This window comes from Arachis ipaensis, chromosome B10, assembly GCF_000816755.2.
Source record: "Arachis ipaensis cultivar K30076 chromosome B10, Araip1.1, whole genome shotgun sequence".
Lineage (NCBI taxonomy): Eukaryota > Viridiplantae > Streptophyta > Magnoliopsida > Fabales > Fabaceae > Arachis > Arachis ipaensis.
The window spans coordinates 58,329,658-58,393,771 of record NC_029794.2 but is presented as its reverse complement, the minus strand read 5'-3'; the positions used below and the strand labels follow the sequence as shown (position 1 = coordinate 58,393,771).

General features: G+C 38.4%; 1 protein-coding gene and 1 long non-coding RNA gene across 2 annotated transcripts; both read right to left on the bottom strand.

Moving 5' to 3' along the window:
• Window positions 16,810-23,063, bottom strand: LOC110268178. Its single transcript, XR_002356284.1, has 3 exons — window positions 22,984-23,063; window positions 22,807-22,900; window positions 16,810-16,819 (listed from the first exon to the last, which is right to left on the bottom strand). It is a non-coding gene; the product is annotated as an uncharacterized LOC110268178 (long non-coding RNA).
• On the bottom strand, window positions 33,751-34,692 carry LOC107620653. Its single transcript, XM_016322785.2, has 3 exons — window positions 34,552-34,692; window positions 34,247-34,392; window positions 33,751-33,973 (listed from the first exon to the last, which is right to left on the bottom strand). Exons 1-3 carry the CDS (start codon window positions 34,597-34,599, stop codon window positions 33,751-33,753), a joined length of 417 nt encoding a protein of 138 aa, XP_016178271.1. The 5' UTR covers window positions 34,600-34,692.

The following is a 64,114-nucleotide window of genomic DNA, read 5'->3' as shown; positions in this document are numbered from 1 at the left end:
ATAGCCTTCTTACTTTCCTCCATGACTCCCTTCTCTTTCAATCCAGCATCCTTTTCATGGCTCTTTGGGTTCAGAGTCCCCTTCTTCTCACCCACTTCAGCAAGGTTTTGAACCAGTTGTTCCATCTGCCTTTCATGTCTTCTGAGCGAAGCCTCTTGGTTCTTGTTTATCATCTCTTGATGTTTCTTTATTTCTTCCTGCTCTATTGCCATCATTTCTTGAATTTTTACGGACCTTTCCATCAACATTTCTAGAATATAGATTCTTTGAAAGGTTGGAAGTGGTTGTGGCTGTGTCAATTGTGGTGGTCGATGAAGGTCATTTTGGGCGAATGGTGAGGTAGGACGGGGTTGGAAGTGTGTGTGATTGTTGTTGTGGGGGTGTGTTTTAAGTTGATTTTTGAAGCTGGGATTGTTGCAGTTGAAGTCCCTTGGTTTTTGGTTTTGGTTCTCAACCCCCCTCCCATTAGAATGAGTTCTCCAAGGTGGATTGTACACATCATTCTGAGGCCTGTGTTGGAGTAAGCTAGAGTGATTGCTTGGAGATTGTAGTTGCTCATAACTTTGTTGCTCATGGTTGATGGCCCCAAAACTGTGTTCAGCTTGCTTACACCCATGTGAGCTTTGAGTCAGGTTGTATGTATGTACTACAGCATGTCTCAACTCAGTGATTTTTCTAGCCATCATGTCTAGTTGTTGTAGAGTCTGCTGATGCATTTGCTTGTTTTGGCTTATGACTGCACGAGCACCTTCAATTTCTTTCTCTTGTGTGAATGGATGCACTTCTGCCTTTGGCTTAACAACTCTCTGTGATGGGTTCAACTTGACTAGGAGTCCACTCATTAGTTCTTCCCATCCGATAATGCTTCCTTGTGGAAAAGCTTCAAACCATTGGGCAACATCATTCATGGCTATGGATAGTTGCTTCGAACTATGGGTTATATTATCATCCAAGGTGGGGATATTACTCTCATGATTGCTAGAATTTCTTGAGTTCCCCTCCATGATCTGCACAGTCACAAACAATTCAAGTGATGATTGAATATTTTCAAACTCAGAATGTGATTCAGAAGGTTGGCTGGCACAAAGTATCAAACAGTTGATGGACTTGGGAGATTAGTGGCAGAAATTGCTTCTCTTGTGTAAGCAAGAGCATTGCATAGAGCCAGAAATTTCCAGGAAAACTTCACTTTGTTGCTAGAGCGAAGTTTCAGTTATCTCAGGCAAAATTTCAAACAGTTAGTGGGTTAATTGAAAATTAAAGGAACAGAAAAATAAAAATGCTAGATCTAGATCACCACCTCACTTAATCATTGTCAATCTAATCAATCCCCAGCAACGGCGCCAAAAACTTGATGTGCGGAAAACGATCCGACACAAAACTCACCGGCAAGTGCACCGGGTCGCATCAAGTAATAATAACTCACGTGAGTGAGGTCGATCCCACAGGGATTGAAGGATTGAGCAATTTTAGTTTAGTGGTTGATTTAGTCAAGCGGATCAAGTGTTGGTTGAGTGATTTGTGATTAACAGAAATTAAATTGCATGAAAAGTAAAGGGAGAGGGGTAAATTGCAGAAAGTTAAAGAGAACGGAAAATAAAAGTGCTGAATCTTAAAGAACAAGAAATTAAATGGCAGAAACTTAGAATGCAAGAAATGTAAATTGCAAAATCTTAAAGTGCAAGAAATGTAAATGACTTGAATTGTAAAGGGAATGGGGAGTTGGATTTGCAAAAATTAAACAAGGAAATGTAAAATTGCAACAAGCAGAGGAATAAAAGAACACTTGGATTTAATCAGATCTAGAAACAGAATTGTAAATGAGTAAAACAGGGAATGGGAAATGGGGAATTCGGACCTCAGGACCCAAGAGACTAGAAAACCAAGTCTAGATCTCAATGCCTTCCTAGATCCAACAAAAACAATTGCAAAGGAAATTGAGGTTGATAGTAGCCTCCGTTGATTGCTCTTGGTGTTGGGAAGAAATCTATTAGTGAACCGGGCCATGAACCATTCACGTTTGAGCCAACGTTTGAGGCAAACGTTGACTCAAATGTTACTTGAGTGAGGCATTATGCAGCTAGGCCATTTGCTGTCATCCACGTTTGAGCCAATCGTTTGAGGTCAAACGTGAGCTCAAACGTGGTTCTTCCCTTTTGTATGCTTCTTGGGGGTTACTTTGTCCTCTTGTTGTGTTGCCAATTTTTGTGCCCAATAGAGACTATTATATATGGTTGGAAAACTCTGAATGTCAGCTTTCTAACCCACTTGGAATCACCTCAATTGGACATCTACAACTCAAGTTATTCTTGTTTGAAGTATGCCCTCTTCATGCTGTTTGGTGCCAACGTTTGACCTCACGTTTGAGTCAAACGTTGGCTCAAACGTTGCTGCCTCCAGGGATGCCATTTCTCTTCTCTTTAGCACCAACGTTTGACCTCACGTTTGAGGCAAACGTTGGCGCAAACGTTGCCTTCCCAGGAGCTTCAATTCCCTTCTCTTTTGGAGCCAACGTTTGACCTCACGTTTGAGGCAAACGTTGGCTCAAACGTTGCTTTCCAGGAGCTTCATTCTTCAGCCAATGTTTGACCTCAACGTTTGAGGCAAACGTTGGCGCAAACGTTGGCTTTTCCCCAGGGTGTTCTTCAACTGCTACTCACGTTTGAGTTGACGTTTGAGGCAAACGTTAGCTCAAACGTGAATTCCATTTTCTCAAACCCATTCTTGCAGCACACCTTTTGTTTCCTTTTTTCACCTACAGTAATCAAAACAACCAATCAAAGTATCACAAAATTCACAAGGTCTATAAATCAATTAATTATCAACTAAAGTTAGCTTGAACCTCATGATTTTGTATCAATTAAAAGGTGGTTGATTGATTTAAGGAAACCATGCAATTCCAATTCAAATGGCTAATTTATAATACAAGAAAGTGCATAAAACTAAATGAAAACAAAAGAAAAAGGCTAGTGAAACTAGGCTAAGATGACTTGTCATCAATGTTTTCAAAGCATGTTTAGCTATTTTAAGTAAATTAAGTGAATCAAATTTAGCTATTTTAAGTCCTCAAAGCATGTTTTCACTCTTAAGCACAATTAAAGGAGAAGTTACAAAACCATGCTATTTCATTAGATAAATGTGGGTAAAAGGTTATAAAATCCCCTAAATCAAGCACAAGATAAACCCTACAAATGGGGTTTATCAATCCTCCCCCACACTTAAGCGTTGCACAGTCCTCTGTGCACAAACACAATCCGGGGAGAATGTCTCTCAAGAGCTCCATCTTTGGTTGGCGGATGCGGGGGCTTGGGTTGTCCTCCTCCTCTTCCGGCTTCTTGCCTTCGTGTCTCATCCTCAAGAAGAATGCATAAAGTATAATTAGAACTCATAGGGCAAGTAGCACAAAAAAGTAAAGGAGGGTGTAAATAAGCATCTAATTGAGGACTTTTGCATAGTGGTGTGGAATGATAGAAAGATGAGCCATGTGTGTATTCCAATTATGCGTGCAGTTGGAACACACACACAACAGCCAGTTAAAGTGGCATCCACACAATCAAAAAGTAAGCATGTATTCCTCAATTAGATGGCCTAGGTTGCTATTAGAGAATAAGCAAGATATGAGGCACCAACAAACCTAGGTAACCACAAAAGTGAATTGAGTATTTGATATTGGATATTGAAATTGTGCAAGCAAAAGCGCAAAATTAATAAAATAGCACAACAAGCAATAACCAATTCAATGATGAAGAAGAACTACTTATTCATCCTTAGGCATAATCAAATAATCATATGGTTAAGGTGTTTATTACAAAAAGGTGACCAACTTGATAGAATCAAGTTAAGTCAACTCAAACAAATGAAAGGCATTAACAAGAAACAAGGACCTTGTGATGTGATTATATTGACTTAAAATCCATGGTGAACAAGCATTCAATTCAATTCACTAAATTTCATGTGCACTCATAAAGTTTTCACCTAATATGTAATGAAATGTAAATGTGCAAATCCAATTAGGTGATAGTAATTAAAGGTAAAGTACAAGTGCATCGATGAAATTCAATCAACAAGCAACTCAATCAATCAACAAATAAACACTTGCAATTTATTTAATTACTAAGATGAAAAATGACATGCAAAGAAAACCAAGTAAAACAGGTAGAAAAACATGGAAAAAGCAAAGTAAGGGTGGGATGGAGGGGAAAAGAAGAGAAGAAGTGTAAAGAAGAGAAGAAAAGAAGAAGAGTGAGAGAAAACAGAGGCATGCGTACGCACACAAGGCAGAATAGGGAAGGCGTGCACTCGCACAAGGTGTGCGAGTGCTCCGGACAGAAGAAGAATGTAGATTTGTGCGCATGCACAAGCCTGCGCGTGCACACAGAAGACTTCTTTTACTATTTTTTTTCAAGCAAGGATCATGTGTGCGTACGCACAATGGACTGTGCGTACGCACAGGGGCAAAAAAAGTGTCTGTGCATGCGCACAGGCTGAGCCAGTGCTCCCAACAGAGGGCATATAGGCTAGTGTGTGTACGCACAGGTGGGTGCGTTCGCACAGGACATGAAACAAGTGTGTGAATGATGGAATCCTCATCTTGATCAATCTCCCTCAATTCTCCCCTTCTCTCCTCCGGTTCACATACTTCACCTTCTCCCTCTTGTAGCCCTTCAAGCTCTAACCCTTCTTCTTTTCCTTGTGGATCCATGCTCTCCTCTTCTCTATGCCCTTCAATTATTTCCTCACATCCTCTAAGAGGAGTGTCTTGATTGGATGAGCGTAGAAGAACCAAGCGGTTCACCGCTTCGACTATGGTTGCCACGAATTGCCCTTGTGTCCTTTGGAATCCTTCTTGCTCTTGGAGAAAGGCTTGAAGGTCTAGTGGTTCTTGGGTCAAGGGTGGAAAGACTTCACATTGTGGTAAAAAATGAGTTTCATTACCTGGAGGAAAGGTTATATGTGTGGGAGGTGACTCATGTTGGTAGGTATATTGAGGTGGTATGTAAGAATGTGGTTGTTGGTATTGGTGTGGTGTTTGAAAATGTGGTGATTGAGGGTTATGTTGAGGGTATGGGCTATAGGCATATATTGGTGGAGGTGCATAATCTAAGTGAGATTCACCATATCCTTGATTTGGGTGTGCATATTGGGGAAGGTTTGGCTCATTGTAGTATGAAGGAGGTTGCTCCTTCCAAAATAGATGCTCCAATCCCATGATGCAATCCAAGATTTGAAGTTATCAAGCCCTACAAAATAATCACAACCAAACTCCAAACCAAGAGGGTGATAACTCATAGAGAAAATAGAAAATAAAAACTAAAGACATCAATTAACAAAATAAACAAAATCCTAATTAATAGCAAAAACAAACAAACAACCAAAAAGTATCTATTCACACTATGGACATATTTACAACAACCAAAATATAGCACTCATGACACTAGTTCCCCGGCAACGGCGCCAATTTTGATAGAGGAGAATTTATGCCAATTCGGAAGACTAGATAAAGTAATTTCGTTGTGAGTATAGTTCAAACCGGCAATGGATCCTCTCAATCAAAATTCAATTCAAGATAATGTCACAATTCAAAACACAATTATAACCGATAGTATTTAGACTCCCGGGTCGTTCTCCCTAGGAACTAGTGACAATAAGTGCATACAATTTTGGTTGTGGGAAACAAGGGGTGTTTTCAATAATAAGGAAGCAATAAAGAAATAAAGAGATAAAAAAACAAGGCAAAATTGCAATTAAAGAATAAAAGAACCATGTATGTAATATAAACAAGTAATGCTATAAAGTGATGGAAAGGTGGTTCAAAACATAAATGAAACCTTGACTTGGGATGACTTAATAGATATTGACTCGTACTTCAACATGATGAATGTGATGATCCGTGACACTCATCACCATTCTCAACCTATGAATGCGTGCCTGACAACCACTTCCGTTCTACCTTAGATTGAGTGTGTATCTCTTTGGTTCCTGGTTCACGAGTTTGATTGCCTCTACTGACAACAGAGCATTCGAATCCGTGAGATCAGAGTCTTCGTGGTATAAGCTAGAATTAATTGGCAGCATTCTTGAGATCCAGAAAGTCCAAACCTTGTTTGTGGTATTCCGAGTAGGATCTGGGATGGAATGACTGTGACGAGCTTTAAACTCGCGAGTGTTGGGCGTAGTGACAGACGCAAAAGGATCAATGGATCCTATTCCAACATGAGTGACAATCGACAGATGATTAGCCGTGCGGTGATAGCGCATTTGGACCATTTTCACTGAGAGGACGGACGGTAGCCATTGATAACGGTGATCTCCCAACATACAGCTTGCCATGGAAGGAGTCTTGCGTGTGTGAAGAAGAAGACAATAGGAAACCAGAGATTCAGAAGACAGAGCATCTCCAAAACCTCAACCTGTTCCCCATTACTACATAACAAGTATTATTTAATCCATGTTCTTTTACTCATTCCAATTAAAACTAAGAATTAATATTGATATCCTGACTAAGAGTTACAAGATAACCATAGCTTACTTCAAGCCGACAATCTCTGTGGGATCGACCCTTACTCACGTAAGGTATTACTTGGACGACCCAGTGCACTTGCTGGTTAGTTGTGCGGGATTGCAAAAGTGTGATTGTGATTTCGTGCACCAGTGGCACGCAGGACTATGCGCATGTACACATCGCTTTGCTCTTCTCCTTTGGTTCTTCATGCTTCCTCCTCTTTACATGCTCCTCTTCCATTCTCACCAAGCCATTCCTACCTTATATATTTGAAATCACTCACAAACAACATCAAGGTATTGAATGGAAGGCAAATGGAATAAAGTAGACTAAATTAGGCACAAAAGAGCATGTTTTCATAATCAAGCACAATTTAGGAGGAAAGCTCAAAAGCATGCTATTTAAGGGAATAAGTGCAGGTTTATATGATGAAATCCACTCCATTTCAACAAAAAATTATCGTAAAATATGGATTCATCACTCATCTCATCTTTCTTAACGTTACCTTACGCTCTTAAGTGGTTCATATATCACTTTCATAATCTTTGTCACCTTAAATACTGTCTTCTCTGTAAAAATTACGATTAATTAACCGTTTATTTAATAAATTAATTGCCCAAAATAGGATCCAAAAATTTATAATGTGAATTAGAGAATTTAAATATGATATTTAGACTCAGTAGGTTTTTCTGAGTTGGAAAATGTAATTTTCTGCGAAATACCGCATAAAAACTCGAACCGGCAGATGAATCGGTCGAACCGGTTTAAGTCTGTCTGGTACTACATGAGAATAATTAAAAATAGTAGATAACCTTAGGAAAATATTTAAAGTAAAAAACCGGGTGTTAATTTTAAAGGTTTGGCCCGAAATTGGGACAAACGGACCAAAAATGCTAACGTGTTGGACCGGGCCCAAGTTGGGCCCAAGCTTGATATATAAGCACTTAAATGCACCCATTTCAGCTCATTTCACACTTTCAAGAGAGGGAGAGCTGCTGAAGTGAGAAGAGAGTGAGGGTTTACAAGAAACAATATTCATCTCATCACTCAATTGACCATAACTCGAGCTACGGTGCTCTGATTCGTGTGTCGTCAGCGGCTATGCGAAGCTCTTGCCGAGCCCGTCATTTTAGCTAAGCATTTTGGTAAGCTTCTCGAAATTCCCTGCCCAGTTTCCTGCCCTAAGAATTTTGAGTTTTTGGATTTTGTATTAAGTAAAATTTTGTGATTTTGGGTGTTTGGGTACACTCTAGCACTTGATTCCTATTAGGTTTTCACTCACTCAAAAATGGGTGAGGTGAGTTTATTCTTAACCCTTATAAAATTGTGATCATGATAAACCCTAGGTTGATTAACTATGAATTATGTGTATATAGCTTAAACTGGTGATATATGGAGAATGTTGGTGACTTGAAAGTGGACTTTGTGGCTTGATTGAGATTAAGAGAGCTTGTGGAAACTTGGTGGAGGTCAATTTGGTGATTTAGTGCATATTGAGAATCGGCCAAGGTATGGTTTCGGTTTCTTCTATGTAATATATAATATTTCTGGACACTTAGGCTAGTGACCCATAGGATAGGATTGGATTAAATTGGTTGTTGAATTTATTGAATGATGATGTATGATGATTTGATGATTTTGGGTTATTTTGATGAAAGTGGTATTGATGTTGATAAATGATGTTGGATGTTGAAATTGAAGTTGATTTCTCATGATTAGTGGTGATAGAATGATGATTGATGAGTTTGTTATGTGAGAAATGGTTTAAAGCTATATAATTGATAATTGGGTTTGAGAAATTGATGATATGAGTGGTGGAATGTAATACACATGGTAAGAACTGATGTGAGTTGAAGTTGGTGTTGTTTTGGTTGAAAATTTGGTAAGTTGAGAATTTAGTAAATTTGGTGAAAATGGATTTTTGATGAACTTCAACGGATCATATCTTGAGCTACAATTTTTAAAATGGAATGAATTCTATATCAAATCAAAGATAATTCAACGAGCTTTAAAACGGTATCAATTTTGTAGAAATCTGAATTTTGTAGAGAAAGATATGATCGTTAAAAGTTGGTGTCTGAAATCTGAATTCTGTGAATGCTGCAGAATTTGTGATTTCTGGTTTGTGTGCGCACGCACACAAGGGGATATGGTTGCTGTTGGGAGTGCTAGCACGCTCTGTGCACACACACAACCTATAAAGTTTTGCAAGCTGTGCGCACACATAGCCTTGTGCGTACGCACACGATGGAAGCTGTGCGCACACATAGCCTCATGCGTATGAGTAGAATGAAAATTTTTACTTACTGTGCGTACGCACACCTCTATGCGTACGTACACTTCTTAAAAATTCCTATGGGCGTGCGTACGCACAAACCTATGCATACGCACACTGCCCTGTTTTTTAATAAAAACCTTGTTTTTAACTGTTTCACCTTCCAGGCAAGCTTGTAAACTTCCGTGACACTTATATAAGACTCTTTGGATTGTTTTTGGGTATCAAAAGATAGAAAAGGTCCCAGGCAATTTAATTCAGTATTTCTGGTAAAAAGTTAGAGAACGGAGGCTTAGGTTTCTGGTGTACTGAGGACAAATTGGCTGAAAGAGACGATGAAGTACTGTAATAACGATTGATATAAAGAATTGTGGAAATTATGAATTAACAGTGGTTGAAGATGAGTTTGGGACTCAGAATGGAAATTATGAATTGACAGTGGTTGTGATGAATTTGGGACGAATACAATGATAAATTATTGATATGCTAAAAAATTATTTTTAAAACCACTGGATTATTGTTATAAACTGAGATTTGTTGAGACGCTATGCGCCTGGCAGGGACGGTAGATTAATCCCACCTGTCGAGATCGCCGCCGCGGTGGGACGGTAGGTTTATCCCACTTACGCTGAGATGTTAGGCCTATGGCAAGAGTATCCCGCTTGTATCCCTTCAGAATCACTACAGTGTGCAGGCACTGACAACCTGGACCGTGATCCGAGCATGATATCTCGGGGGTTCCTATTATGAGACCGAAGGGAGACATCTCCATGGAGATGTGTCGGGTTGGCAGTTGAACCGACAATATGATATCACAACCAATAGGACAGGCATTCATCATGTGCATTTTTATCTGCTTGCTTGCTTTGCTGACTTGAATTGTATGCCTAATTGTATAACATGCCTAATTGCCTAATTGAATTACCTGATATACATGCTTATACTTGTGCTTTCCTTGCATTGATATTATTTGTGTATTCTACTGTGTATTCTATTAGGGTGTTACATTTTCCAACTACATATTACCATTTAAAAATCTTTCTTCATTTCCAAGTTACTACCATTTCCTATCTTCATCCTATTAATAAGCTTTGTAACAAGATCCAGGGTCAAAGAAATGAAAATAGAGGTTTAGAGGTTTGAATTTGAGCTTTAAAACACAAAATCCATTTTTGCTGAAACAGGGGCCACGCGTACGCGTCGGCTACATGTACGCGTGGGCGTGCGATTTCTTGCTTGTGTACGCAGGCACCCTACTCGCGTACGCGAGATGCCCAACCCATAAAGATTGGTCGCGTCGTGTGCAGTGGTCGCGTACGCAAGAACTACAAATTAACAAAAATGCTGAATGCTGCAGAATTTCAGCCTTATCCTCCGAACTTCCGACGCACATAACTTTTTTATTTTAAAATATTTTTTATCCGTTATTTGAACGGTATAAATTTCAAGGACCCAATTTTCATTTGAAACAATTTTGGGGGACCGCGAGCCGAGTTATGGCTTGCCGAAGTTTAGCGAAAAATTGCTTTTTCACAAACACTTCAAACCTTTTCCAAAACCTTCAAAAATCCCAACCCCTTTAAAACTTACCAAGACCCACCATGTTAACTCAAAACCAAACTCAACTATGCCAGATCAGTCCTCATTACACTAATTTACAATCTCCATCAAGTATAACAATATATCGTCTTTCCAATATAACAATATACATACTCATCAATACCTACATCATCATACACATCAAATATCGTCTTTCCACCATCATCAACTTCCCTCATGACCGACAATCATCAATCAAACATAACGCATCAACAAACATAATATGTATCAAACACAAGATTCAACTTATCCTAGGTTATCTAGCTTAAGTTTTCATGACAACGTACATATTATATACGAGAAACCAAAACCATACCTTGGCTGATTTCTCCCTAAGCTCAAACATCTCAATTCAAGCCTTCAAGATTCCAAATCAAGTGCTACAAGGTCCAGCCACCAAAGCTTGATTTCAAGCATTCCAATTCACCGATTAAATCTCCAATTTAACATAAACTCAATCTAATTCCATGAAATTCACCAAATTAATAACTAGGGTTCAAATAATTGGATAACTAGAAGGATTTAGAGTTTTCTTACCATACCCACAGATTATTTAGATAAAAACCATCAATTTCCTCAAGTTAATTCAATCCTAATACATCAAAATATCAAAATCCTCAATACCCATTAACCTAAAAATAAAATCTAAAAAGAAGGGAAAGTCTGGGCACAAAAACAACGTTTCTTACCAAATTATTTGGTGGATTTTGTAGAGAATTCTAAGACAAATGCGTGGCCGCTGACGACTCGTCAATCGGAGCTCCGGATTGAAAGTTACGAGAGATTGAAGGTTGAAGGTGAAAAGGGACGGGTTCCACGTTTTCCCCCTTCCCTTGCAGCGTGTGTGTGTTTAATGTGGAGGAGAGAGGCTGAGTTTCATTTTATATAATGGGCCTTGGGCCCGTTTTGGGCCCGGTCTAACCAGTTCTGCCCGTTCGGCCCAGTCTTGGGCCAAATCCTTTAAAATTGGTGTCAAAATTATTATTTTAATTAGTTCTATCGCACTAAATCATAAAATTCCATTTTCTAATTTATTTGATCAATAATTATTTATTAACTAATTATTCACTAATTACTCAGGGTTTACAATGGTTTGTGATATGATGAGTGGTTAGTGGTGTTGTATTAGAATGTTATGAAGTGAGTTTGTGTTGGATATATGTATAAGTAGTGGGAATTTGGTTTGGTTTAATGAAAATTGAGGTTTTGAGGTTTTATGAAAAATTAGTTTTTGGCCGAACTTCGACGAGCCATAACTTGGCTTCCGGACCCCCAAATGGTTTCAAACTTGTTTTATACTAAAATTGGGTCCGTGAAGTTTACGCCATTCGAGGAACGGAAGGAAAATAATTTAAAACAGAAAAGTTATGTGCGTCGAAAGTTTGTGATTGAAATTAGAAATCCTGCAGCTTTTTCAAACTTAGCAAAAATTTTGGAAAAACATACGTTCACGCGTATGCGTGGCCCACGCGTGCGCGTGACCCGGCATTTGCGTACGCGTCCACCTGCTTGCGACGCGACCAACCCTTTTGGGTTAGGATCCATGTGTACACGAGTAAGGACTTTTCCATGCCCACGCGTACGCGTGACCTGGGATTTGCCTACGCGTCCAGTCGCTTGTGACGTGACCAACCTTTTCGGCTTGGGATCCATGTGTGTACGAGTAGGGAGTATGCATACGCAAGCAAGCCTTTTTGCATGCCCACCCATATGCGTTGCCCTGTTCCAGTAAAAATGGATTTTGTATTTTTTTAGTCAAATCTTAAACCTCTAAACCTCTATTTTCATCTTTTTAACCTCAAATCATAGTATTAGCTCTAGTAGTAGGATGGAGATAAGAAATTAAGGTAGCTTGAGGGTGAAGTAAAGTAGAAAAAGTGAAGAAGTAAGTATGGAAATGAGTGTAAATGGATTGTATATGATACCATGGCTTATATGATATGATTTTTCAAAGATTACAATGATTATGAATATTATTTGGCATTATACACTCAATTGATATGAGATACGAGTTTTCCTGGGTAAAGTATCGCGGCTTGCCACCACGTGTTCCAAGTCGAAACTCGATACTCTGTTGACCCTACGACGTAAGATGTGACCGGGCACTCTAAATTCCTGGGAAAGTTGACCTTTATTGAGCAATTTCATATATTTGAGAAAAAGCTATGCATAGACTCTTGGGGATGCGCGTTGGGGGACAGTCCAATGGTTTAGTAGCCGGACTTATTGGGTTGGCTTGATAACTGACAGATGAGACTTATTAGCCATAGGAAAGGCATGCATCATATGCATATTGCTTGAATTACTTGTTTGTGCATTAATTGGGTGTTCCTAAATGTACTTGCTATGTTAAGTGTGTTATTGTTATCAGCAGAACTTATATTCTACTTGTGCTTATCTTTATCTTCTTGACTGTCTGTGAAATATCATTGGAGATGGAGGTACGAGGGAAGGGTGGAAGGACTTAGAGTTAGGTTAAGTTGAATTAGACTTAGGTATCCTTAGAAGACCACCTTTTATGGTTTCTGTTTAGTACTTTTAAGCTTTTCAATCTTAGTGTCGTGCATTCTAGGATTACGTCTGGCATTCCCAGGGACTTATATATTATGTGCGTGGCACCTTTACCATGCTGAGAACCTCCGATTCTCACTCCATACTGTATTGTTATTTTCAGATGCAGGTCGAGAGGCACCTCGCTAGGCATCTAGACTGCTGAAGCAGAGTAGTTTCTGGGTTTTACTTTGATATACAGTGCTGTATATATGTACTTAGCTTTTTCTCCAAATAACTTGTTTATTTTGATCCTCTTAGAGGTTTATGGAGAGTTAGGATTTTGGCTATGTATTTTGGGTCTTAGGATATGTATATATATATATATATTCGTAAATACTCTCCGACCAGCCTTAGCTTCGCAGGCTGAGTTAGGAGCTTGTTATTTTGTACTTTTGGCCTTCTATTCCCACATTATGTTGAGTTATTGGTGCGTACGAACCCCACACCTTCGTACTATTGTACCAGCAAGTGCACTGGATCGTCCAAGTAATACCTGAGCGAGTCAGGGTCGATCCCACGAGGATTGTGGTTTAAAGCAAGATATGGTTATCTTGCAGGTCTTAGTCAGACAGATCAGAAGGTTCTTGGATATGGAATTGTATTAGGACTTTTGGATTCAGCAATAGGGATATGTTGAAGGATTGGAGTTGCTTTGTCTTTCTGAATTAACTCTGGTACTACTATCTTCTCTGCTTGTGAATGATCTTCTTCAATGGCAGACTGTATGTGATCAACGCCATGGGCCGTGGTCATTGATCTCCTCTGCTACAGATTGAACGCCATTGGTCGTGGTCATCCAATCTGACGAAGGGTGAAGCGCTTAGCAAATCATTCTCCTAGCGATCCTACTCAAAGTGCCACAGACAAGGTCGAATCTTCTGAGTCAAAGAATATTGCTTCTTAGGATTCTAGTCTATACAACGGAGACCATAATCTCCCCGAAAATCAGCTGAACTGGTGTCTCAAGAAGTCCCCAATGAAGTCGTGGATTAACCGTCTGAGAGATGTATAAACATAGCATTCTCCTAGCGATCCTACTCAAAGTGCCACAGACAAGGTCGAATCTTCTGAGTCAAAGAATGTTGCTTCTTAGGATTCTAGTCTATACAACGGAGACCATATCTCCCCCAAAATCAGCTGAACTGGTGTCTCAAGAAGTCCCCAATGAAGTCGTGGATTAACCGTCTGAGAGATGTATAAACATAGCTGTTGGCTCGTGCTTTCCAGTCACGTATTCACACGAACCCAAGTAGACACGGGTGTTTGTCAGGCACGTTCATCTTAATGTGATTAACAGAGCTAATTTGTCAGATCATCCTATTCACCACGATGAAGATCGGATATACATCTTAGAAACAGATCAAACACGGATCGGAGAAGAAATAGTAATAATTTTATTAATTCATAGGACTCAGCAGGGCTCCTCCCCTCAACCTAGGAGGTTTAGAAACTCATGCTGAAACGAAAACAATGATAAAATCGAAAATATGATCTATAAGCTAAACTGAAAGTCTGAATTACATAAACATAATCCCTTAAATACTAAACAGATGACTAGTAAGGGTAAAACTGTCTATTTAGTGCTAAAATCCACTTTTGGGGCCCACTTGGTGAGTGTTTGGGCTGAGCTTTAATGAGATCCACATGCTATGAGGTCTCTTGGGCGTGGAACGCCAGCTAGGGGGTCCTCTTTGTTCATTTGTACATTGGTCTCTACTCTTTGTGCGCTGGACGACAGTTTTGGGCCTTCTAATTCGAAGCAAAGTATGAACTATTATATATTGCTGGAAAGCTCTAGAAGTCAGATTTCCATAGCCATTGAGAGTGCTCTATTTGGGCCACTATATCTCCAGAAAAGCCCTTTCGAATGTAGGTAGGTCAGATTCGGACAGCATCTGTAGTGCTTCCTCTGTCTCTGAATCAAACTTCTGCTCCAGCTCCTCAATTTCAGCCAGAAAATACCTGAAATTATCTAAAAACACAATAACTCATAGTAGAATCCAAAAATGTTAATTTAACACTAAAACCTATAAAAACTTAATAAAAACTAAATAAAAACTACTAAAAACTATATGAAAGTGATGCCAAAAAGTGTATAAAATATCCGCTCATCACAATACCAACTTAAACCGTTGCTTGTCCCGAAGCAACTAAAAACACAATAGGATAAAGAAAATTAAGATACAATAAATTTCTAAGTTTCAAATGAAGCTTAGTTACAATCAGATGAGTGGGACTTAGTAGCTTTTTGCCTCTGAATAGTTTTGGCATCTCACTATCCATTGAAACTCATAGATGTTGCCATCCTTAGGAAATTAGAATCCAGATGATATTATTGACTCTCTTAGTTAAGCTTATTTTGATTCTTGAACATAGCTTTCAGAGTCTTGGCCGTGACCCTAAGCACCTTGTCTTCCAGTATTACCACTGGATACAATAATACCACAGACACTTTAACTGGGTGAACCTTTTCAGATTGTGACTCAGCTTTGCTAGAGTCCACAGATAGAGGTGTCCAGAGTTCTTAAGCACACTCTTTTTTCTTTGGACCATGACTTTAACCGCTTAGTCTCAAGTTTTTCACTTGACACCTTCACGCCACAAGCACATGGTTAGGGACAGCTTGGTCTAGCCACTTAGGCCAGGATTTTATTCCTTTAGACCCTTGATGTGTGGCAGAAGTTAACCAATTAAGAGATTTTAAATAAGAGAATAGCGTTACACGTATAGCTCTTAACCAGCTAAGATCCGCCTCACCAATTTAAAAAGGGGTTGTCACAAATTTTAGAAATAAAAATACTGGGAGTATGAGTCCCAGGTCGTCTCCCAACGAGTTGCAGGAAAGAGAGCTATTTTATTAATCAGAAAATTCCCAGAAAGTTTGAGTTTTGATAATGAGTAATTAAAATATTTGTGAATTAAAGCAATAAAAATAAACTAAGAAAAATTATTGATATTCCAAATAAAAGGCCTTAACTGGGGGAATAATTAAGTGGAATTTCTATCCTTGTTGGAATCTTCTCAAGTGTAGTGTAAAGAGGTTGTTGTTCTCACTTGGTTAACCCTTACTGAATAAAGGAAAGTATAGTGATTAAACTAACTCTTACCCGCAAATCCTAGTCTTCTCCCTTGGGAAGGTCCAGCGTTAGCAGATACAGAATTAGCCAACAACGTCCAATTTAACTAGGCACTTGAGCATTCCAAATCAAGTGTCTCCTCTTAATAAACCCCCATGTCAGGTAGATGATCTACTCCATTGACATGAAATTAATAATCATAAAAATATAAGAAGACATAATTAAATAAAATTAAATAGAGAATTAAAATTAATTAAAAATAAAAATAACTCTATATATTAACTGAAAAGAGTAAAGAATGAGGAAACAAACTAAAGTAGTATCTTCACGGAGGTAATGGCTCTTCAACATCCACAATCCAAAGCAAAAGCATAAACTATCAATGTAACACTAATCTAAATTCAGATCTGAAACTAAAGTAATCCTAATGTTGATGAATCTGAATGTATGTGGATGCCTGTTGAGTCTCTGCATGTTCCCTCGCTTTATTCTGTGTTTCTGGGCCAAAAATTAGGTTAAAACGCCGCCCAAAATCGCCCCCAGCGTATTCTATTATTTTTGCAAATCGCGTAGGTCACGCGTATGCGTCGTCCACGCGTTCGCGTCATTCAGTGATTTTCCTTGTCACGTGTTCGGGTCATCCACGTGGCCGCGCCATTCGTGGAGACTTCAATCCACGCGTTTGCGTCAGGCACGCGTTCGCGTCGCTGCGATTTCTTCATTTTGCGCGTTCGCGTAGGCCGTGCGCTCGCGTCATTGCTCGCTGGTCATCTCCTTAGTTTCTTGTGTTTCCTCCATTTTTGCAAGCCTCCTCTCTATTTTCCAAGCCATTCTTGCCCTATGAAGCCTGAAACACTTAACACATGGATCACGGCATCGAATGGGAAAAGGAGAATTAAAATACATAATTAAAAGTCTCTAGGAAGAAAGTTTTCAACCATGGAACAATTTTGGGAAGGAATTGTAAATACATGCTACTCATATGAATAAGTGGGTAAAGACTTGATAAAACCACACAATTAAACACAATATAAATCATAAAATAATGGTTTATGTGCCCTCCTAACCATTAATGCTCAAAGCCTTGGGTCCTTTTACCCTTGCCTTTTGGTTTAAAGGGTTACTGGCTTTTTTAATTTGCCCTCCTTTTCCGGCATTTTTGGGCTATAATGGATTTTCTTCTTTTTATTTTTTTTCTTTTTCTTTTCGACATTTTTTCTTTCTTTTTCTCATGCATAATTTTTTTTTCTTTTGCAACTTGCTTTTTCTTTTACTTTTTTGCTGCTTTTTCTTGCTTCAAGAATTAATTTTCAGATTTTTCATATTATCAATAATATTTTTCCGTTTTTCTTATTCTTTCAAGAGCCAACATTCTAAAATTTCAACTTCAAATATGCACTGTTCAATCATACATTCAGAAAACAAAAGCAAATGACACCACATAACATAATTAAACTAATCTTATTTTAAACTTGAAATCCATGCATCTTTTAATTCTTTTCAATAAAAAATTTTTTTATTTAAACAAGGTGAGAGATATATGGATCATTTTACAACTTTAAGACATCAATGGAAATGATCATGCAACTAGAATTAGAGAACAGATAAATAAACAGACAGAAAATAGAAAAATAATAGGAAAGGGGTGTAAAGAGAATGAATCCACCTGAATGATGGTGGCTAGTGCTCCTTCTTGAGGATTCAATAATGTATTGCTTGATCTCTTCAATGTCACTCCTTTGTCTTTGTTTAGGCGGCTGCACAGGCTCTTATGCATGATTCCTAGTTTGCTCCATCCTCTTCTTCCATATTCAGGAGTAGTAGAAGTCAAAAAGCAAAGCTTTTGCAACACCAAACTTAAGAGTTTTTCTCATCCTCGAGCAAAGTAGAGTAGAAGAAGGTGGGGTAGGTGGAGCTTCTGTGGGACCTACTGGTCTTGAGAGATTAGGAATTCCAGATTACCTGCTCTCTTGCACTGGCATTTGAACGCCCAGGGACTGCTCCCTGGCTGGCGTTTAACGCCAGCAATGCTGCCCATTAGGGGCGTTAGACGCCCAGCAGGGATACCCTAGCTGGCGTTCAACTTTGACACTCTATCCAGAGTGCTCTATTTTCACTGCTGTGGATTCTGTCTCTTGACTGATGTATATGTTCTTGACTCTGACAACTGAAAAGAAAAACAAATTAAAGGAAAACAAATATGGTAAAGTAAGGTTGGGTTGCCTCCCAACAAGCGCTTCTTTAACATCACTAGCTTGACCTTTAGCTCCTTACGGAGGTGAGTATGGGCTCAGATTTTTGCCGCTGACAGTGAATTTTCTTCCTGTCCTCTCATGAATGAGCTCTACATGCTCTAGAGATAGGACACAACTCAGTGTATGTGGTAAGACTAGCTTCTTAGTAAAGACAACTCTCATGCCAGATGAGAGGTCTTCAATTGGGACTTTCTTGTCCCTCCAACCTTTAGGTACTTTCTTTTTAGTACCTGTGTACTTAGAGCTTGTTGATGGCTGCCCAACACCAAACTTAGAATTGATGTTTGGGGGCTCTGTAAAGCTCTGCACAGAAAGAGAGGGGTTGGCATGTAAAATCCGGTTAATTAATGACTAATTAACCTATAAATTAGAATATATTATAGAAAATGAGAAATGAGGTTTTTATGGCTTAGTATGATAGAGAAAATTAAAACGAGAATTTTGACACTAATTTTTAAGAAATCGGCACAAGATTGGGCTGAACGGGCCAAACCGGGCCAATCGGACCCAAGTTGGGCCAAAGGCCTAGCCCAAAGCCCAGCCCAAGAAATCAGCTCTCTCTTCCCTCTCAAAACACACACACACACACGCTGGTAAGGGGAGGGAAACAAGGAAACCCTTGTTCCAAAATCAATCCAATCTTCCATTGATCATAACTTTTAATCCGGAGCTCCGATCGATGCACCGTTTGAGGCCACGCGACCGCGGCGTTGACCTTTACAAAGCCCATAAGGTTGTGCAAGAGGTAAGCCACGTTTCACCTCTATTCTTCCAGCTTTGATTTTCGAATTTCTTGGGCAAAAATGTTGAGATTGTGAGCTCCTTTGTGTTATAGGATCTAATTAACTTGAAGAAGAAGCTTCTTCTTGCCTCTTTTGATCCTTGGGCTGGTAAGTACCTCAAACTCTAGTGAAAAATTCTGAATTTATGGTGTTAGATTTTGAGTTATTATGTTAAGTGTGATATTGTGGCTTAGGCATTGTATATATATGTATTGGAGCTTGATTGGTGGTTTTGGAAAGCTTTGGAGTAGAGCACTAAGCTTGGAAAGAAGCTTTTGTACTTGAAAATCTGATTTTGGGAGCCTTGAGGCCTTGAAAGTTGAAATTGAGGGTGTTTCAGGTGGAACGAGAATCAGCCAAGGTATGGTTTCAGTTTCCTGTATCTAAAATGTAATGTGGTGTAAAAACTTAGGCTAGAGACCCTAAGATAGGAGTTGAACTATTGATATTGTTGATGGGTTAAAATGAATTGTGTTGTTGTGTATGTATTTAGTGGACTGTGAAATGTTGACGTGGATTAAGTTGAGAATGTGTGAATAATAATTGATTGGTTATGAATGTTGCTAATTGTTAATGAGCATAGAAAGTTATGAGTAACATGGATTAATATGCCTAAATATTGTTAAGATTGAGACACACATTGTTAAGCATGATTTGGTGTGATATAAATGTTTGTGCTCATGGTGATTGTTGAAATTGAATGAATGTTTGGAAGAAATTGAGCTATGGAAATGTAATCCTAAATGGAATTATTCAATTGAGATTGGTTAAATATGGAACAATTAGTGGGTTGAAGGTTGAATGAGGTTTGGAAATAATTGGAATTGGAAGGGTGAGTTTTAGTTGGTTTTAAATGAGAATTGGAAGTGTATGCTTAGAAATTGGGAGTTTTATGAGTTTTGGTAAAAATGAAATTTTGATGAACTTCAACGGATCATATCTTGAGTTATTATTTTTGGAACTTGATAATTTTTATATCAAATGAAAGATAATTTCATAAGATTTAAAATGGTTTAAATTTGGTAGAAATCCAAATTTTGTACAATGAGATATGATCTTTGAAAGTTTTGGCCAAAAATCTGAATTCTGCAGATTCTGCAGAATTTGTGATTTCTGGTTTGTGTGCGCACGCACAGGCCTGTTCGCACGCACACCCTGTGGGTTTTTGGACCTATGCGCACGCACAGCCTTGTGCGTACGAACACACGGGGAGAAGGCTACTGAAGGGAGCGCTAGCACAACCTGTGTGTGCACACAAACAATAAGGTTTTACGAGCTGTGCGTACGCACAGCCCTGTGTGTACGCACAGCCCTGTGCGTATGCACATGTTGGGAATGACATGCTGTTGGTGGCTGATGAATGGACTTTTTGACAGCTTAGAATTTACAAATGAAAGCTCATTGCAATATAGTTTCTAAACCAACATCAATCCTTTCAATCAAAAATTTGGTTGTCACAAGTAACAAACCCCTAAAATTATAAACCGAAGTATTGAACCTCGGGTCGTTCTCCCTAGGAATTATAATAAAGTGTCTTGTTATTGGTTATGAGGTATATTTGGGGGTTTTTAATAGGAGACATGAAAGATAAATGACAATGAAAATAAACTAACAACTAGAAAGGTCTTGGCAAGGTTTGGTGGTCAAGGATCTCTATCCTAATCACTAACCACAACATGAGAATTGGCAAGGATCAACCCCATTAAGTCATCCTCTAACTAATAAAGGAATGTCAAATGAGCTATGTAAATCCAAGTCCATAAGTCCTAGTTCTCCACTAAATCAATTAGTGAGATCTAGCGTTAATGGCTCCCAATCGTCAATCACTTGGACATTAGTAACTCAAGAGTTCCTAAGTTACCTTCCCAAGCCAAGAGCACTAAAATCTACTCTAAAATCCAACCAAGAATTTCATCAAACACTTGGAAGGCACAAAAGAAAAGCATATTAAATTGCAAGAATTAAAGGAATCTATAACTACAAAAGTAATAGATTAACAATAGAAAGGCAAAAATAGAAAAGTAAACTCATAACTAAAAGAAGTATTTTAACAAACCCATAGAAAGCAATAAAAGTAAACAACGTGAATTGCAAGAATTAAAGAGAGATCTAACTAGAATAGCAAGAGATCAACAATAGAAAAGGAAGACAATTATGAAACAACAAAGAACTTACCAATTGCATTGTAGAAGAAATGTAGATCTACAAAAGAAAGTTCATAAACTACAACTAACAATACAAAGGAATTACAAGAGAAGATGAATTCTACAACTACAAGAGAACAATTAAGGAAGGAAAAGGAAAATTAGAAGAGAGAAGAAGAAGTAGATCTAGATCTAAAACCTAATCCTAATTCTAGAGAGAAGTGAGAGCTTCTCTCTCTAGAAAACTAACTATAACTACTCCTAAAACTTAAACTATGACTAATGATCAAAAGTATGTTAATTCTCCTTCAATCCTTGGCTTAAATAGCATCAGAAAAGAGTTGGATTGGGCCCACAAGGCTTCTAAAATCGCTGGCCACGTGTTTGACTAAGTGAATCATATGCACCCATCAGCGCGTACGCGTACCGTGCATGTGCGCGCCTCTATGCAAAATGCAACCATGGCAAATCTTATATCATTTAGAAGCCCTGGATGTTAGCTTTCCAACGCAACTGGAACCGTATCATTTGGACCTTTGTAGCTCACGTTATGGTTGTTTAAGTGCGAAGAGGTCGGCTTGACAGCTTTTGCGATTCCTTCATTTCTTCATGAGTTCTCTATTTATACATGCTTTTTCTTCATTTCTTTGACCCAATCTTTGCCTCCTAAATCTGAAATCACTTAAAAAACATATCAAGGCATCTAATGGAATCAAAGGTAAATCAAGATTAAACAATTAAGGACCTAAAAAGCATGTTTTCACTCTTAAGCACAATTAAAGGAGAATTTACAAAACTATGCTATTTCATTGGATAAATGGGAGAAAGGTTGACAAAACCCTCTAAATTCAACACAAGATAAACTCTAAATATGGGGTTTATCAGTGGTGCTAGCACACCTTGTGCGTGCACAAAAAATGGATATTTTGCTTTCTGTGCGTATGCACACTTTTAAAAATGCTTCTGGGCGTGCGCACGCACACCCCTGTGCGTTCGCACACGACCTTGTTCTTTTCTAAAGCTTTGTTTTCAAGTCTTTCACATTTCCAACAAGCTTGTGACCTTTTGAGACGCTGTTTCAGGCTTATAAACCCTCGTTTTCATCTTTTAAATCTTAGATTAATGTAAAATGCATCGTGATTGAGAGAAAGCTAGAGAAGATGGTAACTTGTGGAGGAAAAAAGGGGATATTATGATGAGTTATGATTAATAAAGATGATATGAGATGTTGAGGAGGACGGTGGAGTGCTGTGTATGATATGAGTTGAATGGCTGTGTATGAGACGATGGCTTGTGGCTGATCATGAATTATGATTGTAAGTTGGTTGGCTGAGATCCATTTATAACAATTCCAGATATAAAATAGCTCTTTAGAAAAGCCCCTACCTCAATACACAAAACCATAACCCAAACGCGTCACAGGAACCTTCTCTCTCAACTCGAAATCACTGACAACCGCAGCCTCAGCTCTAAGCCACTTTCGCAGTAACCACAGCAGCTCTAATCGTGACATACAACAACCGAAACTCAATCTTATAGCAAATAACGCCGAAAAACTTCAGCGTATGATAACAGAGCAGTGATTTAAGGACTCTTCAAAACAAAAATGCTTACCGTACTCGTGGGAACCAAGTGGCGGCAGCACCAGTGGCGGTTCCAGCAACACCAACGCCATAGCCGGTGACCAGAACGACGGCAACTCGCAATAAACTCCTAGCACAACCATCCTTATCAACAACTCCCATGGCAATGGAAAACTTAACGGATAAAGAAGCTGAAGCAGGGTTAGAGCTTACCAACACAGAGGACTCAGTGGCTATTTTCGGTGACAGAGGTGGCGGTAGTGTTTTTCCAGTGATGGAAGAAGTAGCCAGAAGCTTCAGCGGTGGTTTCAGTAGCCACAACGACTCCCCCGGTGACCATACACAGCGGACCACAACTATTGCAGCAGCTAGGAGGCCAGCGACCATGGTGGCAGCTCCTGACGGCAACGGCAGCGTGGGTGGCGGAACAACCCACCACCACCGCATCTCACCCTCTTCGCAAGCTCCCTCGTGCGCGTGCTCGTTCTGTTCGCGCCTTCGACAGCATCGGCGAGGGTGGCTTCTGTGGCGACAGCAAGGAAGCTCGGCGACGGTGGCAGGCGGCGATGGCTTCCTCTGTCACGCTCTCACTCTCTTTGTTGTGCAACTCCCATCTCCCTCTCTCTCTTTGTGCTCGCCGTTAGTGGCAAAAATGGCGGCGACAAACCCCAGCAGCGGTGGCGGCGACTTAGCAAGGACGAGCTCCTCTGGCTCGGTGACAGAGGTGCGACTTATGGCTCCAAGGACGGGATGACAATGGCCGCAACGGCATGCCTCCTCACGCGCAGCAATCCGGCGGCAGCTTCACGATCGGCGGCGACGCGGTTAGGCCGCAGCAACCGCTTGGTGACGGTGCGAACATGTCCTTCCTCCCCCTTCCTTCTTCGTTCGGCGGTATCAAGCTCTCCTTCCCCTATAACGGCGACACGACGGCGTGGCGGCAGTTATGCCCGCCGGCGCCGTCCCCCTTCTCTTCCCCTCCTTCTCTTCGCAACATTTCCCCCCTCCATTCCTTTCTCTGTGTGTGCGTGTTTGTTGGGAAGGAGAGGCTGCAGTTGCTGGGTTGTGGGGGAAATGGACCGGGTTAGGGTTTCAGGGTTAGGGTTTTCCCAATTTGGGAATTAGGGTTGTGGTAAAATTAGGTTTAAGGGTAGTTTTGTAATTTTAAATAAAAATTGGGATAATATAGTAATTAGAAATAAATTTTAACCCAACAATAATAATGTATAAAAAATATTATTTTTTTATCAATTTCACAATTATTTTCAATAAAATGTTCAAATCCAATAATTAGAAATAATATAATTAAATCCTTTATTTTCCCAAAACAGCAGTATTAATATTTTAAAATATTAATTGTTTAGTCCAAGTCATATAAAATCCTTATTATTTCACAACTACCAACTTTATAATTTGAATATAGAAAATAATTCAATAATTGTAAAATTGGATAATCATTTTAATTTATTTCAAATTCAATTAATCAAAACTTGCTTTAACTTTCTTTAATAAAGAAATTTCTGAAATTAAAGCTACAAAAATACTGAATTTGAAATTAGCTCATGATAGCCATTTTTCAAAAGTTTTGGGTCTTACAATATGCCTATGAACCCCCTCCTCAATATAGCCCTCAACCACCATACTCACAAGCCTCATACCACCAAACCCCTCCATATGACTCTAATCCATATCCACTATACCATCAACCTTATGAGCCATGCAAACCATACATAGAACCACCCCAATTCCAACATCAATACCCCCAAGAACCACCACCGCCATACTATTACCAAGATGAACCACCTCCCATGTATGAGAACTTTCAACCATAAGATAAATTCTCCCCTCCACCATAACCCTCCATGGAAGAAAGTCCATACCCATTGATCCAAGAGCAATGTGATCCTAATTATGTTAGCCAAGTAAAACAAGAGCCAAGGGATCGTCTCAAAGAAGCAATAGATCGGCTTCAAGCAATCATCCGTCAAAAGGAGCAAGAGGAAGCCCAAAGGACGCACGAAGCTATCATGGCTAACATTGCCAAAATTCAAGCCAACTTGGACTCATGGGATTCATGCCTCAAGCAAATCATTTTCATGAATGAATGTGGAGAATCAACCAAAGAGCAGAGCATGAAAGTGATCTTAGAATCTCAACTTGAGAACAAGAAAATAGAGTGTGTTGTGCAACAAGTGGAAGGGATGGAGATTGTTGAAGAAGAAATGGTTGAAGATCTAGGCAAAGTTGAACAAGGGGTGGAGTTCAACCCTAAGAACACTTCCACACCAAGTAATGTTGTTGATAATTTTGTGGAAATTGTTAAACATTCTTCCATTGAGCTTGAAATTGATGTTGAGGAGGATAATGTATAACCTCCTAAGCTTATTGTGGATGAGGAAAGATTGGAAGAAGTTGAGCAAGTGAAAATTCCTACTATTGAAGATGATTCCACACCAACCAATATACTAATTAAAATAGTTGAACCTTCCTCATTGTGTTGTGAAATTGATGTTGAGGGGGCTAGAGAACAACCTTCAATACATGACTTAAGCAATGAGGAATGTGTAAAAAAAGTTGGTGAACAAGGAATTGAAATTGAAGACACTTGCCAAGAGGTGGAGGTAGTCAAAGAAGAGCATAAGGGTGTGGAATTTGCGAGACCATTGGAGACATTTCTTTCTAAGTCACCATCCAACACAATATTCAAGTGGGTAAAATTATTATCCCTAAACTTTACTTTCCCACTTGAATATGGTTTGCTTGAGATGGATGGGCAACTAAGAGCTCTTTGTGGAATTAAGAGCAAGAGAGAATTGGTTAGTGGGTGGAATTGCCAATCAAGGTTCATTATGGTTAAGAGCTCAATGTTGAAATGCAAAGGTTGGTGTAGAACTAGATTGCTTGGGTCTAGGAAGTTGTTTGGATACTTGGTTGAGAATTTGGCTAGCTTGTTGCCCAATTGGAATTGTCTTGATCAACTTGAAGATGGGTGTAGAAACAAAGATTTGGGATCTCAGAATATACGAGGATCAACTTTGGGAGCTCAAGGCTTGTGAAGAACTCCATCAAAGCTTGGTGAAATTGAATTGATATCTTGGAGCATTTTGGAGATTCAAGCATTGTTGGAGATTCAAGGATGAATACAAGCACAAGTCACCATGACAAGAAGCCTCCCAAATGTCCAACTTAAGGACTATAAATAAAATTACTAGGTGGGAGACACCCCACCATGGTAAACTCTTTCCATTCTCTTGTAGATATAATCAATGAATGAATTAAGTTGTCATTGTTAGATAGTTTTCTTCTTTCTATACTCTTGTATGTATTGCTTTGGTTGCTAGGTTTCTTATTAGATTTATGTTTTGAAGTAGGGTAGTTGATTTGAATTTGATTATTGCTTGAATTGTAAGTTTTGTTTGAATTGCCTAGGGGAATATTTGAAAATTTTTTCAAAAAAGAGTTTAGGATTTTTGGTTAAATTTAAATTTTGGTTGATTTAGAGTGTATATAGTTTAGGAGATTGTTAATTTCTGTGTCTATGCTTCTTTAACAAAAAAAAAAGAAGGTACCTCAAGCGTGCGCGTGCCTGACGTGCATGCGTGGCCTTCGAAAAATCACCATGCTAAAATGGTGCGGGGAGGGTGCTGCTGCATGGTTCCAAAACAGAGAGTTGTGATGGAACCATGCGGGCATTATGCGCTGGGCACGGTTCACGCCTACGCATACGTGTGACTGACGCGTACGCGTCCCTTTCTTTTTCTGCATCTCACGCGTATGCGTGGAGGACGCGTCCGCATCGCCTGCCTGTTCTTGATTTCGCACGCACACGTGAGTGACGCGTGCGTGTCACCTTCATGACTTCAGCTGCCCTATTTCCTTCTTTTTACCTCTTCATTCTCTTTACTTCTTCTTTCTTTATTTCTTTCTTACTCTTTTCTTCTTCTCTTTTCCCCATTTCTTTCCTTCTCTCTCTCTCTCTCTCTCTCTCCTGTTTCTCATTTCTCTCATCATCTCTCACTATTATTTCTCCATTGATTTTTCTTCCTAATTTCAAAATCTTACTTCTCAACCTCTCTGATTTTCTATTTTTCTTTTAATGATTGTAGTTGATTACCTTTCTTGTTTTTACTTGCATTTAATTTTGTTATTTGTAGTTAGTTCTTTTTTCTTATTTTTAAGTTTGTTATTTTAACATTGGTGTTAAATTTTTTCACTCAACTGTTGAGAATTTCTTGAATTATTTTAGTGCTTCTTGATTGTTCGGTATTGTTGGATGATGAAATTTTTAGATCAATGCTTAATCTTTTATGGCACTTGCATTCTTTGTGCATTGATATGGGCACACATGGTCTCTGGAATATGCAACTTATAAATAAAAATTTTAACGGTGATTATGCACATAACATAATGCAATCTTATATCGGACACAGTCAAGACAGAATAGTTTGGGCAAAAGAGAAAACAGATTCTTACACTGTGAGCTCTGGTTATCAAATCGCTTTCTCTTTTTTTCATCCCCACTTGAGTTATTTCCTGAAGAGTGCCAGCAAAAACAAATATGAAAATCAATTTAGTCCATGAGAGCCCCTACCAAAATAAGAGTTTTTATTTGAAAAATCATGCACAAAATCCTTTTGGTGAAGCTCTGACTCCAATTAAGAATTCCCTCGATTGATATGCAAGATGAATCAGTTAATCATTGCCTAATTAACTGTACCCAATTAACCCAGGTATGGAAAGAGATGAGAGTGATGAACTTACTGGGTGAAGATATGAAGTTTTAGAAATGGTGGATGGAGACGATTGTAGTTTGTGATTAAGGGAGAAAGAAAAAAAGATGCCTCATTGCAACAATCTTGTGGAGAATCTAGTAGCTGGGAAGCTGCAAGTTTTTTAACAAAAAAGTACTACTTGTTTGGAAATCACCGTTGCTGCCAAGACACTCACGCATGAATTCTTTCATTAGAATACCCTAAAAGCTTACTTCACTGCCACTATTCTGATTTTTACATATTCTAGTTTTAATTCTTTTTTAAGCCTTTATTAGTATTATGTGATTGGTGAATATCACTTTTTTTTTGTTGTCCAATTTGGACCACTCATTTATTTTTTTACAAATCAATAAAATCCCTTCCTTTAATGAAAGGAATTATAACAATTTTTATTGTATCAATTTAAATTTAAAATATGGTGTAGGTAAGAGATAATAATAAATTCATCAAACTTTTAAAATATGAGTACATATAATAATAGTAAAAAATAATTCATCAATCTAACAATACTATATAAAAATTATGCTTAATTTGCTTGTGTTGAGTGTAACATCCCATTATCCTAAGCCTTACCTCGCGTCGAAAAGCAAAGGATAACAAAGTTTCATGATAGTTCTAAGGCTCATATAATATTTTATATATAGAAAGAAATAGTAATACTAGAAGCCCGATGAAGGTATAAAGCTCAAAGTTTCATAAAGCGGAATTACAAAACGCGAAGCGTTCACACACGATAACTAAACATATAGATAAGAACAGACAAGACATAATATATGTAACACCTTGTAGATAGCTCCAAGATACACAAGGTAATACTTAGATTAAACAAGACATATATATAAGTATGATATACAAAAAGAGGACTAGTCATAGCCTGCGGAGTTTAGGCCAGCTAGTCAAACTGAATACAACAAAGTTTGAAGTTTAAAACAACAACAACCTATCTCTCAAAGTTTTTTAAAAATAAAACCTCTAAGGCAAAGACGTTAAATATAAAAAAGGTGAGAGTACTACAACAAAAGTAAAGTGAAATAAAACTTAAGGAAGACCATACTCTGCTCTGTCACCACATCCGCAAACTCGCCATGGTAGATTGCGACCTGCATCTGAAAAACAACAACAATATATGGTATGAGAACCGGAGGTTCTCAGTATGGTAACAATGCCCAATATATAAGATGTAAGGTTTCGGAACGCCAAAGGCAATCCTAGAACGTCACATCAAAAACGGATATCCAAGCTTAAAACAAAATAAATAACGTAAACCATAAACAACAAATAGGGTTATCTAAACTTAGGAGATTTCTAACTAGTACTAATTACACCGCTGTATCCCATAGCCTTCGCCAACCAAACCTCCGTGTGATCCCATCACCACCGCCTACCGAACCTCCTCAATCCCAGCAAAAGACACGGACAATGCATACAAGTAAAGCACAACTAATATACATATACAGCAAGTAATCAAATATCAAGTAGACATGTGATTCATTTAGGCATACTGAAGTTAAGCAAAGCAAACAAGTATATAGAAGATGCATATGATGAATGCCTATCCTATTGGCTCGTGATATCACTTGTCAGTCCATAAATGCAAACCCGATACATCTTTCTGAATGTAGCCTTCCTGCCATGCCTAGAGATATAGGCTCTGCACACTCATGCAGCAAAAAAATCTGCCACGCCGGAGATATAGGCTCTGCACACTCATGTAGCAAAGAAGGATACAACAATAACTGTCTCATCATAAATCATTCCAAAGATATAGTGTTGGGCACATTGTTGGACTAGAAAAACTACCACGCCGGAGATATAGGCTCCGCACACTCTTGCAGCAAAAAAATCTGCCACGCCAGAGATATAGGCTCTACACACTCCCGTATAATCCAATAATTTCATTATTCCTTTTCGAGTTCTCAACTCATCATAACCATCCCATCACCAGTTTTCGACTTTTCAAATTCATCATAAGCATTTTCATTTCTCAGTAATCTCTTCAACCATAAACTTCACAACTCAACATTCACCAATTCAAGCTAGATTTACACAAACCTTCCAAACTTATGTCACCGGCTCTAAACTCAGAACTAAAATACCCCTTTTTATTACTTTATTGTTTTCTCCCTTGATTCAAGATCCTAAAACTGGCAAAAAGGCTTTAAACAAGTGTTATGGAAGTTTGCAAGCTTGCTGGAAAGGTAAAGCGGTTTAAAACAATGTCTTTATTGAAAAACAGGACAATATGCGTATGCATAGGGTTGTGCGTACGCACGACCAGAAGAGTTCTCCCAGCTTGTGCGTATGCACGATGTTGTACGTACGCACAACTTACAAATTTCACAGAATGTGTGTAAGCACCAGAGTGTCACTACAAGAATATGGCCAATTAGCTACCGTAAAAAGAGTCGTAAAATCATCGCTAGTCTGACGCAAAATATAATTTGTACGGATTAGCTACCACTGATGAGTTATATTTTGTTGGTATAGAATTTTTCCAAATAAATTCGTCATGAGTATAGTCTAAACCAACAAGCTATAACACATCAAACAATGAAAATATGTGTCCACTATTCAAATTAATAACCGAGAGTATCAGTCTCGAGTCATTCTCCCTAGGAGTTGCCTTAAGGTGCACATCATTGATTAGGAGTTCTCTTGGTATTTAGAGATTGAATATGAGAAATATGAATAGACTTGAATTAAAATAATGAACAAGTAGCAATGAGACTAAGGGACACAAGAATTTGAAATTAAGCAAGAGTGAATGACAATCAATCAATATAAAAGTCTTAGCTAGGGATGGGAATTGGAATTCTATCATCATTATCTCCATCAATTGTGACATCAATTGGTTATTGCTCCACTTAGTTAGCCTCTAACTATGAAGGAAAGTCAAGTGAAGATAATCAATTTGAGTCCACATGTCCTAGTCAAATCTGAAGGAGAGACTAGAGTTAGTGTCATTCAAATCAATTAGCAATTTCCAATTGTCAATCAACAAAAGACCTCAACAATTCAAGTGTCTCCAATTACCCAGCCCCTAAGCCAAGAGTGAAGATCTACTCCATAGCTATAATTCACATTTTCTCAAACATTTAGTGATCAATAATGGAAGACATCAAGAAATTGAGGAAAAGAATTGAATTAAAGCTATCTATTGCAAACAATTAACAACAAACCAACAGTTAACAACAATGAACATGAAATTCCTCAATGCATTAATAGAAATCAAAGTAACAAGGTCTAGATCCAAGATCTACAATGCTAGAGTAACAAGAACACTAAATTGAGAGTAGAAGAAGAGGATCTACAATCTAGAGCAATGTAAAATTGAAGCAAATTCATATCTAACCAAAGGATCCAAGTGCAATTGAACTTAAGAAAGCCAAAACCTAGAGAGAAGTTGAAGTTTCTCTCTCTAAAAACATGTAACTTCCCAAAACTAACTAAAGATGTGTAAAAGATGTGAACCCCCTCTAATCCTTGGTCCATTATGTCTTTTCCCACCAGAATTCTGCTCAAAACTGGGCCTGAAGCTCCCCTGAAATTGCTAGGCACGTTTTCATTAAAGAGGTCACGTGCGCACATCACGCGTACGCGTGGATCAAGCGTACGTGTCGATGAGATTCATGATCCATGCGTACGCGTCAGATACGCGGACGCGTCTATGAGATTTTTCCTATCCACGTGAATGTATCCCTATCTTGCGCACCAATCCAGATCCAAGCTCCCACGCGTGCGTGTGGGCTACACGTGCACGTCGATGTCACTGCTCCAAAACTCCATTTTTCATGCTCCTTCCACTTATGCATGCTTCGTTTCCCTCTTCTAGACCATTCTTGCCCCCTATAAACTCTGAAATCACTCAACAAACAGATCACGACATCGAATAGTAATAAAGAGAGATTAAAATATAGCTTATTTAGAGCCTAAAAAGCATGTTTTCAACCATTAAGTGAAATTGGGATGGAAACACAAAAACATGCATTTTATGTGGATAAGTGTGATGGAATGTTGATAAAATCCACTCAATTAAGCATAAAATGTACCATGAAATAGTGGTGCATCAACCACCTATCAACTAATGCTTTCCTCGCTAATTACAAGTTGCAGATCAGTGAGGCAAACACAATAGTCGCTAATTCATCGGAAAATTTTTTAGCTACCGAATAGATAGTCGCAAATCCATCACTAAAGTAAAAGCTAACTCCATTGAAGAAATAGATTAAACGGTAATCGCTAATTAGCAACAAACTCTACTGCAGCAGACTCATCGCTAAATGCAAGCTAACTTCTTAGACGAAATAGAATGCTTAGTTGACGCTAATTAGCGAGGAATTTTTTCGAACCTAACTCATCGCAAGTTGTCCGCTAATATGATCGCAAATCTGTCACATTTTGTAGCAAGTCTATAGCTAATCTTTGAAAATCTTAATCAAATTTGTAGGAATTTTTCCGCTAAACCAAAGCTATTCTAAATGAAAAAGTAAAGTTACAAAATAGTCTCTAATTTGCTAGAAAAAATATGTAGTCAATTAGTTGCAATACTATCACAAATGTTATCGCAAATTCCTTTAAACTAGTAACATATCGATAGGTATCTCACAAATATTTCAGTCGCAATTGAATCTTTAATTTGTCACCATCATCAACAGTAAATATGTCGTTAATATTTCCTAGAATATTAGAATACCAATTTTATCGCTATACTAAAATAAACCTCAGTATTTTTTATTTTATTCATTATATGTCACTCATTGTATGTCAGTAATGTGCAAGAAAAAAATTAGAAATATAGGAATTGAACCATAAAGACATACATCAGTTTAATTAGGAGATATGGAAGAAAATGAAAAGCAAGGCTGTTCTTCCATTACCAATCAATATGATAACCAAGACATGATAATGAATATGAGAAATTTTAAAAATTCTAGAACCTACATCATCTCTCTCCTCTTTAAGTTCACACAGTCGTTCTAGCTCCATCTGTCTCTCACGTTCAACAAGCTTCTTTCTTTAAGCTTCAGTACTAAATTTGTCTTTTGTGAGAACCGTGACTAATTAACTATTTAATTAAATAACTATATTACCCAAAATAGGATCCAAAAATTTAGAATGAGAATTGGAGGATTTAAATTGATTTTTAGACTCAGTAGATTTTTTTGAGTCAGAAAAAGTATTTTCTGCGAAAAACCAAGTAAAACCGTAAACCGTCAGCCAAAACAGTTGAACCGGTTCAAATCTATCCAGTACTGTGATAGAATAATTAAAAATAGTAGAAAACCATAGGAGAATATTTAGAGTTAAAAATCGGGCGTTAATTTTAAAGGTTTGGTCCAAAATTGGGCTGAACGGGCCAAAAACGTTAACCAGTTGGACCGGGCCCGAGTTGGGCCCAAGCCCAACATATATAAGTTCATTAAATGAACCACACTCATCCACAAACACAACACACATAGCTGAAGTGAGGGTTTCCATTAAAATACTATTCACATCTCACTTCAATCCGCCATATCTCGAGCTATAGTGCTCTGATTTGCGTGCCGTCAGTGGCTACGCAAAGCTCTCGCCGAGGTCGTTAATTCTATTCCACTTGTGTAGGTAATATTTCAAATTTTCCCTTTCTTCCTGCTGCCCTAAGAATTTCGAGTTTGATGGGTGTTGGTCTTGAGTAAAATTTATGTTTTGATTGTTTAGGTGCTAATCATTAGTGAGAAAATATTGGGTTCTATCCCAAATTTCAGTGAATCAGGTAAGATTTCTCAAGAACCCTTGTAAATTGATTAATTGTGAGTGTTAGGTCTTGATTTATATGAAATGTATAATGTTAGTTTGAATATTGGAGCCTGTTGGAATTGCTTTGGACATTCGGGAGCCTTTGGAATTGAGTTGGTGGCTTGTTGGTGAATTGAAGCTTGTTGAAGTTCCATTTTGGGTTTTTGGCATATTAAAAATCGGCTAAGGTATGGTTTCGGTTTCCTCTATGTAACATATAATATTTCTGCACACTTAGACTAGTGACCCATAGAATAGGTTTGGATTGATATGGTTGTGAATTTGTTTGGTTGATGATGTACGATGAATTGATGGTGTTAACGTTGATAAATAATGTTGTTGACGTATGATGTATGATGAAATTAGATGAGTAATATTTTTTATGTTGATTAATAATGTTGATTATTGATATTGAGAATGAATAAGGTTGATGTTATGAGAGCCAGCCTTTTATGTTTCTAACCTCTTTGAGCTTCATCACAAGTTCTTCACGCTCGGCTTCTACCTCAGCATATTTAAGGCTCATGTGGAAGTACCGCTCCTGAATATCACTTAACTCTGCCTCTAGCATTGATTTTATATGTTCAAATTTTTTTTTTGTCACGAGTTCTCCTTCCCCCATTGATTTTATTGAACCATTTGCATGGCCTTGGGATCTGCAAGTTCATAAACAGAAGGAAGTAGATTATATATAATATAGTATTAACCTATTAACCATAGTTATATAATATACTTATGGCGCCAGAAATTAGTTCATGTGAAAAACTATCCAAATTCAATTCTTATAAGGCACTAAAAAAATTCTTTTCCAATAAATTTTTCTATTGAAAACAACATAGAAAGGTGATAATTAATCACATCTTATCAACTCAAGGCTCCTAATATTTATTGACAAACTTCATGTCCAAGGCACAAACTGTTCCTCTAACCTATTAAGTTGACCTTCATGTATGTTGTTCGTTTTTGTAGCTTTTGCAAGAGAACTATCAAGTGATGACTGAATCTTTGATACTGGATCTATTTCTACAGCATTAATACTTTCATCAAGAATTCCAGGTTCAGTTTCCACTTCCACCTATTAAGAGAAAGGAGATATGAAACAAAAGATCAGAAAAGCGTTATTTCAGTGAAAATACAACCACTTGATATGGGCAGCAAAATTAAAATTATGAACTATATTTTGTAATATTGGACTAGGATATAGAATAGAATGAAGTAAGTATTCAAAACGTACCTCACTCTGATTTTTGCTACTATAACGAAGGTCCAGTTGATCTTTCATGTTTTCTCTCTCATTTTTCAAAGTAAATGGTTTTTTCCTGGTACTATAGTATGGAATGGCATTCTTCACCGCAGAATTTTGTGAAATAAAAATGAAAACAAATTAATAGACATACAATGCAATAATGCCATGAGTTTTTATTAGAGAAAAATAAAAAAACAAGCCATGAGCATTGCAATGTTAACCCCTCTATAAGCAAGATATAATCACAAACAGTTACAATGCATAGCCCTAAAAAGAAGAATCTAACCTGCAATAACAGTTTTACTGCTTGAAAATCTAACCAGAGAAGATTCTAATCGCTGCACTTCCTGAAGACAAAAATCATTCAAAATTAAATTGAAACAGGGAGTGAATAAATAAATAAATACATAAGCCGTTTTGAAAGAAAAGCTAGGGTTCGAAGAGACAGACAAGTTTACAAAGTGAAAGTAAGATTGATAATGTTATTGCTAGGGTTTGTTGGTTTGTTTAGTGTGTAATGGTTTCGATTACTGAAGCCATACCTGAACAGCACAGGAACTATGATTTCAAATGAGAAGAATTCAAAAATTGAAAACCATGCAAAACCATACTTGAACCGGTGGATGAAGATGACCAGCGAATGGTCGTTGCTGTCAGTGATGAGATCGTGGACGGAGCGATGGAGAGAGCGGCAGCGGTGAAAGAAGCTCCTATGATAGAGAGAGCGTGGACAGAGAGAGGAAGATGCTCTGGGAGGACAGGATCTGAGAGGATATGAAGAATCCCCTATGACAGAGAGTGTGGAGTGTGAGTGCATCGAGAGGATAGGATGTGAGTTAGGGTTAACTCAATATTTCCAACAAAAAATTTTAAATTACAGACAGATTTTTTTGTCTGTAATAATTTAATAAAACGCAGCATTTTGTCCTCTTAATTACAGATGGATTTTCTGTCTGTAACTATTTCCCACGAAAAAAAATTAATTTTTCCGACAGAATTATCGACGGATTCTTTTTTCCGTCTGTAATTTATGCTAATTTATTTTTTTGGTTTTCCGACAAAAAATCCCTCTGAAAATCCGTCTGTATTTTTGTGGGATAAAATCCGTCGAAAATATCCGTCTGTAATAACTAATTTTCTAGTAGTGACTAGTAAGGATAAAACAGTCAATTTAGTGCTAAAATTCACTTCCGAGGCCCACTTGGTGAGTGTTTGGGTTGAGCTTTGATGAGATCCACGTGGTATGTGACTCCTTGGGCATGGAACGCTAGCTAGGGGGTCCTCTTTGGGCCTTTGGACACTGGGCTCTGCTCTTTGGGCGTTGGACACCTGAAGGGGGTAGGAAGCTGGTGTTGGACGCCAATTTTAGGCCTTTTAATTCGAAGCAAAGTATGGACTGTTATATATTGCTGGAATACTCTGGAAGTCAGATTTCCATAGTCGTTGAGAGCGCTCCATTTGGACTTCTTTAGCTTCAGAAAATCTCTTCCGAATGCAGGCAGGTCAGATCCAAACAGCATCTGCAGTGCTTTCTCTGTCTCTGAATCAGACTTCTGCTCCAGCTCCTCAATTTTAGCCAGAAAATACCTGAAATTATCAAAAAATACAAAAACTCATAGTAGAATCCAAAAATGTTAATTTAACACTAAAACTTATAAAAACTTAATAAAAACTAAATATATAAAAACTATATGAAAGTGATGCCAAAAAGCGTATAAAATATCCGTTCATCACAACACCAAACTTAAACCGTTGCTTGTCCCTAACCAACTAAAACACAGTAGGATGGAAAAAAATTAAGATACAATAAATTTCTAAGTTTCAAATGAAGCTTAGTTAAAATCATATGAGCGGGACTTAGTAGCTTTTTGCTTCTGAATAGTTTTGGCATCTCACTATCCATTGAAACTCAGAGATGTTGGCATCTTTAGGAACTTAGAATCCAGATGATATTATTGACTCTCCTAGTTAAGCTTATTTTGATTCTTGAACACAGCTTTCTGAGTCTTGGCCGTGACCCTAAGCACTCTGTTTTCCAGTATTACCACTAGATACATTCATGCCACAAACACTTTAAATGGGTGAACCTTTTCAGATTGTGACTCAGCTTTGCTAGAGTCCCCAGATAGAGGTGTCCATAGTACTTAAGCACACTCATTTTGCTTTGGACCACGACTTTAACCGCTCAGTCTCAAGCTTTTCACTTTTCACTTGACAACTTCACGCCACAAGTACATGGTTAGGGACAGCTTGGTTTAGCCGCTTAGGCCAGGATTTTATTTCCTTTCGGCCCTCCTATCCATTAATGCTCAAAGCCTTGGGTCCTTTTACCCTTGCCTTTTGGTTTAAAGGATTACTGGCTTTTTCAATCTGCCTTCCTTTTCCAGCATTTTTGGGCAGTAATGGTTTTTTCTGCTTTTTATTTTTTTTTCGCCACTTTTTTCTCTTTCTTTTTTGCATGCATATTATTATTATTATTATTATTTTCAACATGCTTTTTCTTGCTTCAAGAATCAATTTTTAGATTTTTCAGATTATCAAGAATATTTTTCCTTTTTCCTTATTCTTTCAGGAGCCAACATTCTAAACTTTCAACTTCAAATATGCACTGTTTAATCATACATTCAAAAAACAAAAGCAAATGATACCACATCAAACTAATTAAACTAATCTTATTTTAAACTTGAAATTCATTTATCTTTCAATTCTTTTCAATAAAAATTTTCATTTAAGCAAGGTGAGAGATATATGGAATATTTTACAACTTAAAGACATCAATGCAAATGATCATGCAACTAGGACAAGAAAACAGAATATAAAACAGACAGAAAACAAAAAAGTAACAAACAAGGAGATAAAGAGAACGAATCCACCTAGATGATGATGGCTATTACTCCTCCTTGAGGATCCAATGTAATGCTTGATCTCTTCTATGTCACTCCTTTGTCTCTGTTGAGGCGGCTGCACAAGTTTATGTGCATGCTCTCTTGTTTGCTCCATCCTCTTCTGCTATACTTAAGAGTGGTAGAAGTTACAAAGCAAAGCTTTTGCAACACCAAACTTAAGATTTTTGCTCGTCCTCGAGCAAATATGATCAATAGGAAAGAAGGTGGGGTAAGTGGATGATACGTGAAAATTAATGTTTCACATGTATGAACTACCGGCAAGTATACCGGGTCGCATCAAGTAATAAAACTCACGTGAGTGAGGTCGATCCCACAAGGATTGATAGATCAAGTAACTTTAGTGAGGTTATTAATTTAGTTAAGAAAATATTGGTGAAATTGATTAACAGAAAGTAAATTGCAGGGAATGTAAACTGCTGAATGTAAAGTGACAAAAACTTAAATGGCAAGAAACTTAAATTGCATGAAAAGTAAATTGCTGGAAATGTAAATGGGAATTGGGTGCTAGAAAATTAAAGAAAGCAGTAAATCAAAGCAATTAAAGTGAACTCAAAGACAAGTAACAGAAAGAAAGACTCATCAGGGATTGGAGATATCATAATCCACAATGAATCAAATGGGTCTCAACTTCCTTCTCAATCATATGAGTAAATCTATGGCAGATTGAAATTGATTGGATCCCAATTCCTTGGCAATTCAATATCCCTAATCATAATCAATCTTGCCAATCCCTTGATCCAATTGTCATGAGGAGAGGTTAAGTGCATGTCTCTCATCCATAAGCCACACAAATTCTCAAGATCTCAATTCCTCCCGAATAATGTTGATCAAGAGAGTTGTGAAAGATAGAGCTTCAGCTCTAATTTCCATGATTCCCCTTCCGAGACTCACATGGAAATTCAATGGATCCAAACCCCCTTCCGGAGTGAATGGATCAAATCAAAACAGAAGTTATCTCTTAGCCACCCAAGCAGATTGAGAGAAAGAAGAATTTTACTCAATTCATATGAATCACAATAGAGCTCCTCCCCCTAATGAGTTGAGGTTTAATTGATCATCGCTCTACGAATACTTGCAGGAAATTTAAATTGCATAAAAGTAAATTAAGCTCAATAAGAGCATAAATGTAAAATTGGCAGAAAGGAAAGTTGCAGAAGAGAATTGCAAGAAATTGAAATTGCATAAGCTAAACTGAATTTAATACAACTAAAATGTAAAAGGGCAGAAAGGTAAAAGTGTATCAAACTATGCTAAGCTCTCTGGAGTCTCTAATCCTCCAAGAGAGCTCTGGAGTCTCTAATCCTCCAGCCTTCTATTCTACTCCTACTCCTACTGTACTACTAGCCTCCTACTCCCCAACTATAAAACTAAAGCCTTTATATAGGCTTTCCTAAATAACAAATTGAAATTAAATTGAAAAAAATTACAATTAAATGAAAATTCTTATTCTAGATGCTTCTTGTGCCTTTGATTGAGTGATGTTAACGGGCTCTGCTTGCTTGAGGTTTAAATGGGCTTGGAATCAGATAAAACGAACCAGAATTCTGCTCCCAGGAGAATGGAGCGCTTTTCAGGAGAGCGGAGCGCTCAGGCACCTATGCGCATGCGTAACCCACGCGTGCGTGCTATTTTTGCATTTTGGCACTTCCATGCGCATGCGTCACCCACGCATACACGTGACATTTAGCATTTGCACTTGTGATGCGTACGTGTCGCCTCCAGCGCTCTCTAGGAGAACGTAGCGCTCGCGCTGAGAGCGCTCTTCCATGCGTACGCATGGCCCTTCGAAAATGCCACTTCTACGCGTTCGCATCACCCATGCGACGCATGGTCTTCCAAAAGTGTTACTTTGACACGTACGCGTCACTTGCGAAATTTCCGGCCTCACTATCGCAAGTGCTCTTTGAAGAAGAACGTAGCACTCTGGCTGGAGCACTCTTCTTTAATTGATGGGTCATGGGCCACGCTTTTAAAAGCGTGGCCTAACGTTCCAAAGCGTGCTCAAACTTAAAAGTGTGTCCAAAATTCTTCTTTTCTTCTTTTGAGCTTATTTTGTGCTTTTTGCTTCTTTTTCCACTTATTTCCTACAAAATTTATCAAATCAAAAGATCAAAGTAGTATACTATTATACCACTAAAATACTTAATAATTAAGCATTAATTATTAATTTCTTGTATGAAAAAGCATAGAAAAACATAACATGATGCGCAGTCATCACAACACCAAACTTAAACTTTGCTTGTCCTCAAGCAAACAAAGAATTATGCAGTAAATTTTGACAAACCAAGGTGAGAAGAGTAGCAATTTTTATGTTCATGGTTGGCTAGTTTCTTATGCATGCTACAATCACAAAAGAAATTCAAATGATTGATGTTTCTATCTAGCTCATTTTACGAAATCTTTTCTTTATATTTCTTCCTTGAAACAAACTTTTCATTCTCTTATTAGCTTCTCCTTGTGGGTGCTTTGCACCATGAGTTGAAAACAAAGCTACAACTCTAAATGCTTTGTTTTCAAGTATTACCACTTGATACATAAGCACCATAAGCATTTAATTAGAGGACTTCTTTAAGCTCATTTGTTTCTTTTCTTTACTCTCTAATCATTGATGCTCAGAGCCTTGAACTTTGAGGGAGTGCTTTTGTACTTGAGCCTAGCCTTGACTCTAAGTGTTTTGTTTTCAAGCCTTTTGCCTAATACATAAACACCATAAGTACTTAACAAATGAATTGTCTGGTACTCAGAGCCTTCGGCTTTCTCATTCTTTCCCTTTTTTTCTTGCCTTATTTGCATTTGCTTCTTCAAGATTTTCATGATTTGAAAAATTTCATAAAATGTCCTAGATGAAAACTTAAATTAAAGAAATCCAAATGCAATTGAGCAACAATAGTCATGCTAGCTTCCCATTACTTATAAGCTCATGATAAGTTCTTCTTTAATGACCTTGTTTGTTTATGATCATGATACTTAATTGCTTTGAACTCACAAAACTTAAGATGGTAGTCATAATGTCACAGTAGCATGTTACAATTCAAGAAATCAAGCTATGCTTATTCACAACACACATGCATACAGAGAAAATCAGAGACAATCATGCAATTGAAAGTATTGGAAACAAATAAGAGGAAAAAGAACTTTACCACCTTGTAGTTCATCTTCACTGTTGTTGTCATTTTTCTCCTATTCTTCCCCTTCCCACACCAACTTAGAATGCTTGCTTATCCTCAAGCAACAATTAAAATAGTGGTGATGGGGTCTATGATGGGTCATGAGTGTCTCAGAACAATGGAGTGTCAGTAGTACATGTGTTTATGCAAGCAAAATGAAAAGTAACAATGAAGGCACAGGAAACAGAGACATTGTGATTGTAGAAACAAGTGGGGTGTGCATGATACATTGCATGAAGGATAAGGGGCACACCAAACTTAATGTGACACTTTTACTTGGAATTGATGCAAGTATCCAGTAAAGATTGGAAATAAATTTTTGTTGCATAGCAACACCAAACTTGGAATGCAATCACATGTCTATTTATTTGAACTAAAACTAAGCAAAGGGAACTATTCTTTGCTAATAACACAATCACCAAGAGAAGAATTTGTCAAGAGTAAGGATTTCTTGGTAAGGTATTAACAAAAACAGTTAAGGAGCAAAATAAAAGAAAGTATTAAAAATAAAGGAATAACTAAAACAAAGAGAAAGAAAGAGTCTAAGAAGCAAAGGCATTATGATTAAACAAACAAGTAGTGTTGCTGGATTCATTGCATAGAAGATTAAGTGGCACACCAAACTTAGAAACTTAGTGTGACACTTTCATTTTAGAACGATGCAAGTACCCAGTGAAGATTGAAAATCAAATTGTTGCATGGAAACACCAAACTTAGAATGCAATCATATGCCAAATTATTGAAAATAAACAATGTAAAGAAAGGAAATATTACCTACAGTTGGGTTGCCTCCTAACAAGCGCTCTTTTAATGTCAATAGCTTAACATGTTGTTCATGACTTTCTTTCTCTTCTTCCAGTTTGTTAAGAGGAATGACCTCAGGGGGGAAAGAAAAGCCAGTCAGTGTCCCCTGTTTTGGCCTATTCGCAACAAGATTTCTTTTGTTATTTGCTTGATTTGCTTTGCTTGTTGGGGTAGGGGTTGGACTGTTTGTAGTTGACCTTTTCTTCTTCATGAATGTTGTCCTTGGTATCTTGGTCACAATCCTCTTCTCGGTGCTCTTGTTAGTTGCCTTCACTTCTTGGATATCAAGACTTGAGTGTTGTGTGATGGTTGAAGTCTCCTCTTCATCAAAAGCTTCTTGAATTGGTGGTTCAATGAAACCATCCTTCATGCAACTCTCTGCTTCAATTGAGTGTGGACTCCCTTGATTAACTTCTTCCCCTTCTTCTGCATGATCTTCCATTAAGTCCTTTGGGAGAAAGTTTTCATGTTCCTCTATCACCTCAATTAGCCTCTGTGGATATGGAATCCTAGGCTCATATACCTCCACCACCTCATTCTTTATTGAAATTTCACTTGATACAGGGGCCTCTTCTTCCACTTCCTCACCCACAAATTGGTCTTCATCCTCAATGCTTGGCAATCCTAAGTTTCTCCTTATTTGCTCTAAGTGCCCTTCCATCTTCTTGAAGAGAATTTCTTGTTCTTTCCAGGATTGTTTTTGTCTTTCCAAGAGTTGTTCTTGTCTTTCAAAGAATTGGTCTTGGCTTTCCAAGAATTCTCTGGACCATTGAAGGTAATCCTCAGCTGCTAGCTCAAGAGATGAAGGTTGAGAGTAATTTTGTGGACATGCATGTGTTGTGGTGAAGTTGTTTTGAGGGGTATGGAATGAATTTTGTGAATTATGGAATGAATTTTGTGAATGTTGAAATGAGTTTTCTGTGTAGTGTAATGAATTTTGTGGTTAGTGAAATGAGTTGTATGGGTCTTGGAAGAATCTTTGTGTTGAAGCATAGTCAAGTGATGAAGGACTTTCAAGTGAAAAATTGGGAGGTGAGGTTGGACAATTTTGCATGAATGCATTGAAGTAACCCTCAAGTGATGATGGCTCTTGATAAGTGAAGTATGGAACATTGAGATCTCTTTGGTTTTGATCCTCCCAATCATAACTTGAGTAATTGTTGAATTCACTAAAGTATGGATCATTTTGTGGCCCTGGGGAGCAATCTTGCATGAATGTATTGACAGCACAATCAAATGATGATGTCTCTTGATGAATAGAATATGGAGCATTAAAATCTCTTTGGTTTTGACCTTCCCAGCCACAACATGAGTAGTTGTTAGATTCATCAAAATATGGGTTATTTTGTGTCTTTGGGAGGTGTTCATACTCTATCATTCCTTGTTGATACTCCCATCCACCATTAGCATAATGACATGAATCATTTGGTGGTGGACAATATCCCATGTAATCTGCTTGATCATTTTGTGGCCCTGGAGTATATCCCCACTGGGTGGATTGCTCATAATCTGTCATTTCTTGGTGATATTCCCAGCCACCATTAGGATAATGACTTGAATCATTTTGTGGTGGTGGGCCATATCCCATGAAATTTGTTTGATCAAAAGATGAGGTGAACTCCATTTGAATTTGGTAGAACACAATCACCAAAGGAAATTGAAATTCCTCTTGTCACAGAAAAATTTCTTAGTGAGGTAATAACACAAACACCTTAGTTTCAAGAGAAAACAGGAAATTAAAAGAACTCAAAATGACAAAAACAAACAAAATGCTTAATCTAGACCTATCACCCACTTAATCATTGTTGATCTAAATCAATCCCCGGCAACGGCGCCAAAAACTTGATACGTGAAAATTAGAATTTCACACATATGAACAACCGGTAAGTATACCGGGTCGCATCAAGTAATAAAACTCACGTGAGTGAGGTCGATCCCATGAGGATAGATGGATCAAGCAACTTTAGTGAGGTGATTAATTTAGTTAAGCGAATATTGGTGAAATTGATTAACAGAATGTAAATTGCAGGGAATGTAAACTGCTGAATGTAAAGTGATTGAAACTTAAATGGCAAGAAACTTAAATTGCATGAAAAGTAAATTACTGGAAATGTAAATGGGAATTGGGTGCTGGAAAATTAAAGAAAGCAACAAATCAAAGCAATTAAAGTGAACTCAAGGACAAGTAACAGAAAGAAAGACTCATTAGGAATTAGAGATATCATAATCCACAATGAATCAAATGGGTCTCAATTTCCTTCTCAATCATATGAGTAGATTTATGGTAGATTGAAATTGATTGGATCCTAATTCCTTGGCAATCCAATCTCTCTAATCACAATCAATCTTGTCAATTCCTTGATCCAATTGTCATGAGAAGAGGTTAAGTGCATGTATCTCATCCATAAGCCACACAAATTCTCAAGATCTCAATTCCTCCCGAATAGTGTTGATCAATAGAGTTGTGAGAGATAGAGCTTCACTTCTAATTTTCGTGATTCCCCTTCCGAGGCTCACAAGGAAATTCAATGGATCCAAACCCCCTTCCGAAGTGAACGGATCAAATCAAAACAGAAGTTATCTCTTAGCCACCCAAGCAGATTGAGAGAAAGAAGAATTTTACTCAATTCATATGAATCACAATAGAGCTCCTCCCCCTAATGAGTTGGGGTTTGATTGATCATCGCTCTAAGAATACTTGTAGGAAATTTAAATTGCATAAAAGTAAATCAAGCTCAATAAGAACAGAAATGTAAAATTGGCAGAAAAGAAAGTTGCAGAAGAGAATTGCAAGAAATTGAAATTGCATAAGCTAAACTGAATTTAATACAACTGAAATATAAAAGTGCAGAAAGGTAAAAGTGTATCAAACTATGCTAAGCCCTCTAGAATCTCTAATCGTCTAGCCTTCTATTCTACTCCTACTCCTATTGTACTGCTAGCCTCTTACTCCCTAACTATGAAACTAAAGCCTTTATATAGGCTTTCCTAAATTACAAATTGAAAGTAAATTGAAAAGAAATTACAATTAAATGAAAATTTCAATTCTAGATGCTTTTTGTGCATTTGATTGAGTGATGTTAACGAGCTCTGCTTGCTTGAGGTTTAAATGGGCTTGGAATCAGATTAAACAAACCGGAATTCTGCTCCCAGGAGAACGGAGCGCTTTTCAGGAGAGTGGAGAGCTCAGGCACCCGCACGCACGCGTCACCCACGTGTACGCGTGACATTCAGCATTTGCACTTGTGACGCGTACACGTCGCCTTTAGCGCTCTCTAGGAGAACGTGCGTCGAGTGCGCTCTTCCACGCGTACGCGTCACCCACGCGTACGTGTGGCCTTTCGAAAATGCCACTTCTACGCGTTCGCGTCACCCATGCGACGCGTGGTCTTCCAAAAGTGTTACTTCGACGCGTACGCGTCACTCACGCATACGCATCACTTGCGAAATTTCCATCCTCACTATCTCAAGCGTAACATAGCGCTCTGGCTGGAGTGCTCTTCTTTAATTGATGGGTCATGGGCCACGCTTTTAAAAGCGTGGCCTAACATTCCAAAGCATGCTCAAACTTCAAAGTGTGTCCAAAATTCTACTTTTCTTCTTTTGAGCTTATTTTGTGCTTTTTGCTTCTTTTTCCACTTATTTATTACAAAATTTATCAAATCAAAAGATCAAAGTAATATACTATTTAGGCACTAAAATACTTAATAATTAAGCATTAATCATTAATTTCTTGTATGAAAAAGCATAGAAAAACATAACATGATGCACAGTCATCAGTGGATGATGACCGGAATTCACTCCCCATATAAAATGAATTCGTTCTTTGGCAAGCGCACCAAATATCGTTAAGTAATAAACTACTAGGAGTGGGGTCGAATCCCACCGAGATTGATCGATTGAGAAACTTTAGTTAATGAGTAATTTTAGTTAAGCTAATCAATGAAGAGTGTTGAGTGCAGAATTTTAAATGGCAGAAATATAAATGACTAAAAAGTAAACAAAAGCAATAAAGTGCAGAAATCTAAATGACAAGAATGTAAAGTGCTAAAACATAAATGACTGAATTGCAAATGGGAATGGGGAATAGCAGAAATTGAAGAAAAGGTATAAAGAATAGGAAAGATCATAATATAGGGATTCATTGGAATTGGAAGATGTTGCTCTCTTTGGATTAGATCTAGATCATCTCTTCTTTAATCGTGCAACTCATTGACCTCGTGGCAATCGTGATTGATTGAACCCCAATCCCTTGGTGATTTAATCTCTCGAATCTTGATAATCAGCCAATTCCTTGGTCTAATTGCTCATGAAGAGAGATATGCTTGGTCCCTAATTATACCACACATCCTCAAAGATCCAATTAATGGGTGGATTTCATGTCACCATATCCAATCCCAAAACCCAGATCTACTCAAGTATGAGAAGGGATTTCAAGCATGGTTTCATGTTTCCTTTTTCAAGGTTCCCATTGATGAGATATTTTGATGAGAAACGAATTTCTACCAAAACACCCAAAACTAACCGGCAAGTGTACCGGGTCGTATCAAGTAATAAAAACTCACGGAAGTGAGGTCGATCCCACAGGGATTGAAGGATTGAGCAATTTTAGTTTAGTGGTTGATTTAGTCAAGATAACTTGTCATCACAACACCAAACTTACAGCTTGCTTGTCCCCAAGCAAGAAATAGATTTATGCTCCAAGGTTCTTTCAATTAAAATGGATTGAGGAACACTTGTAAAGTGCAGTGAGTGAAGTGATCAAGTATCAGTGGGGTGAACTCTAAATCATATGCTCATGCAAGGGCTTCAGTGCTCACTAGTCCTTACATATTGGGAGTCGTAGGTCTTAGGATTTTCAAGCATGGTTTCATGTTTCCTTTTCCAAGGTTTCCATGAAACCAATTTTGCATTCAACCTCTTTCCCAAGATGATTGAACACTAGCATGAAGAACAAAATTTCTTCTAGCAAATCAAAGAGAAGATGAAAAGAAGAAGAAATTCACTATCATTAATCCATCAAGTACAACAGAGCTCCCTCTTCCAATGAGAGGGATTTTAGCTACTCGTAGCTTAGAAAAAAGTACAAGAGATGGAAGAGATGAAGTGAAGTGTAAGATAAAACTAAAACTAGCTAGCCAATCAATCCACCAACCCCATTTCTAGTACTTCTAGGGGGTATTTATACTACTCCTATCACTAGAATTAAAAAGTACAAAAGAGAAAAGAAAATTACAACTGAAAGGAAAACAAAAAACTAATGGAAATAAATCATGTGCCCGGTGTGTGCTTGGCATTTGAGTGGCGTGCCACGCCTAGCTCTTCAGCTAGGCTAGGCATGTCACACCTGGCTTCCCAAGTGGCACGCCTCTTGTGTCCAACTAACCTGGCGTGCGATGCCTTCGAGCTCAAGTGGCACACCCAAGATCTTTCTATTGCTCAACTAGCCTGGCATGCCATGCCTTCGAGCCTAAGTGATACGCCCAAGGTCTTTTCTTCTTCCTTCCTCTCTAGAATTTTGACCTAGCGTGGCACGCCCAGGTCTAGCGTGCCATGCCCATAGTAAGGCCCTTCTTTATATTTTTGGAAATTTGAACTGGCGTGGCACGCGCAGATCTGGCGTGCTACGCCCATAGTAAACATTTCATCTTTCCTCTCTGGACAATAATACTGGCGTGCCACGCCCAGTAGGTGGCGTGCCACGCCCTTGATGAGTCTTTACTCTTCTTCTATAGAAAATGATACTAGCGTGCCACGCCTAGCATTCAAGTAGCACGCCCATGGTCACCTTTGTCTTAGCATGCCACGCCTAAAGTCCCATGTGGCACGCCCAGTCTTCTTTCTCCTTGTGAGCTTGTGCTGGCATGCCACACCTTCGAGCTCAAGTGGCACGCCGAAGACACTAATAATGTTGGCGTGCCATGCTTTCGAGTTCAAGTGGCATGCCTAGTGTTGAACCTTCAACTCCATTCTATGGACCAGTGAACTGGCGTGCCATGCCTTCGAGCCCAAGTGGCATGCCTAGTGTTCAAAAATTGAGTTGGCATGCAACGCCCAGCCTGGCGTGCCATGCTCCCTTTGTGGTCTTCAAAAGTGCTCTCTGGAAAGTATAACTGGCATGCCACACCTGGCCCTGGCGTGCCACGCCCATTGTAAAGCTCATTGTCCTTTCTCTGGAGTTCATAACTGGCATGCCAAACCTAGCCTTGGCGTGCCACGCCTATTGTGCTTCATGTCCCTGGCGTGCCGCGCTTGGCCTTGGCATGCCACGCCTAGCGAAAGCTCCACGGACTTCTTCTCTGGACTGGATAACTGGCGTGCCACGCCTTCGACTTCAAGTGGCACGTCCATTGAATTTCTTGCATTATGCTTTCTGGATTTGAGAACTGGCGTGCCATGCCCCTTAGCTGGCGTGCCACGCCCATGCATTTTGTTGGCGTTTGTACCAAGTGGCACGCCCAGCACACACGCCCGGCACACTTTTCTTGTTTCCTTCTGCTTTTGTTGCTCTTTTCACCTGAAATTCAACAAAACTCATTTCAAAGCAATGTACCATAATATTTACTATTTAACTCATGAAATTGCATTAATTGAATGAGATTACAATCTTTTTATGGTCTTTTAATATAAGAGAAAGGGGTAGATGATGCAAGTCATCAGTGGAGATTCTGTAAGACCTCTTGGTCCTGAGAGGCTACAGAATTCCAAATTCTATACTTCTCTACATTGGCATTTGAACACTCAAGGGATGCTCCCTGGCTGGCATTCAATGCCAGCAATGCTCCCCTCTTGGGGCGTTGAACATCCAGGAGGGCTTCCTCGCTGGTGTTCAACTTTAACACTCCACTTGGAGTGTTCTGTTTTTATTGCTGTGAAATCTGTCTCTTGACTGATGCACATGATCATGACACTGACAACTGAAAGGAAAAACAAAATCAAAATAAATGGTTGAGTAAAGTTGGGTTGCCTCCCAACAAGCGCTCTTTTAAAGTCACTAGCTTGACCTTTAGCTCCTTATGGAGGTGAGTATGGGCTCAGATTTTTGCCCCTAACAGTGAATTTTCTTCCTGTCCTCTCATAATGAGCTGTACATACTCTAGAGATAGGACACGGTCACTGTATATGGTAGGACTGGATTCTTAGTGAAGACAACTCTCATGCCAGGTGAGAGGCCTTAAGTAGGGACTTTCTTGTCCTTCCAGCCTTTAGGTACTTTCTTTTTAGTACTTTTGTGCTTAGAGCTTATTGAGGGTTGCCCAACACCAAACTTAGAATTGATGTTTGGGGGCTCTGCAGAAAGAGAGGGATGGCAAGCTAGGTGTTGCACTGTTATCTCTCTTTTAGAGGGAGACCTTGGATGAGGCATCTTGAATAAGATATGATCCTCATCCTTTCCTATGTCCAAGACTATGAAGTTTACAAGGATGTAGTGGTTTTCAATTTTAACCAAGACATCCTCGACTAAGCCATATGGCTTCTTCATGGTCTTGTCTGCCATCTCTAAAGAGACATGTGCAACTTGTACCTCAAGGATTCCTAACATCTCCATTACTGAGAGTGGCATGAGGTTAATACTTGAACCTAGGTCACATAGAGCCTTATCAAAGGTCATAATGCCCATGGGGTAAGGAATCATAAAGCGTCCAGGGTCTGGAAGCTTCTGAGATAGCTCTTGCTAAACCAAAGCATGGAGTTCTTTGGTAAGTAGTGCAGGTTCTTCCTCCAGAGGCTTTGTACCAAATAGTTTGGCGTTTAGCTTCATTAGAGCTCCTAGGAAACGAGCAACCTGCTCTTCCCTAATGTCTTCATCCTCACTTGAGCATGAGTAGTCATCAGAACCTATGCACTGTAGAAGTGCATTCAAAGGAACCTTAATTGTCTTTGTGGTTTCCTTTGGTTCTAGGCTAGAGGGTTCTTGAGTGGGATTCAGGCACTCAAAGGGTGTGCTTTGACTAGCATTCAACGCCAACTCTGTTAGCTTATTGGGCATTGAACACCCTTGCTGACCACCCTGACTGGCGTTAAATGCCAGTCCCTCTAGCATTCTGGGTGTTGAACGCCCAGCAGGGATGTCCTTGTTGGCGTTCAATGCCAGCTTCCCTGGGCTGGTGGGCGTTGAACGCCCTGTGAGGGGTTCCTCACTGGCATTCAGCGCCAGAATGGCTGCCTGGTTGGGCATTGAACGCCTAACCAGTGCTCCCTGGCTAACGTTCAACGCCAGCTTTTTTGCCAGGATGGGCGTTAAATGCCCAGTGAGGGCTTTCTCACTGGCGCTTAACGATAGGCTTGCTGCCATTGTGGGCGTTGAACGCCCAGTAAAGTCTTCTTCATTGGCGTTCAACGCCTTCCCATTCTCCTCTAATTCGGCCATGTCTTCCATGGTTATGGTCTTGCACTCTTCTCTAGGATTGACCTCAGTATTACTGGGAAGAGTGTCAAGAGGGATCTCAAGGATCCTCTTGCTCAGTTGACCAATTTGTACCTCCAAGTTTCTAATGGAAGACCTTGTTTCATTAATGAAACTGTGGGTGGTCTTAGTGAGGCTGGAGACTAGAATGGCTAAGACATAAAGGCTCTGCTTAGAAGTCTCTATATTCCCTTGAGAAGATGGGAATAGTGGTTTGTTGTTGAACCTATTCTGGTTCCTACCACCTTGATTGAAACCTTGCTGAGGTTTTTGTTGATCCTTCCATGAAAGGTTAGGATGATTCCTCCATGAAGGATTGTAAGTGTTTTCATAGGCTTCTCCCATGTAATTCACCTCTTCCATGGTGGGTTGATCAGGATCATAGGCTTCTTCTTCAAGAGAAGCTTCCTGAGAACTACCAGCTGCAGTTTGCATCCCAGTGAGATGTTGAGAGATCATGTTGACCTGTTGGGTCAAGATCTTATTCTGAACTAGGATGGCATTCAGAGTCTCAACTTCATGAACTCTGATGAGCGGATAATTTATACGCTTTTTGGTATTGTTTTTACGTAGTTTTTAATATGAATTAGTTAATTTTTATTATATTTTTATTAGTTTTTAAATAAAAATTACATTTCTGGACTTTACTATGAGTTTGTGTGTTTTTCTGTGATTTCAGGTATTTTCTGGCTGAAATTGAGGGACCTGAGCAAAAATCTTATTCAGAGGCTGAAAAAGGACTGCAGATGCTGTTGGATTCTGACCTCCCAGCACTCGAAGTAGATTTTCTGGAGCTACAGAAGCCTAAGTGGTGCGGTCTCAATTGCATTGGAAATTAGACATCCTGGGCTTTCCATCAATATATAATAGTCCATACTTTGCCCGAGATTTGATGGCCCAAACCGGCGTTCAAAGTCAGCCTAAAATTTCTGGCGTAAAACGCCCAAACTGGCACAAAAGCTGGCGTTTAACTCCAAGAACAGCCCAAGCACGAAAATGCTTCAATGCTCAGCCCAAGAACACACTAAGTGGGTCCCGGAAGTGGATTTCTGCAGCATTTACTCATTTCTGTAAACCCTAGGTTACTAGTTCATTATAAATAGGACCTTTTACTAGTGTATTTTCATCTCTGGAACACATTCAGTTTTCTTTTTACGTTCTGAGACCTCCATGGGAGGCTAGCCACTCGGCCATGTCTACCCTATTTTCACTTATGTATTTTCTATAGTGGAGTTTCTACACCCCATAGAAGGTGTGGAGCTCTGCTGTTCTTCATGAATTAATGCAATTACTACTGTTTTCCATTCAATTCAAGCTTATTCTTATTCTAAGATATTCATTCACACACAAGAACATGATGAATGTGATGATTATGTGACACTCATCACCATTCTCACTTATGAACACGTGCCTGACAACCACTTCCGTTCTACCTAAAAACGAGCTTGAATGCATATCTCTTGGGTTTCTAATCTAAGATTAGAACCTTCGTGGTATAGGCTAGAATTATTGGCAGCCATCCCTGAGATCCGGAAAGTCTAAACCTTGTCTGTGGTATTCCGAGTAGGATCTAGGAAGGGATGACTGTGACGAGCTTCAAACTCGCGAGTGTTGGGCATAGTGACAGACGCAAAAAGATCAATGGATCCTATTCCAACATGAGTGAGAACCGACAGATGATTAGTCGTGCGGTGACAGCGCATTTGGACCATTTTTACTGAGAGGACGGACGGTAGCCATTGACAACGGTGATCCCCCCAACATACAACTTGCCATGGAAGGGAGTATGAATGATTGGATGAAGACAATAGGAAAGCAGAGGTTCAGAAGGAACAAATCATCTTCATACGCTTATCTGAAATCCCACCAATGAATTACATAAGTATTTCTTTCTTATTTTCTGTTTTAATTATATTTTAATTATCGAAACCTCAAAACCATTTGAATTCTCCTAACTGAGATTTACAAGGATGACCATAGATTGCTTTAAGCTGACAATCTCCGTGGGATCGACCCTTACTCACGTAAGGTATTACTTGGACGACCTAGTGCACTTGCTGGTCAGCTACACGGAGTTGTGTGAAAAGTGTGCGATCACGATTTCGTGTACCAAACTCCTTTCTTCTGAGAGATTCCATGATTTACAGGATTCTTCTCAGAGGTGTACATGAATTGGTTGTTTGTAACCATCTCAATGAGCTCTCTTGCTTCTGTAGGTGTTTTCTTCAAGTGGAGAGATCCACCTGCAGAGCTATCCAAGGAAATCTTGGATATCTCAGACAAGCCATCATAGAACACGCCTATGAGGGACCACTCTGAGAGCATGTCAGGAGGACATCTCCTGATCAGCTGCTTGTATCTTTCCCAAGCTTCATAGAGGGATTCACCTTCTCTTTGTCTGAAGGTTTGAACTTCCACTCCAATCTTGCTCATCCTTTGAGGAGGAAAGAACTTAGCCAGAAAAGCATTTACAAGCTTTTCCCAAGAGTCAAGACTTTCGCTAGGTTGGGCATCCAATCAGAACTTAGCTCTGTCTCTTAAAGCAAAGGAAAAGAGCATCAGCTTGTAGACTTCAGGATTAACTCTATTAGTCTTTACAGTATCACAGATCTATAAAAATTTGCTAAGAACTGATATGGATCTTCCAATGGAAGTCCATGGAATTTGCAGTTCTGCTGTAGAAGTGAGAATAACTGAGGCTTAAGCTCAAAATTGTTAGCTCCAATGGCAGGTACAGCAATGCTTCTTCCATAAAAGTCAGAGGTAGGCATGGTGAAGTCACCAAGGATCTTTCTAGGCTCCTCTTGTGGTTCAGCCATGTCCTCTGTTTCTTGTTCAAAACTTTCTGAAAAGTCTCTTCCAGAGTATTGTGCTTTAGCTAGTTGTAAATGCCTCCTCAGAGTCTTCTCAGGTTCAGAATCAGAAGTCAAGAGGGGTTCTTTATCCCTGTTCTTGGTCATAAAGAAGAAGCCAAAAAAAAATAAAGAAAAGAAAGAGACTTCCAATAGATAAGAAGCTCCTCCTTGAAGTCAGAAGTATAGAAAGAAGAAGAGAATAAAAATAAAAATAAAAATAAATAAAATAAATAAAGGAAAAATACCTTGGATATAGTAGATAAGAGTAAATAAGAAAGGATGAAAGTTGAGAATATGGAAGACAAATCACAAGAAAGCTTTTTTGTGCCAATTGGCAAGAAGCTCCAAGTGAGATGTAAAGAAGAAAGGAAAGAAGATAAAGAATTGTAGGCAAGGAGTCTATGGAAGTAGAGTTAAATGAATAGCGATGAGAAGAGAAGAGGTATAAAAAGGAAAAAGTAAATAACAATTAAAATAATTTTTTGTTTTTATTTAATTAATTAATTAATTTTTCAAAAATTAAGTTAATTTAAAAATATTTTAAAATTTAAATGTTAAATTTCGAAAAATAGAAGGGAGAGAAGAGAAAGTAATTTTCGAAAATTAAGAAAGATGAGGATTAGTTAGGTAGTTTTGAAAAAAGAAGAGAGAGAAGATGAGATATTGTTTTTGAAAATTAAGAAGGGAAGAGTTAGTTAGGCAGTTTTGAAAAAGAAGAGAGAGAAGAGGGGAAGTGATTTTTGAAAATTAAGAATATAAGAGTTAGTTAGGATGTTTTGAAAAATAAGAGAGAGAAAAAATGGATATGATTTTCGAAAAAAAAAAAGAGAAGGAAAAGTTAGTTACGTAGTTTTGAAAAATAAGAGAAAGATAAGATATTAATTAAGAAAAGATAAAAATAAAAAATAAAAAAATAGAAAACAAAAGATAGGATAAGAAAAGATTTAAATTTAAAATAAGATAAAAAGTAAGATAAGAAAAGATTTTGAAATCAAAATTTGAAATTAGAAAAAGATAAGATTTTGAAATTTGATTTTGAAAAAGATATGATTTAAAAATTAGAAGTTAGAAAAGATAAGATAAGAAACAAAAAAAAGATAAAATTAGTAAATTGATTTTGAAAAAGATTTAATTTTTTTAAAATTTGAAATTTGAAAACGATAAGATGAGATCTTTGAATTTTGAAAAAGATATGATATGATTTTGAAAAAGATAATATTTTCTTTGAAAAAGATATGATTTTTGGTGCGGAATTTACAATCCACAAATCTACCGGCAAGTGCACCGGGTCGTACCAAGTAATACCTCAGGTGAGTGAGGGTCGTTCCCACGAGGATTGATGGATCAAGCAACAATGATTGAGTGATTGGCTTAGTCAGACAAACAGAAAAGAGTGTTGAGAGTTAAATTGCATCAAATAATAAATTTAGAAAATCAGAAAGACAAGCAGTAAACAAGTAGTGAATAATATATGGAGAAACAGTTAAGGTTTCAGAGTTATCTATTTTCTGGATTGACTTTTCTTACTAACTATTTTAATCATGCAAGATTCCATTCATGGCAAACTATATGTGACTAAAACCTAATTCCTTAGACCTTTTTAGTCTCCTCTAACCTTCATCAACTGCCAATTCCTTGGTCACTCAATTCCAATTAGAGGGTGAAGTTCAATTCTAGTTTTATGCCACAAAAACCCTAATTACCCAAATATAAGAGGATTATATGTCACGTATCCCGTTAAGTCCAGATAATTAGAAGTTTAGGAGAAATTGTGTTCAAGTAAAGAGCTTTTCCAAGTTATACAAGAACTCAATTACAACAAGGGTCATACTTCTGTTCCACCTAGATTCTTAAGATAAAGAATGAAAACAATTCTTGAAATATGAAATTAGTATATGAATTAAAATAGAAAAATAATAGTATCAATCCATACAATAGACAGAGCTTTTAACCTTAACAGTGGAGGTTTAGTTGCTCATGGTTCAGAGAGAAAAACTAGGATTCTGAAAGACTGTAAATTGCGAATGAGGTAGAAGAGAAGAGATGAGCCCGAAGGGCTGATTCTTTTCCCTTTTATATCTAATCATAATTAATGTAAAAATATATTTCCTAAACAAAATAATATCTTTTTCTAATTATAAATAAAATAAGATTTAATCAAAATTTGCAAAGCCTTCACGTGTAGTGCATCCTGGGACGAGTGGGGACCATTGGCTTCATTAAGGGTGGCGCCAAACATGGAAGAATCCAAGTTTGGCGTGGACCAGGTAGAAACTTCCCCCTTGGTTCTTTGCTTGGTGGCGCCAAACTTGACAATGATCAAGTTTGGCGTGAGGTTGGACATGTTGTTTTCTTTGGAGCTTCTTGTGTTGGCGCCGAACTTGACTAAACTCAAGTTTGGCGTGGAGATGGCAGCGCGATTTCCCTTGGGGCTCCTTGAGGTGGCGCAAAACTTGAGCTTCCTCAAGTTTGGCGTGAAGTGGTCTGTACGAAATGGAAGAAAACAGTATACTATTATATATCATTAGAAATCTCTGGAAGTTATCTTTTCAATGCCACTAAAATCACGTCAATTGGAGTACTGTAGCTCAAGTTATTCTGGTTTGAGTGCAAAGAGGTCAGGGTTGACAGCATCATTCGCTTTCTTCCTTTTCTGCTACAAAACTCCGTTAAATCCATCCGAATGCTACCTGAAATAAACAGAAATTGCAAACAACTCAAAGTAGCATTCATAGTGGCTAAAGGTATTTAAATCTTGATTAAACTCAACAATTTGAATGCAAATTCACTAGAAAAAGATAGAGAAGATGCTCACGCATCACAATACCAAACTTGAATTGTTGCTTGTCCTCAAGCAACCAAAACTAATACATGATTAATATGTGAATTTTCACAAGAGGTGAGAGTTCAGTTATGCTCATGTCTCTTCTTAAATTGGGGTTTATCTATTGCAACACTGAATAGTTTTGGCATCTCACTCTCTTTTGAATCAGAGGAATGTCAGTGTCATTCGGAATTAGAATCCGGATCATATTATGAATTTTCTGATCTTTATACTTCAGTTTAATCCTTGAACACATCAGATATCCCTTAATTCTCAATTACTTGGTGCTTTGCACCTTGAGCCTAGCCGTGACTTTAAATGTTCTGTCTCAATGGTTAATTGACACAAGAACACCACAAGCACTTAACTGGGGAACTCTCTTGAAGTTCTGATTTTTTTTTAGCTATTCCCAGACAGTGGTGCTCAAAGCCTTTGGCATACTCTGCTAAATGCACTTGGTCTCAACTCTAAGTGTTCTGTCTTAAGGATTACTTGACACAAGAACACCACAAGCATGTGACTAGGGAAATAACTCTTTGAGCTTTTAATCATGTCTGACCTCCCTAGTCATTGATGCTCAGAGCCTTGGACCTTGCTTTTTATTTTTCCTTTGCTGCTTCTTTTGCTTCAAGGATTAAGCTTTCACTAACTTCAGAAAATTCATAATATTTCTCTAAATTCCTGTTCCTTATACATCAACATCCCTTGATTCAAATTCAACTATGCACTGTTCATATCATGCATTCAGAATCAACAATAATACCACCACATTTAGGTAAATAATACTACTCTTAAATATAAACTCAGTTTCTCATGCAATACATCACTTCTTTTATTCTTATTTTTAGATTCAAGCTCAGTGAGCGGTACATGAGACAAATTTTTTTATTTTATTTCTTTTTAACTAAAAGCAAATAACAGAATGAAACTAAATCTAAGAACTGAAAGTATTAGAGATCATGCAGGCAATCAAAGCAACAGAAAATAGAAGACAACAAAATAAGAACAATAGGGGAAATAGAGTGAAAGGAACTCAACCACCTCAGTTATGATGGTGGCCATCTCATTCCCCAAGTTGTGCTCCTCCATGAAGAACATTCATCTCCCCATGATGCCACTGATGATAAGCTAAACAGAGGGCGCACTCTACAACACCAAACTTAAAAGTTTGCTTGTCCCCAAGTAAAGAAAAACTCCAGGGTGTCAAAAATTCCTTTTAATTGCTCCTATTCCTGTTCTAACCACTCTGCATGACCAAAACACATGTAAAACAAGAAAAATTCTAAAAAAATTGAGATAAAGTAATTTAAAACCAAAACTAAAATAACTATAATGCTAAAATCAAAATAACTATAAAATTAAAACCAAAGCAACTGTAAAACCAAGGATACTAGTAGTTGGGTTGCCTCCCAACAAGCGCTTCTTTAATGTCACTAGCTTGCCACTAGATTGTTGAATTTTCTTCCTTTTCTTCTAGTTGATTAAAAGAAATGTCTCCACGGGGGGAGAGGTGAAAATTAGTACTCCCTTATATAAATTCCTCCTAACAAGCTTTCTTTTATTGTAGTTAACTTGATTCACCTTGCTTGTTGGGGGAGAGGTTGGATTGTTTGTTGCTAACCTTCTCTTTTTCATGGATATTTTCTTCTGTTTCTTGGTCAAAATCCCCTTTTTAGTTCTTTCCTTGGTTTCCTTCACTTCTTTGATTTCAAAATTTGGGTGTTGTGTGATGGTTGGAGTGTACCCTTCATCAAGAATTTCTGGAATTGGTGGTTCAATAAACTCACCCTCTATGCCACTCTCTGCTTCATTAGGACCAAGGAAAGTATATTCAAGTGTTGGGGGAGAAGACTTCAATTCAAATGTGGACAGTGCATTCAGATTTTTCTTCTTAGGAGCTTGCATACATAGAATTATAGGGACTTGTATGGCTTCCTCTATAATTATTGGAATGTGCAAGCATGGAGTGTGCATGGCTTCCTCCTTTGTTTGTGTATCATCCTCCTTTGTTTGTGCATCTTCTTCCTTTGTTTTTGCATCTTCCTCTTCTTCCATGTGTGAGGGTGGAGAGTTCTCTAATTTACTGGAGTATGAACTCCATTGATTAATTTTCTCACTTTCTTCCATAGGATCTTGTATTGTATCTCTTGGGAAGGAATTTGCTTGTTCCTCTTCTTGGGGCTTGATAATCAACTGCACATATTTCTCTATATTTTTTACACTCATCTTCACATCATGTATGAACTCTTACATGTGAAGCTCAAGAGCTGATGGCTCTTGATATGAATATGGAGATGGTGGCTCTTGATATGAATAAGAAGGAGATGATGGTTCTTGATAAGATTAAAAAGAGGATGGTTTTTGGTATGAATAGGGAGATGGTGGCTCTTGATATGAGTAGAAAGATGATGGTTCCTGATATGAATTAAAAGAGGAGGATGGTTTTTGGTGTGTGTATGGAGATGGTAGTTCTTGATATGAATATGGAGATGGTGGTTCTTAATGGATAGGATATGGGACATCGAAATCTTTTTGCTCTTGACCTTGCCAACCAACATCTGGGTAGTTCCTCCATCCACAATAATATGAATCACTCCTTGGGTGTGAGTAGTAACCCATGTGATCTCTCTCCAATATTTTTCTTAGCACAAAGCACCAAACAGAATTACGCACCATGTGGTAAACAGGCAAGTAAAGAAGAAAAAACATAAAGGAAAATAAAATAAAATATAAAAGAAAACCAAAATAAAAGAAAAATAAAATAAAGAAAATAAACTGAATAATTAAGAAAATAAAATAACTAATAAGCAAAAAGGAGTATAAAAATTAAACTCAGTAAGTAAAATAACTAGGAAGAATAAAACAACTAAGGGGACGCCAAACTTAATTTCAGAAATTAAGAGAAAAAAATTTAAATAAAATAAATCAAAATAATTTTTTTAATTTAAAGAAATATGTTAAACGAAATTAAAGCAAAAACGCCTAATCTAAGAAATCAAACAACCAGTAGTTGTCAACCACAGTCAATCCTCAGTAACGGCGCCAAAAATTTGGTGCGGAATTTACAATCCACAAACTAACCGGCAAGTGCACTGGGTCGTACCAAGTAATACCTCAGGTGAGTGAGGGTTGTTCCCACGAGGATTGATAGATCAAGCAACAATGATTGAGTGATTGGCTTAGTCATATGGTGCACGAAATCGTGATCGTTTCTTCCTTGGTAACGGCACCAAAAACTTGATACGCACGTTCTTAATCTTAATTCTTTGTCACAACTTTCCACAACTAACCAGCAAGTGCACTGGGTCGTCCAAGTAATAAACCTTACGTGAGTAAGGGTCGATCCCACGGAGATTGTCGGCTTGAAGCAAGCTATGGTCATCTTGCAAATCTCAGTCAAGCAGATTCATATGGTTATGGATATTTGATAATTAAAATATAATTAAAATATAAAACAGGATAGAGATACTTATGTAATTCATTGGTGAGAATTTCAGATAAACGTATAGAGATGCTTTTGTTCCTTCTGAATCTCTACTTTCCTGCTGTCTTCATCCAATCATTCCTACTCCTTTCCATGGCAAGCTTTATGTAGGGCATCACCGTTGCCAATGGCTACATCCCGTCCTCTCAGTGAAAATGGTCCAAAATGCGCTGTCACCGCACGGCTAATCATCTATCGGTTCTCGACTATGGTGTGTAGAAACTCTACCATTGAAAATACATAAGAACAAGGTCCAGGCATGGCCGTGAGGTCAGCCCCATTAAAGGTCTAAGATAGCATAAGACTAATCAAAGATCCGATTCATAACATGATAGTAAAAAGTTTTATTATACTAAACTAGTTACTAAGGTTACAGAAATAAGTAAATGATGCAGAAATCCACTCCCGGGCCCATTTGGTGTGTGATTGGGCTGAGCATTGAAGCTTTCACGTGTAGAGGTCTTCCTTGGAGTTAAACACCATTTTGTAACCTGTTTCTGGCATTTAACTCTGCTTTGCAACCTGTTTCTGGCGTTTAACTCCAGAATAGGGCAGAAAGTTGGCGTTGAACCCCAGTTTGCGTCGTCTAAACTTGGGCAAAGTATGGAGTATTATATATTTATGGAAATTCCTAGATGTCTACTTTCCAACGCAATTGAGAGCGTGCCATTTGGACTCCTGTAGCTCCAGAAATTCCACTTTGAGTGCAGGGAGGTCAGAATCCAACAGCATCTGCAGTCCTTCTTCAGCCTCTGAATCTGATTTTTGCTCAAGTCCCTCAATTTCAGCCAGAAATTACCTGAAATCACAGAAAAACACACAAACTCATAGTAAAGTTTCCAGTATTACCACCGGATACATAAATGCCACAGACACATAATTGGGTGAACCTTTTTAGATTGTGACTCAGCTTTGCTAAAGTCCCCAATTAGAGGTGTCCAGGGTTCTTAAGCACATTCTGTTTTTGCTTTGGACCTTGACTTTAACCGCTCAGTCTCAAGCTTTTAACTTGACACCTTCACGCCACAAGCACATGGTTAGGGACAGCTTGGTTTAGCCGCTTAGGCCAGGATTTTATTCCTTTGGGCCCTCCTATCCACTGATGCTCAAAGCCTTGGATCCTTTTTATTACCCTTGCCTTTTGGTTTTAAGGGTTATTGGCTTTTTGCTCTTGCCTTTTGGTTTAAAGAGCTCTTGGCTTTTTCTGCTTGCTTTTTCTTTTTCTTTCTCTTATTTTTTTCGCCATTTTTCTTTTCTTTTTTTTTTTGCAAGCTTTTGTATTCACTGCTTTTTCTTGCTTCAAGAATCAATTTTATGATTTTTCAGATTATCAATGACATTTCTCCTTTTTCATCATTCTTTCAAGAGCCAACAATTTTGACATTCATAAACAGTAAATTCAAAAGACATATGCACTGTTCAAGCATTCATTCAGAAAACAAAAAGTATTGTCACCACATCAAAATAATTAAACTAATTTCAAGAATAAATTCGAAATTCATGTACTTCTTGTTCTTTTGTAATTAAAGCATTTTTCATTTAAGAAAGGTGATGGATTCATAGGACATTCATAGCTTTAAGACATAGACACTTAAATACTAATGATCATGTAATAAGACACAAACATAAACATAAAGCATAGTAAACGAAAAACAGGAAAATAAGAACAAGGAGATTAAGGAACAGGTCCACCTTAGTGAGGGTGGCGTCTTCCTCTCCTTGAAGAACCAATGGTGCTTTTGAGCTCCTCTATGTCTCTTCTTTGCCTTTGTTGCTCCTCCCTCATAGCTCTTTGATCTTCTCTAATCTCATGGAGAATGATGGAGTGCTCTTGGTGTTCCATCCTTAGTTGTCCTATGCTGGAACTTAATTCTCCTAGGGAGGTGTTGATTTGCTCCCAATAATTTTGTGGAGGAAAGTGCATCCCTTGAGGCATCTCAGAGATTTCATAATGAGGAATTTTTTCATGCTCTTGTTGAGGTCCATGATCTCTTGTTTGCTCCATCCTTTTCTTAGTGATAGGCTTGTCCTCTTCAATGAGGATGTCTCCCTTTATGTCAATTCCAGCCGAATTGCATAGGTGGCGAATGAGGTGAGGAAAGGCTAACCTTGCCAAAGTGGAGGACTTGTCAGCCACCTTGTAGAGTTCTTGAGGTATAATTTCATGAACTTCTACTTCCTCCCCATTCATGATACTATGGATCATGATGGCCCGGTCTACAGTAACTTCAGACCGGTTGCTAGTAGGAATAATTGAGTGTTGGATGAACTCCAACCATCCTCTAGCTACAGGCTTAAGGTCTGGTCTTCTCAATTGAACTGGCTTGCCTCTTGAGTCAACTTTCCATTGAGCTCCTTCTACACATATGTCCATGAAGACTTGGTCCAACCTTTGATCAAAGTTGACCCTTCTAGTGTAGGGGAGTGCGTTTTCTTGCATCATTGGCAAGTTGAACGCCAACCTTACATTTTCCGGATTGAAATCTAAGTATTTCCCCCAAACCATGGTAAGCCAATTCTTTGGATTTGGGTTCACACTTTGATCATGGTTCCTAGTGATCCATGCATTTGCATAGAACTCTTGAACCATTAAAATCCCGACTTGTTGAATAGGATTAGAGAGAACTTCCCATCCTCTTCTTCTAATCTCTTGTTGGATCTCCGGATATTCACTCTTTTTGAGCTTAAAAGGGACCTCAGGGATCACCTTTTTCTTGGCCACAACTTCATAGAAGTGGTCTTGATGGACCTTTGAGATGAATCTATCTATCTCCCATGACTCAGAGGTGGAAGCAATTACCTTCCCTTTCCTCTTTCTTGAGGTTTCTCTGGCCTTAGGTGCCATTAATGGTTATGGAAAAATAAAAGCAATGCTTTTACCACACCAAACTTAAAATGTTTGCTCGTCCCCGAGCAAAAGAAGAAAGAAAGAAGGAGAAGAAGAAGAAAAATGGAGGAGAGGGAGAGAGGTGTGTATTCGGCCAAGGGGAAGAAGAAAGGGTTGTGTTGTGTGAAAATGAAGAAGGAATGAGAGGTTTATATAGGAGTGGGGGGAGGTTTAGGGTTCGGACATTAGGGTTGGGTTTGGGAGGGAAAAGAATTTGAATTTTGGTGGTAGGTGGGGTTTATGGAGAAGAGTGATTGAGGTGATTGGTGAAGGGTATTTGGGGAAGAGGAGAGAAGAAGAGGTAGGGTAGGTGGGGATCCTGTGGGATCCACAGATCCAGTGGGGTCAAAGACTTAACATCCCTGCTCCAATTAGGCGTGTAAAACGCCCTTAGCATGCATGTCTGGCATTAAATGCCAGCTTGCTGCTTGTTTTTGGCGTTAAACGCCCAAATGTAGCCTGTTTCTGGCATTTAACGCCAGGTTGATGCTTGTTTCTGGCGTTAAACGCCAGCTTGGTGCTTGTTTCTGGTGTTAAACGCCAGACAGATGCTTGTTTCTGGCATTTAAATGCAAAAATGCTCTTCCTCCAGGGTGTGCTGTTTTTAATGCTATTTTTTATTCTGTTTTTAATTTTTCAGTTGTTCTTGTGACTTCACATGATCATCAACCTAATAAAATATGAAATAACAATAAAAATAAAATAGATATAATTAAATAACATTGGATTGCCTCCCAACAAGCACTTCTTTAATGTCAATAGCTTGACAGTGAGCTCTCATGGAGCCTCACAGATAATCAGAGCAAGGTTGGGACCTCTCAACACCAAACTTAGAGTTTGACCGTGGGGGTTCAACACCAAACTTAGAGTTTGATTGTGGGGGCTTTGGTTGACTCTGTAGTGAGAGAAGCTTTTCATGCTTCCTCTCCATGGTTACAGAAGGAGAACCTTGAGTCTTAAACACAAGGTAGTCCTTATTCAGTTGAAGGACAAACTCTCCTTTGTCCACATCAATCACAGCTTTTGCTGTGGCTAGGAAGGGTCTTCCAAGGATGATGGATTCATCCTCATCCTTCCTAGTGTCTAGGATTATGAAATCAGCAGGGATGTAAAGGCCTTCAACCTTTACTAACACGTCCTCTACTTGTCCATAAGCCTGTTTTCTTGAGTTGTCTGCCATCTCTAATGAGATTCTGGCAGCTTGCACCTCAAAGATTCCTAGTTTTTCAATTACAGAGAGTGGCATTAAGTTTATGCCTGACCCCAGGTCACACAGAGCCTTCTCAAAGGTCATGGTGCCTATGTTACAGGAAATTAGGAATTTACCAGGATCTTGTTTCTTTTGAGGTAATTTCTGCCTATCCAATGCATTTAGTTCATTGGTGAGCAAGGGAGGCTCATCTTTCCAAGTCTCATTACCAAATATTTTGGCATTCAGCTTCATAATTGCACTAAGGTACTTAGCAACTTGCTCTTCAGTAATGGCTTCATCCTCTTTAGAGGAAGAATACTCATCAGAGCTCATGAAGGGCAGAAGCAAGTTGAATGGAATCTCTATGGTCTCTGTATGAGCCTCAGATTCCTTCAGGTCCTCATTGAAGAACCCTTTAGTGTTCAGAGGACGTCTCATGAGGTCTTCCTCATTGGGATTCACGTCCTCTTCCTCCTCTCTGGGTTAGACCACACCAAGTAAGGCTATGGCCTTGCACTCTCTTTTTGGATTCTCTTCTGTATTGCTTGGGAGAGTACTAGGAGGAGTTTCAGTGATTCTTTTACTCAGCTGGGCCACTTGTGCCTCCAAATTTCTGATGGAGGACCTTGTTTCATTCATGAAACTTAGAGTGGCCTTAGATAGATCAGAGACTATATTTGCTAAGCTAGATGGATTCTACTCAAAATTCTCTGTCTGTTGCTGAGTGGATGATGGAAAAGGCTTGCTATTGCTAAACCTGTTTCTTCCACCATTATTAAATCCTTGTTGAGGCTTTTGTTGATCCTTCCATGAGAAATTTAGATGATTTCTCCATGAGGGATTATAGGTGTTTCCATAGGGTTCACCCATGTAATTCACCTCTGCTATTGCAGGGTTCTCAGGATCATAAGCTTCTTCTTCAGAAGATGCCTCTTTAGTACTATTGGATGCAGCTTGCAATCCATTCAGACTCTGAGAAATCATATTGACTTACTGAGTCAATATTTTATTCTAAGCTAATATGG

Coding starts and splice junctions, on each gene's coding strand:
- LOC107620653 (XM_016322785.2), bottom strand. CDS start 34,599: ATGAAAGATCAACTGGACCTTCGTTATAGTAGCAAAAATCAGAGTGAG. Junction 34,393..34,551: donor GTAGCAAAAATCAGAGTGAG/GTACGTTTTGAA, acceptor TTCTCTTAATAG/GTGGAAGTGGAAACTGAACC. Junction 33,974..34,246: donor CATGAAGGTCAACTTAATAG/GTTAGAGGAACA, acceptor ATGAACTTGCAG/ATCCCAAGGCCATGCAAATG.